Source organism: Blennius ocellaris (genome assembly GCF_963422515.1).
Source record: "Blennius ocellaris genome assembly, chromosome: 18".
Taxonomy (NCBI): Eukaryota; Metazoa; Chordata; class Actinopteri; order Blenniiformes; family Blenniidae; genus Blennius; species Blennius ocellaris.
The window spans coordinates 17,269,706-17,341,794 of NC_137667.1; the positions used below are offsets into that span (position 1 = coordinate 17,269,706).

General features: G+C 43.5%; 1 protein-coding gene across 1 annotated transcript; it reads left to right on the plus strand.

Annotated features, from left to right (window-relative positions):
- The first annotated feature begins 20,639 nt into the window (after positions 1-20,639).
- esrrgb (estrogen-related receptor gamma b) lies at positions 20,640-55,100 on the plus strand. Its single transcript, XM_080514541.1, has 7 exons — positions 20,640-21,228; positions 29,312-29,727; positions 33,704-33,820; positions 43,079-43,189; positions 43,770-43,931; positions 51,292-51,561; positions 54,597-55,100. The coding sequence occupies exons 1-7, from the start codon at positions 21,179-21,181 to the stop codon at positions 54,839-54,841; spliced, it is 1,371 nt and encodes a 456-aa protein (XP_080370667.1). The 5' UTR covers positions 20,640-21,178; the 3' UTR covers positions 54,842-55,100.
- The last annotated feature ends 16,989 nt before the right edge of the window (positions 55,101-72,089 follow it).

The following is a 72,089-nucleotide window of genomic DNA, read 5'->3' on the forward strand; positions in this document are numbered from 1 at the left end:
AAATAAGATTAGCGAGGTAGGCAGTCCGCTCCCTGTTAATTATCACACGCAGTAGTCAATTAACAACGCTAACGATGGGACACTTAGTGCACGTTAACCCAATTTACCACGACGGAGAGTCGCGTGGACACGGTTGCAAGGGGTAACTTGAGGTGAGGTCTGGAATTAGGAAGGAGGGGAGGGGGGGGGGGGGGGGACTAGAGTGGAGGTGAGGGCACATTTTTATTGAGTTGTACCCCCGTTACGAAAGCTCCGGGGGTTAGTGATGATGACTCAAGCTCTCGGCGAGAGTTTAGCACTTTTGCGTTTGACTTGAAACAGAAGCTGCTCGGTGATGCTTCCCGGTCCCCGTCCCCCCCAGAACGATGTGGATGCGGGCACCATGTGGGTGAAGAAGGAGCAGCACGGACTCATCTGGGGGTAATTAGAGTTCCCCGTGATGTGTTCGCCAAGATGCTGCTCTACAGTTAACATCATTAGCCGCGGCGCGGATTAAGGCATGCTCTGATTTAACAGTTGTCACTAGACCTTGGTGGTGAGAGGCATGGGTGAGTGACAGGTGTGTGTGTGTGTGTGTGTGTGTGTGTGTGTGTGTGTGTGTGTGTGCGTGTGCATGTGTGCATGTGTGCGTGTGCGTGTGTGTGTGTGTGTGTGTGTGTGTGTGTGTGTGTGTGTGTGTGTGTGTGTGTGTGTGTGTGTGTGTGTGTGTGTGTGTGTGTGTGTGTGTGTGTGTGTGTGTGTGTGTGTGTGTGTGTCATTGAAGTAAAGGTTCTGTAAATTTCCACCTTTGCAGATGTTTATCTCTTTGCTTTATCTTCGTCTACCAGGAAAACCAACGTAGTTATGAGGTAATGAGGTGAGATGAGCGATACTCCACTGATACATGGGATCTAATTTCATAGTGATTTTTACACAAAAGCAGCAAAACAGGTTTGTCTGGGTTTTTGAATTTCATTTTCCAAATATGAGAAAATGAGATCTGGTTTGAGTTTTAGGGATGTGCTGTTTCATGTACCTTCATGTAATGTTGATAAAACTAAACTATGGTCAGTGGACTGAAATTGGGCTTCTTTAAAACAGTGTTTCAAGTGAAAATGCATAATTTCTGCATTTTGCTTTTGCACGGCAATGTTTAGAAAACTATATCCGGAATCAGCCGAAACTCCGAAAGCTATTTAACTTCGCATATAGAACCACCAGTGCCAGAAGAATATGTGTGTATAATGTGAAAAGTTTACATCCTAATACAGAACCCTGGTGAACTCCTTGTTCATCTTTAGTCTGAGCTGAAGAGTCATCATTAACATGAACAAGCTGTTTAGTGCTGTATCTTTAATTGCAATACGTTTAATCCCCTCATAATGTGTTTCAGTATTATGAATATTAGTTTTGCACATATTAAAGCTAATTTCTTTTTTCTTTTTCACACACCAATGGAGACAACGGCCATGCAAGATGTCAAGAAGGCTGGTTGAACGTCCATCAAAATATAATAAGATATCAGTAATCGGGTGAAAACTAACTGGAAATGTGTTTCCGATTGCCCAAAAAAAAAAGGTTTGAACCGAGACGTGAATCAAAATGAGTGAGATAAACCGTCTCCCTGCTTCTCGCTCCAAAACAAATTACTCACGAGCTGCTAAAGGAGAAAAAAAAGAAGAAAAGTGCTCCTTCATGTCCTTGCAAGTTCCTCCACTTTCTGTAAAATGTGAGTGTTTGCGTGTCCCGCCGGCCAGTGGACACAACTGTCAACAGTCCATTGGTATGAATGTTGCACGTCTCACTCACTCCCCCAAAGTCCAGGCCCTGACATGCAGGCGTCTCTATCAGACGGTCTCCCTCCAAAATGACACATCTGCCCCGCTGACATAAATCATCGTCACGCCGGGGCCCTGCCCACCCATTTTCATCTGTGTAACCAGAGCTCTGAGCGTCAGCAGGAAGTGTATTGGTGTGAGCGGCCTATTGATCATTGATCTGGCGCCATCGATCCGAAGCCAGCCTCTCTCTCTCTCTCTCTCTCTCTCTCTCTCCCGGGCCCGGCGCTCTGCCCTTCTGTAATCTGCTCGGAGGCGCGGGGACTCCTTTTGACTCCCAGCCTCTCCGTGGAATATACACACAAGTTCACATAATGATAATAAATGACACTTCTCACCGGTTTTGCCACGTCTCCTCTTGTTTGATTAATGACCTCTAATCAATATGTTTCAGTTTAAAGGAGGAATTATCATGATGTTGCAGAAAGCACTCATCCTTTCTGTATTTATTTTTGATTTAGCTTTTTTTTTCCTCTCAGGACTGAATTATTCTTTATTTCTCCTCATGTTTTCAGCAACCTTACTTTACAATACTTTTATCATAAAAAAAACCAACTTTCATGTGATTACTTAATATTGCTTTCAATGTAACAGGATTTAGATTTTTTTTTTCTATACATTGATCTTCCATGCTGCTCTTTGCATTTATTTAGGGTTGCAAGTCACTGCAGCTGATCCCAGTTGATTATAGGCAAAGGCAGAGTTCATTCTGAACAGGTTACCAGGACAAACGTATTAAAGGAGACACACACACACACACACGCACGCATGCATGCGAGCAAATGAGGCCCTGTTTACATGACCTTTAAAGTAAAAATGCACCATTTTCTTTTCAGAAAAGTAAGTGGTAGGAATCTTTTAAAAAAAAAAACCAATAGCTTTCATGTTGGGCCACTAGTGGGTGCTGTTGTGTATTTTCTATCTTACGGACGGACGACCAAGTTGAATTGCTACTATGGGTGACTTTCTACTATAGGACTATCAAATCCCAGGAGAATGTGGACTGGGAGTCATGACACTTGTCCATCTACTCACGCATGTGCACAAGAACTGTTTATTACGACCGTGGCAAAGCATGTTCGAATGGTCCCACCTGGGGAGCCATTCTCAAAAAAAGTTGTGTTTTCAGTGACTCCATTGTTGACACAGAGTCAGCAAGACTGTTGTCAAACCGGACTGTGGAAGGAAACTGCTCAGGCAACTTGCGAAGCCCAAACGGAAAGACCCACAAACGGTGACGTTCCAGCGTGATTCAATATCGCCACTCCGCCCTGAAACGTATTTAACACTTAAATATTTATCAATCTTAGTCTCTCTATCAATAACTAGACTGGGCAACAGTAAAAGTTTCTATTGTATGATGAAAAGATCAATATCTATGTAATTTACAAACTACGGGCCGAGTAATCAATGGGTATAAAAGTATATGAAATATATATTACAGGAATTCTGCGACGGAGCTGACCGCAGACTTTGATAAATAGAGAGGCAATTTATTTTTGTCAGTATTGATTATTCAATCCAGAGAGTTCACCGGAATCGTCCGTCTTCTCCTCTCGTTTTCACTCGATCTTCTTCAGGGAGCTGATTTATTAACCGCCGGGTCAAACCGGCAGCTGTTGGTTAAAACACCTCAGAGATGAATCAAAGCGCTCCGAAAAAGACTTTGATGTGCTTTTGAAAGTGGCGTCCCCTCGTCTGAGGCGCGTCGTCGCGTCCAACTTGTGTTGCGAGAGCGTCGGATGAGGGGAATGTGGCACCAACGTCCCGTCATTATTTCCATATTTAGTTTATTTAGATTAAAAGAGTCCCATCAAAAACCATATCATACATCTTATGATCATATGGCGGTAACTCACATCCACTTTGATCAATCTCCTGGTCATTCCTCTGTAATAAGCCACCTTGAGTTTTTTTTCTTTTTCCACCTTCAGACTTTTTTTTTGTTTTGTTTTGTTTCTCGCAGCTTAACTTCTCCCAACCCCAAACAGCTTGAACATGGCTATCGCTTGTCATTAGAATAACAAATGCACCGGGGCTTCTGATTTAGTGTGGCGCTCTGGCCCCTGATGTATATTAATACCACAACACTGCACCTCTTACCCGGGGTTCATCATTCATCCGGGTAAAAGAGGTGGAATTGAAAAGCAGCCCTTGTTTTCGCTGGAACCTGGATCACAGTCATTTATTGTGTCATAAGACGGGGCGGCCCCCTCGGCACGTCCTTCACCCCCGGCGCCCGACGCCGGCGCCTATTAGCTGCTAAGTTACGTGCGCGTGTAATTTAGTGAAACGCGTGTCAACATGTGACGACAAACTTGGCTGTTTATCGATCAAATTAGATATTCCACAATGTTAATGTTCTAATTTCCTTCGCTCGCGCTTCCTTTTTGTTTTTTTTCCCCCTCTTGTCTTTCATCTTATATTCATATTTTTGAGGCCGGTACTAAAGTCGGAGGATTTGCATTTTATTTCATGCATATTTTTAATCATATTTCTTGGCGACTCTGCCCAGCGTTCCCATTTCAGTCTGGTGAGGTTCTCATTGAGTGAGTGGTGCAGCTCCGGGCTCGGTTAAGTGATGACTGCCGATGACAGATTGTCCTCCACCACGTTGGTAGCACTTCTTCCCAGACAGACCGTCCGTCCCTTTTTCATCTCTTCCTGAGTGGACGTGAGGGCTCACCCAGCAATGCAAGACAAATAACACTTCTGCCAGGCCATCACTCTTACCAGCAACGAGGCGGCTTACCTTTCACTTGACTGTGGTCCGTGCAGTATCACCGAGCAGCATCGCCGCAGCTTCCCTTTTCCCACTTCCTGGAGCGCCGTGGTCCGGGGGGACTGTGCAGGGATGTCCGATGCTTTAGAGACGTCACGGTGCAGCGATGCCGTCCCACATCCAGTCGTATTTTACATCTTGGATTTGAAAAGGCATTAAAACAACACAGATTCTTGCAGGGCGCATTGCAAAGCGCAAAACTTCCATTAAAACACAACCGGTATTTGAGGTTTTGTGCGCCTTTAAAGTGACCAAACCTACTTCTGATTTGACTTTCTCTAAAAAGTATTCACTTATTTTTAGTTCTTGATTTTAAAGTATAAACTTAAACCTAGATTTTAAAAAAGAATTTGAAGGTTGTTGGTTTTTTTTAATCAAGTAAAATTCACTAGCTGGACAGATTAACTTCACTAGTTTTGAATAATTTTCTTTTCAAATATAGTGTTTACACACTATATTTTGGCTCCCGTTGTTTGTAGTGTGCACAGTGGTGTAGTGGTTAGTGTTCTCGCTGCAGAGCAGAAGGTGTCAAACACACTTTAGTTCAACACACCAATATCGTCTCAAGAGGGACACACTGATAAAATAGTCAAATAATAACATTTAAATTGGAATTTAACAGTTTCTTTGTTTGGCAAAGCGTATATGCATTGGCTCAGTCTATATTTTTGCATAAACTAAACCATCAATACTGAAAATTACTATAATGTCAACCTATTTTAGATTATTTCAGGTGCAAAATACCGTGAAATGTCTAAAGAAAACATATTTTGCATGTTTTTGCTTGGGCTTTTCCTCAGACAGTTTGATCAGTTTGTCCAGGCTTTAAGCCTGCTTTTACCCACAGTGCACTGGGATTGGCTCTGAACTGCTTAGAAGGTTAAAAGGGTGGAGGTGCTTCTCCCACAGAGGGCGCCGACACGTGTTGTTTTGGCTGTTCAAGCTTGAATAAGTGTCGTCTTGATGCTGAACCACATTTTGATAATAAAAGAATTGCTGGAAGTTGTTTATCGCACTGAGAAAACCGTGTTTGCTGTTTGACACGTGTCGCTATTGGAGCAACTGTGAAGCAGAAGGAAGTGTTTTTGGGGCCAGTGTGAGTTTTAACATGGCGACGGCGTCTCTTCACAGCACAATCATCCCGAACACGTCACGAGAGCAAAACACAATGTTGTTTCTACCGGGTGTACGATAAATAAGAATGTCACCTTTCACCACGAGCAACTGTAGAGACAAGAGAGACTGTGGTTTCCTAAAGTTTATTATGTACGTTTGCAAAACAAAAAGTTTGTCTTTGTCCCACGATAATTGATAAAACATTTAGAAAATTTGCAAACATACATAATGTAAGAGTGAATACACACACACACACACAAACTCATAAACGCATGTGAAGATCTAGAGTTGTTACTGTTAAATCAAATTGTGTGTGCCTGTGTGTCAATGCATATAAACCATTCATAGTAAACAAGTAAAGGGGAGTAAAATATACTTTAATTGTACCAAAAATATTGATTTAGTTCTGTTTAATGAAAGTGGAGATGTTTTGTGTGTCATAACAAGCTGCAGTATCTTGCAGTTTTTTTACCAATTCAGATGATCTTTTAAAACAGTTTAATATAATCCCAAAGAAATGTGAGAGAAGTGGAATTTTTCTTTTCTCTTGGGGGGGGGGGGGGGGGGTGCTGCACTGTACATTGGGCTCGTCGTAAAACTCCAAATTAACCAAAGTGCCATAGTAAAATGTTCTCTAAAAAAAATCTAATTACTGAAGCTCAACAACTTTCCTTTTCTTTTTATCAAAAAGGATCACTTTAAGACTTTAAGGTGCTTTTTGCCTGAATAATCCCCCCCCCCCCCCAAAAAAAAAGAGCAGTAAATGGATCATCTGTGCAACAGTGAGTGACGACTCTACCTGCGTTTTACTCGGGAGGATGCTGGTGTGAATTTGCCGTGTGAAAGAGGAGCTTCGGTTGAGTCTCGACTCATGATTCGTTAACTTCACAGGCACTCCCGGGGAATCCTGAGGCCACACTCCCCCTGCCACCGCCCAGGGCAATTATGCTCTTTTTAAATGCTAATGATGACATGTACACGTGTGAGCATGTCTATGCGTGTGTGGTTAGTGCGTGTGCATACGTACAGGTGTGTGTGTGTGTGTGTGTGTGTGTGTGTGTGTGTGTGTGTGTGTGTGTGTGTGTGTGTGTGTGTGTGTGTGTGTGTGTGTGTGTGTGTGTGGGCCTCCATGCACATCTGTGGGCGTCCTTTTTTTTTTTTTTCCCCCTGTAACTTATCTTAAAAGCACCTGAATCCACCGGCACCCCTCTGCTGCAGCAGTCAAATACAATAACATCTAACAGCCCTGTTACCTTGTGCTGGCTCGCGCCATAGAAGGGACCCTCCAAAACGCAGCGCCGACAAAGAACATACCTTCAATTAGCCAAACGATTAACATTTTAGAGGAAGTCTGTGTTTGGGTCCCTTGGGCTGCCTGAGCTCCCCGCCATTCCCCTTTTCATATTCAAATCCACAACATTAAAGTTAGCCATATCTAATCCTAAAAAAAAAAAAAAATGGGTCTTTTGCAGGTTTGTAAGGAGATAATGCCTGAAGTTTTTTGGGTTTTTTTTTCCAGGCGGTCTAATTGCCGGGTTATGGAGGAAAGGTGTACCGTTTCTGTTTCACAATCGTCGCGGGCCATCGGTGCTCTCATCAGCTCAAGCTGCCGAAGCCCTCAGAAGCGGCGCAAAGCTGTATGATATTGTCTTTTCTAATTTAGTCGGCGATTAGTCAGTCATACTAACCTACATTCGTTTAAACAAGCGCCTCTCTTGGGGGCAGCCTCACCGCTTGAGTGCATTTGTGGTCATTATCATGTTGTGCTTTGGTTTGGTCTTCTCCATAAAGAGACGCCACTATTGATCTGTTTCGGGTTTTTTTGTGTGTGTGGTTTTTTTTTTGTTGTCTGGCTGCTGTCACTTAACCACGGTATCGCGGCGCTGCGTTCGGCAGGGGTTGCCCATCTGGCCGCCTCGGTAACCGAGTGTGACAGGGTACAAAGTGGTATTGTGTGGGAAGCCTTAAACTTTGTGTGAACTTGCCCCACGTCCTTGTGCCATTAGGGTGGGACGGAAATCCATCTCAAAAACACTTAACCCCGGGGGTCAGGTGAAGTGAATGCCTCCCAAGTAATGCCACTCACAGGATGCTCAGAAGGTGTCTGCCTCACCTTTTTTGGGTTTTTTTTTGTGAGTGTGTGAATTTAAAATCAGCTTTTCCAAACTCAAAATTCATGGCAGTAGGCTGTCAGTTCCCATTAATGCTCGACCTCACTTTTTGTACATTTAAATTCCTGCTGCATTTGCATTCGTCCGCTTCAAACCGTCTTATATAATCCACAACAGGAGTTATGGCAAAAATCATTATTTATGAACATCGTACGGCATCAAAAACAAAAAGATTAACTAAAAAAAAAAACAACTAACTGGCGATGGTGAATAGAGACATTGATCCAGTTGAAGGAAACACCCTCTGAAATGCTGAAATTATGTATTGATTTTCCTTCCGTCTTTCGCTCCGATGCCTCTGGATAATTGCCTCTTTGCTGCTGTTCCAGCTGAACTGAAGCATCCGGGTGTCTCGGTGTCTCCGGCCCGCTACCTAAACTCCCAAAAGCCAAACCCCACTGACTTTATGCGGCATTACGTCGTCTCCGAGATCGGCCGGGACATCAGAGACCTCGAGTGAACTTCAAGTGAAAAATCATTATCGTGAAAGAGTTTGCAGACACAAATGGAAGAGGAAAAAAAACTGGGGGAAACATGCCGTCAATAATGTTATTAAGATGTAAAGAAACTGTCAAATTCATCATTTTGATCCACAATACACCAGTCCAATATTAAATGAATATGTATTGTCATTTAGTGGGACTTTTATACCACATACTTTTTCCACACAACCTGAGCAGTTGAGGCTTAAAGGCCTTGCGCTGGATTTGAACCAGCGCTTTTCTGGTCACCAGCTTCCTGTCTTGTCCTCCAGGTCGGGGGCGTCAAACACATTTTTGTTCAGGGGACACATACAGTCTAATGACATCTTGAGTGGGCCGGATCGCAAATATAAAGTGCCATAATAATATTCAAATAGGAATCTTAAATGTTTTCTTTGTTGTGGTGTGGAGTATAGATGATGAAAATGTCAATAAACAAAACATTACTTCATTAATTACTACAATCTCAACATATAATAAGATTTTTATTGAAACCTTCGGGTGCTAAACACAGTGAAATGTCAAAGGTGTAGCATTAGAAATGGGATTTTTTTTTTTTTCTCAGTGGTTTATTTTGATTTTTTTTTTTTATGTGTGAAGATTGGAATTTGTTGCCTGGTTAATTTATAAATACACCAATAAAACATGTATTTATTAAAACTAAAAAGCAGCATGATCTGATTCAGCCAATCGCCGCAGCTCGTGCATTAACCTTTGAACTTACAACTTCCTGTTATTACGAGTGTAGCTTTCCTGGTGACTGCATAACTTACTAATAGTAATGAAACATAGAGCGCTTTTTGCACAAAAAAAAAGAAAAATATCACTGATGCCTTCGCTCTGAACAACAACCGACGTATCGTTTTATTACGCCGTCTCATGGTGAGTGATGATTATTGTCTATTTGGTTTATCTGGTTCTCTCTATGCAGTGTTATATAATGTAAGTAGAGCCATTCAGTTTTGGTAACTGGCAGCAGGAGTCAGTGTCTTTGTGTTTTGAGGCCTGAGTGAAAACTTGCAGTGTGTTTTGCTTCCTGCTGCTGTCGAGGCTCCATCAGTGACATTCTGCTGTTAAAGTTTACATTCAGTTAAAGTGGCAGCTTGTAAACCTTTCATCTTTATCACTTTGGCTAAATGTCTTGCTTATTGCGTCACATAATACTGTTTTAAATAGCAGCGCTTTTACTGTATGCGCGTGTATTGTCGGCTTTACAGTAGAAAATAAACTAGATATTACTAAATTCCCCGGCACCGGTACTGAAAGAATCGAGCTCCCCCATAGCACCAGCAAGGAAAAAATATCTGGCGCCGCCACTGTTCTTCTTCTGTCTCTAATCATCTGACGTCTTTCACTTTTCAGAAACTAAAGGAAGAAATGCAGGATATCGTTGTATCACTTCAGGGTGGGAAATACTGGGGATCGCTTCTACGCATCCAACTAAGAGATTTTACTATTGGGAAACTGAAGCATTTGTAAAATTAAAAAAACATAAAATAAGCTCTTTCAAAAAAGTGTGTATATATATATATATATATATATATATTTATTTATTTCTTAACATTTTTTTTAATAATTGATTCGAAACGTTCTATTCGTTATAATTTTTTTCATGTAGTTTTGTTTACTTCCGGTTTTTTTTTCCTCCCTTACCAGAGCAGCCTCATGTGCAGCGCCTCTGGGTGCAGCACCGTGACTCCAGACCAGCACAATAACCCTAACCCTTACCAAGTGGAATAATATTAAGCAGAAAGTTTCACTTTAAAAAGATCCTGGCGACTGATTGAGAAAGTGAAAGTCATTCGTTTTAGTTCATGAAGCTGAATATAACGACCACAGAAGTAATTCTGCAGCAAAACGGCAGGTTGCCATGTTGGCTGACCAGGAGCCACCAAACTACTGAAAAGCTGGAAGAAATACTTGCAGGTAAAATATTAATTTCTCCTCTTTCTCTCTTTCCATGCTCTCGTGTATTATGTGTGTGTGTGTGTGTGTGTGTGTGTGTGTGTGTGTGTGTGTGTGTGTGTGTGTGTGTGTGTGTGTGTGTGAGTGAATAAGTTCAAAACTTTGTAGAAATATTGAAATCGTCAAAGTGGTGGACCTGCACTCTAACAAAACCGACTTATGTTAGATATTTATTTATTAATTTATGTTTTTATTATTTTGCTGATCTTGGAGAGAAACAGTTTCACCTAAACCTAAACGCACATTATAAAAATAGTCGTTAAATTCAAATATAGTCTCTGTGTGTTGAGTCGACATTAATTTCATAGTTTTCCCTCAATAAATATCCATTGCAAGCTTCAGTCTTCAGGAGAAAAACAATGCGATTAATCGCAATTATTGACAGAAAATTGTGCCATTAATTAGTTACATTATTTAATTGATTGACTTAATTCATTGCTTCATTTAATTGATATATATATGATGCTTTTTTTTCCATCTTGACTGGACCACACAACAATCCATTTTTAAACTGTCTTTGCTGCAAGACTTCTATATTGAAGTCACTGCACTGTCTTCATTTCAGTCGTCATTTTAGTTTTCATTTCATGTCCAGTTTTAAAATGTTGACATTTGTCATCCAAGTGTCAAACTTTGTTTACGTCACAGAGCTGCTGACGCCTCGTTTCACCAGTAGGACGTGGCGCTCAAGTGAAAACTGAAGCAGATTAACAACAAAACGAAACGTCACTTTTCAGGCTGTGTGATCGAGGATATGATGTGAGGACTTTTCAGTGTTGCTTTCATTGAACTGAACTAAAACCGACTGTTTTAATGGCAGAGGAGAAGGGGCATCCACTCTTCTCTCGCATTTCCAAAACAACCTTTGTTTTTATCAACATTGCTTGAATATTAACGTCAGATGTTCACTCAGGTTTGCTGCAAGTTTTTTGACGGATTTATCTAAAAATAGACGATAGAAAACCAGCTCCTTAACGACGCATTAAATAGATATCATTTTTCATTCTACAATTCTCCACCCTGCATCTGCTCTTTAACTTTGCTTCTGGATGTGAAGCCTCTTAACTGTGGCGTGTGAAAAGAACGTTTTCTTTTTAAAAATGTCTCCGGTTTGACACACGTCAGCTTCGGTCCCACAAACCGCTTTAATAACCTCGACCTTCCCCTGAGAGGCGACGCCGCCAGTTCACGGACTTCTCTACCTTTTGTGTCCCCGACAACGAGCAAAAGTGTTCGACACTTGTGTTCCGACGCCGAAAAGGCGAAATGATTATTTTCCTGGCGGCCGTCTCGTCCACAGACTGCACTTTAATTCTGTCACGACGCTCGACTGCCCTCTGGAAATGGCCGGCATTGGGCGCTCCGTGCAAAACGTCTTTTTTAGGACAATGAGCCTTGTGGGTTTTGGAGCGAGATGAAGACAAAGTGTTGACGGGAGTCTGAAATTCTCAAGATCTTCAATAAATGTTTTTGCCTTTTTTGTTTGTTTTTTTTTAGGTCCAGAAATGAACCCTATTCGTCTTGAAAGTTTTGGAGCGCCGCTGTATCTCGGTCTCATTGTGGCTCATTTAGATAAAAGCGACATGCATTGTTTCCATTATTCTTTCTTTTCTCTCTCTCTCTCTCTCTCTCTCTCTGTATATAAGGTTATATTGTCCTTTAATCTGATTGGAAGCTGCCTCTTTAAAGCTCATCGTTGTTTTCCCAAACTGACACGCGTCCTGGCAGGATCACAGACTGTACCAAACAAGACACACGGAAATTGAGTTTTTTGTTTGTTTGTTTGTTTGTTTTTTGTAGTTTTTAAACTGATTCAAATTCCTTTGATGCTGCATTGTCTCAGTCACTTGAAAAATCGAACGAAGAAAGAACTGTGGCAAATTGCTCTGTGAATGGATCTGCTGAAACCAATACTGTTTTCTTTGCTTTGCTAATTATTAATTACCCATCTCCATGCATATGTGTTTATTCCTAATTGTATTTGATGGATGAGTGGCAGCTTTGACACCTCATTAGACCAGATTAATTGAACGACACAATATTTATGTCTCGGCAATGACCAGTTATCCTACCATCTATCACCGAGATGATCTCGCTGATTGAAAACCACTGGTCCGTGTAATCCTAATTATTTTGAATTAGAAAAGAATTTATAGCTTCTTGTGGCGTTTTCCTGTGATGATGGCAAATTGGAAACATTAAATGCATAACGAGGGAGAAAATGAGAGGAAGACACAATCAGGGAATTAATGTGGGTGAATGTCGGGAGGGGGGTGGGGGTGGGGGTGGGACACGGGTGGGGGTGGGACACGCTTTCCACTGCGCTACAGACACAGACGCTGTCGTGTTTTCACCAGATTCTGGCATAACATTTGTCTCTTTCTCATAATTCTGTTACGGTAATGCCCACAGGACACCTATTTAGAAGGAGGGTTACTTTTTTTTTTTTTCCCCCCTTTTCACATTTAACTAAACCTCTATGTTTTCCAACTCCCCATCCGCTCACTTCCAAACATTGCTTGTGCAAGAACATCTCGATCCATATTCTTTTTTTTCCCTCTTTCTTTCTTTTATTAAAAAGTTGGCTGAGGACTGGGAGAAAAAGAAAAAAAAAAACATTTCCACTGAACTTCATATAACCCTCCTCTAACTTCTGCAAAAGCTTTGCCCCTCATGGGAGGAGCACAAACTAAAATCCAGCATTTGAGCTCACAGAGAAGCAACAAGGCCCAGAAGAGTGGAGCTTTTACTATCATACAGTATAGGAAAGCCTCAAGGAACAGACTTCTTTCCCAGGTAGTAAGAACTTCCTCAAGCTTATTTTTTCCCCCCGACTTTTTAAGTTTCTAACGCCATTAGCCGGCTCCCTTGTGGTCTTGAAAGTGGGAGCATTGATTGAATTAAGCTGTTTCCTTCTTTTGACTAGCTTTCATGTGCTGAAATCGGTTGACGCGGCCGCCACACAGGCCTACAATATGCACACACAGCACTCGCACACACACCCGGGCTTCTATATGTATGCATGGTATCCAGATATGCACGCATCAAGGCACGTATAAATACTATCTGAATCTGAGAAGCCATCTGTAGAAATCTGCTGACCACAATCGCTCCGTGGGATATACTGTATACGCGGAGCGTCTTAGAATCTGCTCAGTAATGCCATTTACACCACAGTATTTTAATCAATTTAACTAGCCTCTTTAGATATACTTGGCTCCGGATGCTCTTTCTAGTTTCAAAAATAGGACAAATGGTCTTTTGGAATCAGCTGGGGAGAAGTTTAATCTCATTGAATGGAGCCAAAGCCAGACGTTTAGCTCCACACAGTGTAGAATACAAGATTATACCAGCCTGATATAGCCCTTCCACCACCCGTTTATTTTTATCCTCTATTAAGGCAGCGATATCCTTAAAGGCTGCCAAAATTATCCTGTAAAAATGCTGACTGGGAAATATGAAAGGTTCCAGGCGGGTCTAGTAAGCAATCTGTGCGCATGGTGGAGCAATGTGACTGCTGTGCTTGCTATACCAACAGGGGTGACCCCAGTTGGATGGAGAGGTGAGACTAAATGAAAGTCATCCCTGGATCTTAGGGGAGCCGAGGATGGAATACCAAGCCTCCCCTCACAATGAGATTTTACCGCCAATGATTCCGCTTTACATAAACAATTATTATTATTATTTTGTTCAACTCGATGAGTTCTCAAGCCTCTAAAATATTGTTCAGACGGAGTTTTTTTTTTTTTTTTACAGCAGCTCGCCCTCTACTGAGGCGTCCGGGTTCCCCTCCCACCCGCTGGAATAATTCATAGCCAAACTGCCGCTTTTAATGTGGATTCAGGACAAACTGAGAGGATAATTTCCCATCAAAGGCGCTCTGAATCATTTGAAACAGTTTTGTAGCGGAGTTAACTGTTCCTCAGAGTGAAGCTGGTTATTGAAGAGTTACTAGTGCCCTGTGGGTGTAATGAGATGTTGAAGTCGGTACAAACCCAACCGGCTGCTGCGTGACAGGAATTCTTTCCCAGGTTTTTGGTTAGAGGCTTGCCGAAGAACACGTTTTTTTTTTTGTTTTTTTTTTTATTGGGGCTGCACAGTGAAAACAATCCTGGTTTTCTCTCCCGGCGTGTGTGTCGGTTATTTGGTGAGTCGAAGGGCAAAAACCGTGATATTTAAATACGTGTAAAGAAAGCTACAAGTCACTGAAAACTCTGGCCAAAGTGGAGATTAGGAAAAACTCTGGGTGCTTCTGAATAGTCCCTCTGTTCTTTACTATCCACTGTTCCTTCACCTCGTGGATGATGTCACAGGGTGAAGGAAAGGTGTTGGGAAGCTTCCTAAAGGAGTCAGGGAAAGGAGATCACCTTGTTGTGATCGTCAGACTGCACTTCCACTAGGTGGCGTAATAATAATCTTATGGCGGTGAAGGTTGGCGTCAGCCGTGGTAAAAAAAAACAAACCTACTAATTGAAAAAGTGCATTTCTCCAACTTTCTCCTGTGAATCTAACCACTGATATAATCTCAAATATCACAAGGTTTGAATTGAAATCAAAGGAAAAGAGGCTGCCAGGTGAATAAATAATCAATCAAACTGACAATAGGCTGCACGACAACTTTACTTTACTGTGTTGGTTTTACAACACCTGCATAACATTCCTAGTGTGGTTTGGGGTTTTAGATGATTTAAAGTTGTTCAAGGCAGATTATTGCTTTGGTGACTAAACATCTGCTTTGATCTGCTTTGAGTCACCCCAAGTTTCCCTGAATGCTCGGATAAGCAGGTCCCTTTACATTTTATTGCCACAAGGAATTGTGGGGCAGCATGATCTCGTCTCCTTTGCTAAAGGAGGCTCTACAGGAAGCATTGAGGCTACTTTCCTTAGCTTAGTGAATGTTCAACGTTCCTTATCATGGCCGCCACATAAACACTTCCAGGGGTGAAGGAGAAGTGGATAGGAAAGGAGATAAGAGGGACTATTAGGATGCACCCTCTGTCTTTCCGTTTGCACGTAGACGCTCGGGTGGAGCCGGAGGTTAATGTCAGAAGCATCGTCACCATTATGTGACCTGTGTTCACGGTTTGACTCCTCTAATACAATAGATGCCATTGAAGCAGTGCTTGTTTTTGATGTTTGTACAAACGCGTTTGGCTTGTATGTGTTTACAATCACAGATGCTCCATTATACCGAGGAGCTTTGTGCTTTGTGCCACCTAGAGGCTTGACATGCTCATAGTAGCTCTTAACCTGCTTCTTATGGAGGTTTGTGTCCATGAACATTTCTTAGAAAACCATCTGGAGTGAAACATTTTATTTTTGAAAATCAAGAGGGGTAAATATCCTTTATATTTTTAAACATTGTTTGCTTGGGTTTAAATGCGTTTTATTGTCCTGGTAAATGTTAAATGGACTTTACATGCCATGCCAGGCACTGTCACTCCAATCGGAGCAGTTTGGGGTTGAGTGTCTTGCCCAAGGACACTTCAGCATGAAGGCAGAGATGGGAATCGAACCCGCAACCTTCCGATTGGGCCACGTAGCCCCCTTTGTCTTTATAGACTGATGAATTTTTGTTTTTTTCTGACCAGTTCTTCTTTCTCTTTAGCCGGACTCGACGCCATTTTTTTTTCTCCTGCTGCTTAACTGTGCAACCTTACCTTTGTGTATATTGCAGACACTTTAAATGTGTAAATAATTTGAAGAACAATTAAATGAATGATGCGTGTTTAAGGTAAAGGCAACGCAAAGCACCATTCATACACATAACAAACACATAAATTGAAAGAATAGAAATTAAACAAGATATTTATATAATAAAAGCGTATTTAAAAGGCAAGGCAGTTAAACATATAGAATAGTGAGAAACTTAAACTGAGTAGTTTTGTGACGTAATTTAAATAAATGCTTACTCTCCTATATTTAAGACATCAAAAAGTGTTACTCTATGTCCTTTAAAAGTAAGAATGCGTCGCGACCCCCCCTTCCCCCCATGAATCATTGGCGCCCCCGCTGCTTAGGAAACACTTTCGCTTGTCTCCACGTCTGTTTGTGTGGGTCGTGTTTTAGAAAAGCTCGTCGCAGCTTTTCTAGTGTCGGTGGGCTGTCGTGTTCAGTCCAGACCGAGATCAACCGTGTAAAGTTACCCTCTTTCCTCGGCTCGCCGTTTTCCTCTCCGGGGTGTCGACGCAGCAGGCCTGCGACGTACGCACCAGCGTCATAAAGCTGTGAAAAGCTGACGCCACAAGGCCTCTTTTTTTTTTTTTGCCAGCTGCCATATTGGAATGAACTTGAGATGAATGTATTGATCCCGTTCCTGGACGACAATGACACAACCCACGGCTTTGCTTTAAAGGTGACTCTTGTCCAGACCCTCCTGCGTTATGCAGTTGACGTAGTCGCGCCGCCGAGGGTTCGAGTGGTGTCAAGGAGCTATTTAAAATTGGAGCGTGAGGGGTACAATTGATTTTGGGTATATTTGATGTGATTAAACATGGTGGGGGACCCTTGGCTGTTGCTGGAATCACAATCGTGACTCTGACTTTAGCAGAGATGCAATGCAGGTTAGAGAAATGTCCTCAAGATAATATATGCCATTTGGTGATTGCCTTTAACCAAAGTGACTCCTCGTGAGTGAAAACATTTTAATAATGGACCGAGCAGCGAAAAACAACTGCTGGTGTTGGTACAATGAGACAAATACTTGTGAGTTTATACTCGTATAAGGCGGCTTCGCATTGAATATTAGTTAGTATTAGTATTATCGTGTTGCAGGGATGTTATGAACACAGCTTTGCTTATCGCTCGCGGAATGAAACCATTGTTCCGGCGACAATCAGTCATATGTGAACTCGCCACATACTTATCTCACGTGGCGAAGCAGAGCCACACGGTCACTCAGACTACCACAGTTTACTTTTTCTCCCCCCCCCTCGCTCCTCATGCGAGCCCCTGCACGTCCAATCAAGACATCGGAGTCCCGCTACAAGCCTCTGATTAACACCGCTGCTCGAGCCGTTTTGTTTTTCACCGTCCACAGCTAAATGAGAAATTAAGAGGCAAGAGATAGAGGCTAATAGCATTTATTAACCCAGCGTGGGCGGGCCGCGGGGCGACGGCGGCCCTCCACCAGCGCTGTCTGGTCCCGGCGCCTCCGCCAGCGCGGCCCAGAGAGGGGAGTGGAACATAATAAAGCCCAACAAATGCACCCAGCTGATTAATGCAGCCCTGTGGCTATAGTAATTATCCCTCTCCACACTCCGCCAGCGGACGAGCCAAACAAGTGTGTGGCAGCGAGGATGAAACGTGAAACACGAATGATGGATCCGGCGTGTGCGGTCAGTGAGCTTCGTGCAGGCAGAGAGATGAAGACACGGGTTGTTTTGGTTGACAGTCGACAAACTACAGCCGATTTCACTTGCACTTTCAGCAATTTCATTCTACTGTTCGACGTTTGGTCGGTATGTTCGAAGTCCATTGCTGTTCAGATCAGTCAAAATCTGATTTTGACATTTGATTTCAGAGTCAACTGTGAAATGATCAACTGCAATGTCATTCTCTCTTAAAATCACAGATCACCGTTTCAACGCCCTTAAACCTGCATTTTCATTTTTCATTCCTGATTTTTATTAGAACTGAAGGTCTTTTCATTAAAACACATGTTGATTCAAGTTTATGCTATTACTTCATCAAATCTATTTAAATGGTGTTTGATAAAAAAAAATAGGAGTGAAATTAGAACTTTACAACTACAGATGCACAATAAGAAATGAAAAATAACCCGTGTTTAATAAAGATTAAAAAAAAATTAAAAAAAAGGATTCCAGTAATTATTGACTGAATAATGATGGGGGAAAGAAAATCTGAGCTGATGAGTATTTTTTATAACGTTATATATATTTATATATATATTATATAAATATTTTTGTTTTAACTGAAACTTTTTATTGATTGTTTTTGCAGTTATTAAACTTGACTTATAAGCTCTCGGTATCTGTCATGAGCAGCTCAACTTTATTTCTAGAGCATTCTAGAAACAACCACAGCTCAACCAAAGTGCTGTACATAAATAGGCATAAAACTCTAAAAACAGGAGGTGCAAACAGTAAAAAAAATCAATAGAATCAATAGAAAAACAAAAGCAGAATGGAAATACTGGTTATTGTTATTATATCATGACGCATATTTACAACCATTGGTTCCATCTTAAAAAAATTGCATTTATTTGGATGATTGTTGTGACTGTCCTTCAGAAAATAAAGTGTTATACACAGAGCCGCCCAGTTTAAAAGTCGCTATCAGATTTAAATGACTAGTTTGTTCAAGAGTCCAGTTTATTTACAGTACATGCTCCAACTACTGCACACAATACTTTTTTCTTCTTTACTTCAGTAACGAGTCACAGATGAAACGGACAGTTTAATATTTCATTTCATTCTTTAATCTTCGATAAAAGGTCTGATTTATAGTCTAAAGGAACCTTTTTTACAGGTCAGGTGTTTTCTACTGAATTAAACCAGAGACCCTGATGATGGGAAATACCTCACAGGACGTTTAAAAAGTACATCACACCCCCTCCAAATGAAGTAGTTCGGTCCCAGACGGCTCTGATCTGCTTAAAGAGACCGATGTGTTGGTCATGGAGCTGAAAATCTGCTTTTGCTTAAACACAGACTTAATGATTGGATTACTGTTTCTTCGTTTGGCGATAGCGTGATGGTGGGATTACAGACCCGGGCGCTCAATAGATTTCCTGTCAGACGCCACGAAGCCCGGTGTCCCCGCCATGTGTGAGCTGGCTTGGTTTCGAGGGAGGGCGGCAGATGAGACGCGGCTTCGTACGACCCATGTCAGAAATCCAAACACAATCAAACAAACTCTGCGAAGCTTCACATCCACTGTGGGGGGGGGATAAAAATCACATGTTTAATTAACCAAGTTGGCTCCATTCATTCAGAAAAATGTTTTGCATATAATTTAATCTTCAAAATGGAGGGGAACAAAGCAGACGTACTTATTCATTGAATTAACATCCGCTCCATAATCCAGCAGTAATGTGAAATCATACATGTCGTCTGAAGATCAGTTCCTTTTCGGACTTTTCTCTCCGCCTCATTAAAAACATAAACATATCCCCTCTATTGATTATGTCTGGATGTCTTAATCAGATCAGCTGGAATATCCAGGTTTTTTTTCCTCCACAGGAAAGCACGTCAAATGCCAAAATATTGATCAAAAATGTAATTGAGAATGCACAGCTGCTTTATTAAAGCGATCGGCCTTTTGCTCCCGTGACTCTGATACGGACTGACGTGAAAAGAAAATGTTCGAATTTCTAATTCCTTTTTTTTTTTTTTATTTAAAAGACGGTGGGGGGAAACAGAGTCTGTCCCGAGGCTCCCGGCGACACGGCAGCGCTGTAATCAATAAGAGCGTGTGATGGGTTTTGCATCGATCAGGAAAATGTGGGTTGATGAAGTGGGTTGGAGGGCGGGGTAAGTGGGCGAGTGGCGGGGCCATGGGTCTCCCCCCCACCACCCCCCCCCCACCCTCCTCTCTGATGCCACTCCGAACTTCTCAGGCTGTCGTCGTCATCATCGCTCCTGCCGTGGTCATTATCGCCCTTCGGTTCCCTCCGTCCCGCTGCCTGTCAGGATTGGTAGATCCCCCCCCCCCCTTCTCTCTCGCTTCGCCGTGGCGACTGGCGAAATGCTGTGGGAAGCAGCTGTCATTACTTTAAAGGAGGGCAGGCGGTGGAGAGCCAGATCCACGGTGGAAGGGGATAAAAGACTAAAGGGAACAGTTTAGCTCCATAAGCTTGGCACTGAGCCCTTTAAAGCACCGTAAACAAACCTGCTTAAATCGCCCTCAGTCGGGTTGCTGCTACTTCTGCGCGTTATCAGTCGCCGCTTATGCACTTTTCAGTTTGTAAACACCGCCGTGACGCCACATTGATATACCTTATTCCTTCATTTATTTATATTTTGGTCAGTTTGTGTCTATGTGTTGTTAGATCTATCTGTCTGTCTGTCTGTCTGTCACTTTATTTTTCTTTATTTTTTTTGGGGGGGGGGGTCTGTGGAGTCTGTGTTTTTGCAGTGCTCCCTTGTGAATGGACACCGGCTGGCTCCCCCCCCTCCCCGGCTCCTCTCGGTAATCTCTCCTCCCCCATTGGCCACTCCCAGGACGGCCCTCCGGAAAGCCTCAGCCAGTCGCGCGGCTCCAAAGCGCGGCAGGTCACTCCCCCCTCCTCCTAAAGAGCCTCCTCGTCTTCAATGGAGACTCAATCCTCTCTGACTTACTCAGCCTGAGTGCGCTCTCACCGCCGCCACTCTCCATCTGCCTGTCCCCCTCATCTTTTATTCTCTCTTTCTCCATCCATCACTTCTTTGCCGCTCTTTCCTTCTCCTCCGCTCTCGCGTCACACTCACTTCCTCCTGTCTTCTCCACCTCGGGCTCCTTGATCCTCCTCTTTTCCTCTCTTTCTGCTCTCTCTTTTCTCTCCATCCCGGGTCTGAGCGGCGCAGCACCTGTGCAGACCGGAGTTTGTTGGGCCGAGGGAGATTCCTTTTTTTTTTTCTTTACAAAAAAAAAAATTATATTTATAGATATATATATATAGATAGAGAGAATTATTTTGTGTGTGTGTGTTTGTGTGTGTGTTTTCACAAAGAGGAGGGAGGGGAGGCAACACCCAGGAACACCTGACCAACATTTTGTGAAGATATGTGGAGATTTAGGAACTGATCTCCTCCAGCAGCTGTTTGTTACTTTGTTACTTTGTTTTTTGTTTTTTTGTTTTTGTTTTTTTATTACTGCAACACCTGGAATGCTTAACGTGGACTGATGGATGTTTCCGAACTGTGCATCCCCGACGCTCTCTGCTACCACAACCAGTAGGTGCTTCTCTTCACACACTCTTCTGCTCTTAACTTCTCTAACAGTTGGCGGGATTTCACTTTTATTGCTTTGCTTTGTTTGGGGTTTTTATTTTGGTTATTTCTGTTTTATTAAAAAAGTAATATATTTAACCTTTCGAAGGATAAAATACTACTGCGCATGAAGTTTTAAAAACCGTCGGCGTCCCCATACGGGACAAGCGGAGTTGAGCGGTGGCCCAGTGGAGTCGCCTGCAGGGAGTGCAGGGCAGACGGTTGCCTTACAGCTGTCTAGTCCCCACATCAGGATCCCCGGGATTAACCTCAACCACAACGAGGAGCCAGGGGCAGATTAATGCAGACATATATCCAGGCGACTATTCCCTGACTGCAGCCGCTGTCCCACACAAAAGTCAGCTGTGGCGGTGGGACTGTGCTGCCGCGCGGCTGCAGGGAGTGGATCTGAGGGCAGCAGTAACTCTACCGGCGATTTTTTTTTTTAGATAAAAGCTTGATCTGCCCGTCCTCTTGACATCACGGTGGAATCGTTTTGATAAAAAAAAAAAAAAACAGGTTTGATCGTCTTCAAAATGGTTCTAAACTTTTCACAGATATTTGGTCTGTGAAGATTGACTTAATAAACACAGGGATTAAACAGTTTTGTTTTATTTGTTTGTTTGTTTTGTTTTTTTAAATTTTAAAGTAACTCAAAGTCAAAGAAACTTTCAGGAATAACCAGCTCCACTCCTTGCATGCCTTGAAAGACGCTTTTCCGATATGACTGGAGCGGGGGGGATCCTCTTATTGTTAAGCTGTAGATGGGATTGGAATGGTTTAACCTGCTTAGCACTTTTTGCAGGACTGCAGCCAGATAGAATACAAACTTTACAAGACGCAAAGTAAAACACGCCTCTGTTAGTACTGAGGAACAAGTGTAATCTTCCTGGGGCCAGTTTAAACTGCAACAAGAATCAAAAATGGCAACTTAAAAAAAAAAAAACAACTGAAAATTGCCTTCTGGGGTGAGAGAAAGTGCAAGTGTGAAATCCCATCATCCTCTCTTTGTTTAGCAATACAAAAGATTAAACTATTTAGCCCTTCGAGGAAGCCTCTTTTATTAGGAGTCAGTTTAGTAATCTCATTAGGCAATATGTCATTTACTATATGGAATTCTTTTAAAAGAAGTATATGATTTAAAAAAGTATGTTCAAATGGTTTTGGCCATGCAGTCAAAAGAGCAGGACACTTCAATATAAACATATTTGTAAAGGATTCTACAAAACATAATATGGATACTTTCACACGTGCTGCTGAAACTGGATCATTATTTTGTCTTTGTCAAGTGAAAGAAAGGGAAAAAAATGTGCTAAATAAATCATGCATTGTCTTGAAAGCTTTTGACGTTAATGTCATTGTTCCTGTACAGATTGTAATGCAGTTGAATTTTAAATGAAGACTTAACGTTTTTGTCTGCACACACCTATAAAACGAAACGCGTGAATTAGAAAATAATAGATTTATTTTAACATTAGGAGAATTTCTCAAAACCAAATCTGAATATTAAAAAGTCCAGTTCAGCTGTACGATGCATTTAACCTGTCATGACCCTGGATCGTGTGTGTGTGTGTGTGTGTGTGTGTGTGTGTGTGTGTGTGTGTGTGTGTGTGTGTGTGTGTGTGTGTGTGTGTGTGTGTGTGTGTGTGTGTGTGTGTGTGTGTGTGTGTGTGTGTGTGTGTGTGTGTGTTGATATAAATCTCTGAAATTGCCTGTGAGGTCACGTTTGATTGAGGCAGTACTTTTCATTGCGCATGCTGCATTAACGCAAATTCACACAGGTTATAAAAGAAGACGTGTGCGTGTTGGATTATTGTTTCAACTTCTGGCGATGTCAAATTTACTCTCATTACATTTCATCACCATAAACCGGAGGTAATATGTATCGTACGCTACGTGTGATATACGCTTAATTCTCTTGACCTTTAAGCAGTACTTAACACAAAGTCACATATTTTACCAAGTGGAAGTAAAATGCACAGTAGTTGCTCGTACATTCGCCGGCTATAAATCTGGGCCATCACTCGCCTGTAAGTGAGTTAGGTTTGGCTTTGCAGAATGCTATTAACCCTTCGAAGACTTTTAACCTGACAACCAACCCTGCTGGATTGAAGGTGACAGTTGTCGTGTGTAACTGTTGCACTGAAAGAAAGAAAAAAGAAATATCTTTAACTAAAACAGCTCTGTAATATATCGTATATAAACATTTTAAAATGCTCACTGCAGAACTGTTTTGGTTTCTCTTGAATATAATTTTAATTGAAATTGAAATGATCTGTCACAAGTTCAATAGACTGTATTTTCTGCACATGAGCCACTTTTCAAATGTGTAATGGCAATCTGCAAAACAGCTCCTTATCTGTTACTTTTAAAAAAATCCACAGTTTTCACAATTGTACCATTTTAAAGTTTAAATATCCAGTTAGATCAGATAAATCACATCATATGTTTGTGGGGAGTCCCCCCCCCCCTCCGTCCACCTGCTGTTCCCATACGTGCCCTTCACAAACAAGCAATCAGGAATGCATAGGCGGTCAGATGTATACGTGCACGCGCACGTGCACACACGTGCGCCCACGTACAGATTAAACCAAAGAATCACACACTGACCTGAGATCTAATTTTAGTCGCACCATAGATGGGAACATCTGACTGTGTCGGTTATCATCTGCATTTATCACATGCCTGGTCAATATCATGTCTCTGGGATGTGTTTTCATTTGTCGTGTACATTAGTATTTAAATAATTTAATTAGGAAAAATCATTTAAAAAGAAAAACAAATCTCATTCACTCTTTAGAAATGATTCCAAAAAAATTCCAGGAAACTAAGTTGTTCAGCCTTGAATTAAAAAAAAAAATGTTTACTCCTCTTGTAGATGCCTGGGAAGTGAAAAATTAATTTCAGGATGCAACACAAAATGACTTTAGTAAAAGCAACGCGCTGCATTAGAACCCGGCTTCATTGGATTACAGTAAAGTTATTCCTGATCATAAATGGCCGCCTCGTCACCTCCTGTGTTCTGCCAAAGCATTTTCATTTACCTCATGAATAATATATTGAATTTTAACATTTACGTGTTGATAACATCAGTGGAAAGTGATGCGTCCCGTCTGAGAGTGTGCATAATTGCTTCAAAAAAACCCAAATGGAAAATAAGAAAATCAACAGCTCCCAGCCACCGTTCCACACGGACATTGGCACGGTCACGGTTACGAGATGAAAAACGATCGAAACTTTGCATCGCCACTGTCGACGTTTCCCAGCGCCGTTGCTCGTCGGGCCTGTTGGACCAGAAGCGGTGATGAGGGAGCCAGAGGAATGCTGAGTCCATTGACGGATGGAGGCGGCAGGTGGTGGTGGTGGCGGTGGCGGTGGCGGTGGGGGGGAAACTCCTGCTATTTGTTTCGTGCCGTGTGACTTTCCTTTCACCAACCGGCAGCTTTGGGCTTTCACGAAGTTGACGACCAAAAAAAAAAAAAAATGGCTGGAGATCAAAACAATTATCAAGATCTTTCTCCTGACCGTCATGTTTATTATTAATGCAGGCGGCCGCTCCAGACGATGATGCTGCACCCCGACTCTATTGCTTCCGTGTGACGATACAAGTGGAGGAATAACTTCATTACATGTCATGACCCCCCCTCCACCCCCCCCACCCACCCCACTCTTTCTTCCTTGATATAGATATATCCTCTGGGCCGCCTGTCAAGGACTCTGAATACATCAGGATGTAGATGGACGCTTTCTTGCAGCCGCTGTTCAATCAAAACGTCTTTCATGTGTGAGCGGCAGAGGGGACTTCTTAGAAGGAGTTTGTTTTATTGATCAAATAAAATTAACACACACGCACACACACGCGCACGGAGAGAAGAAGCAGTTGGTCCAATCATGGTGTGAGGGTCGGCCGACATGTTTAATTTAATGGCCCTCATCGTAGCTTCACCAGGTCTCACATTGTGAACTTAATTCCTCTTCACCGCGTTCATTTGCATTGTGTCAATTGACCGGAGCGCTTACTGTATCAGCCTGAGTCTCACTTGAAATTCAGCCCATGCCCTAATACCATTAGGCAAATGCAAAGTTGTGTCATTTACACATTTGGGAGAGGGGGGGGGGGGGGGGGGGGGGGGGAAACGTGGATGGCGCTGTGGTGAGAAGTGGTGGGGGTTGAGAGAAAAGCCAATTTGTGCCGAACAAGTCTCGCTTGTGATTATCAGTGGATGTTATTACTGTGGAGAAGCAGACGTTTGAAGGTTATGTTTCTGGGCAGTAATTGAAATGCAAAATAACATTAGGATCGATGGCCATCTCTGTTTATTTATGAAATCAATATCGTAACTGTCCCTCATGAGTCCTCCTCTGATTCTCAATGACGGCTTAAGTCTCCGCTCGTTTATTCTTTTCTCCCCTTCGTAACCTCCTTCTTCTGTCTCTTTTTAAAAGGCAGTTAGGGGTGTGTTTGACTTTGCAGAGAGCAATTTCCTAGAGGTGGTGGATGTGTATGTAGATAGGACTGGGGGGGGGGGGGGGGGGGGGGGGTGATACTCCAGGTAAGGAGACATCATCCATGTGGGAAATCTATGCAATCTCTCCTCGTGGCAGTGACATTGAAGAGGCCATATGCTGGAAGTTCTGCGTGGTGCTGGGAGCATATAGAAGCAGCGGAGGTAAATCGCTGGAGCGTAAACGCAGAACCAGGGCCGACTTATTCAGGAGGAGAAACTTAGACTTCTGGAAATAAACTTTTACCGACGTTCCCGAAACCTTCAGCTCTTTGTAAGCAGGAGCTGAGAAAGCTGCGTTTTTGACAGAAGGGAAAGTTGCCTTGGATCCTGGTGATGCGAAGAACGTACACACGCATGAAAAATAACACGGAAAAAACAGTTTGCGAAACTCGCCAGAAATGGGGGGAAAAACTAAAAGTACAGTCAAATCTCAATTTGCCCAACAAACTGTTCCTTACAAGTAAAGATCTAAATGATGCTTCCAATTCAAGTTTACATTCATATGCACATTAGAAAAACATGAACAATGAAATGCTTTTTTCTCTGCTGTCCACAGAGAATGCCAGTTGTGAAATATTTAAATAACTTTACCATAGATAGTAGTGTACTATTCAAATTCAGCTGTTATGGCAGAAATATTTATATGTTAACAGTATTTTCACCACTGTATCTTTGAAAAAAAAAAAAACACTTAATTTGCAAGAGCACATTAATATTATGCATTTGAATTTAAGCGTACGCGCATTTTTTTTTTTTTTTGACGACCTTCATTTGTGCCGGCACATGTTGTTGTTCCTACTTAACACTTGGACGACATGTCGCCCGCCCATTTTCGCACTCGCGTGACCATTCATTTCTCAGACAAGCCGGCCGCGGACTAACAGTGTAATCTATGTGTCAGGCAGGAAGGGGCACTCAGTTTAAAGCTGATAGAGTTTGCCCCAAACAAGGACAGCCTATCATAGAAAGATTAATGAACTAATTTCATGCATGGCTCCTTGCCTCTGTCCTTCTGTGCTTCCAATGTTCGCTCTGTGTGTTCAGCACCATGATTTACGCCGGGTTCCTTGCTACAAGCTTAACCCCGAGCTTAACAATAATATTTCCCCTCTGTGGGAAAATACATAGTAAAATATAGAGAATCGCATATATAACCCTTCACTCCAGACAAGGACAGCATGAGGTCACTGTGCAGATTTTCCGTGAATATGTGTTTCATTTCATTTATGTTTTGGACCTGGTTTGATTCATTAAAAAAAAATGTTTTCATATATATAGATATATAGATCTATCCTGAATAGAGAAGAGGTGGATGGATTCGGGATTTGCTCGAGGAAGCAGGGGATCTGCAGCACTGCCAGCATGACGACATGCCAAAATGCACGCAAACATTTGAGATTTTAAGCCGCTGGGTTGGAGCGGTTTCCTCACCCGCCACTTGGCCTCTGAACCAGAAGTCCCACCCCCACCCCCTCCGCAGCATTTAAAACAAAAAACAAAAAAAAAAAAAAACCCAACAACAACAACACACGGGCGGGAGATCTGAAGCGTTGTGCCGCGTTACCGTCATTTTGACCAGACGCTGTCGTTCCTTCGGGCGCGGCGGACGGCCTGGAACCTGCTCGTCTGCTGCTCTGAGGCGTCCATTGTGGGACCGTCTGGGCCTCTCGGAGCAGCGGAAGACAGGGAAGGCAGGTGACCTTCACGTCTGTCTGATGAGTCTTGCTCGTCTGCTCCGTTTGTACCATTTTTCTGCGCGGCGGAGCAAACACTATCCGTTTAGATGTTGGGTGCAATGCATTCGTGTGTGTGTGTGTGTGTGTGTGTGTTGCTAAGGGAGTGGGACAGGTTGAGGAGAGTCGGGCGGCGCTTAGAAAAACCCTGTCTCTTTATAATAAGAGGGGAAAACCAAATTATGAAACTATGAGGCTATTTCTGTCGGCGCGAATTGGCGGTTCGTGCCATTATTTCATTTCGACAGATTTGAAAGGACCCATTAGAAATTTCCATTAAACCGAACAAAAAACATCTCCCCAGCGTTGCTGTGTGCTAAGTGTGGAATGAACTACTTTTTACATATGCCACAATGTACTATCCCATAGGGAATCCCCCTATCTAGCTGCGATGATGTATTAACTGTTACCACGCCGCTCTCTCCAATTCCCTCAGATGGGAGAAAATATACCTTCCAATTGACTATAGCTGCATGCTGATTGCTAACAAGGTTTACCACGAGCCCTGTGAATCTTTTATAAACCACAATAGCCTCAGAATGAAGACTAACATGATGTCGTATCTCTCCATCTTGCACTATGTTAACAGTCCTGACTGATTAAAAATGCATAAGGAATGTCTGGGACCCGTAAGAAGAAGGGTTTATTTTTTCATGCCTCATCTGGAACAGGAAGGAAGCAGAGGATCAATAGATCTGATCTGGGCCCAGGGGTAGAGGCTATCTCCTCCTCCACCTCCTCCTCCTCCTCCTCCACCCACTACCCGTTAGCATTTAAAAGAGAGGTTTGGTGTCATCAGGGCCAGATGACTTCATGACTTCATTCACATGCACAAAGAGCGAAAACCACAGCAGTGATTTAAATAAATGAATGAATAACTCAAAACATAACCAGCATCAACTCTCTGTGAGTTTCAGACTTTCCCAGCACGGTTTCCCCCGCAGTTCACCCATGTCGTACAAGCACGTGGCTGAAGTTGTGCAAGATCGACACCAACTGTGACAGACAGAGGCAGCGGTGTTCAGGCAGACCCAGACCTCATTTCACGCCTTGTTTCTGACAATGTTCTGGGACGTCCTGCAAGCGCAGCAACAAACACTGGCTTTACTGTCTCAAAGAGGAATGAGGGGTCAGCCGCGGTGCTTGGATATTGTGGATACGACCAAAATGTATACAAATCTTCACCTTAGCTTTACTTTAAAAGCTGATAGAAAGTTGTTGGGTTTTTTTTTACACTCCTAATACTTTTCTTTAATTTCCACCTCTGGATCTTTTTTTGGAAGAGGGAATTTAATCCCAGGTCAGTGCCTCTACAGTCAGCCAACTGTAACCCGGCACCGACCACTGGCCAAATAACCGGGACTATTGATTGGGTCATGTATTACCCATGATCCTCCATATGCTGAGTGTAACACCTCTCTTTGTCCATTAACAGCCTTCTGAAGTTTCATTCATTCATTTACTTCTGGCAGCCGACCAACTGTAGGCATTGTTTGCAAGATGTATGGCGCATCTGTTGACATGGTCGTTAGTTACCATTTTGCCTGAGAGGAATAAGCCGCCGCAGTATATCACTTGGCATTCCAGCACATTAATGGTCGTGTCTGTAACATAATCTATCAAACCCAGATGAGCCGGCTGATGAATTTCTCCCAGGACCATCAGGAGCCGATGTGCAGAAAGCGACATTTGGTGCACGTAGAGGCTCACTGATGTTTGCTGATGTGTCTCCGCTTCCTGTCCGTTCGACAACGCGCTGACCTCCCCCCCCCCCCCCCCCCCCCCCCCCGGGTCTTTCCCATCCAGGTTGCTGACAAGAATGCCCTCTGAGGACCGGCACCTGTCCTCCAGCTGTGGTTCCTACGTCAAAACCGAGCCCTCCAGTCCGTCCTCCTCGCTCGTCGACACCGGCAGCCACCACAGTCCCAGCGGCAACTCCGACGCCAGCGGCGGCTACATCAACGGCGGCAGCGGGCGCCCGCACGCCCTGGACTCTCCGCCCATGTTCAACCCGGGAATGCTGGGAGGCGGCAGCGCCTGCCTGCGCCGCTACGAGGAGTGCGCCGGCGGCCTGGTGGACGACTCGCCCATCAAGTGCGAGTACATGCTCAACGCCATCCCGAAGAGGCTGTGCCTGGTGTGTGGCGACATCGCCTCGGGGTACCACTACGGCGTGGCCTCCTGTGAGGCCTGCAAAGCCTTTTTCAAAAGAACGATACAAGGTATTTGCTCGTTTCCGTTTCAGTTCTGACTCGTCCCGCCTGCTCCGTTGTCGGTTTTCTTGCGAACGTCGGCACGGAAATGTTCAGAAGACATCTGCTACTTTCTTTATTGTATTTTTAGAGTGGTTTTTTTTTATAAGCTCAAAGAGTACAGGATTTCAAATGTTCATATTTCTCTAATTTCATCGCCGTTAAACAGTCAAACATCTGCAAAGTGACGAGGAGCTGCATTTCGAAGAAAACACATGTTTTTAACCAGTCTTGTGTTTTTATCTTCCACCACATGTTGTTTTTATTGCACACATTCGCATTTCTTCCATTGTGATTTCATTAATCCTTCTTTATTAGCTCCATTATGACAGTTGTAGCTGCCTGTAAAGCAGGTTGACCAGATGAGGGATTCATTGTTATGTGCACAATGTGTTTATCGGAGCTGTAATCCAACCCTCTGCTCTTATGGGACTAATACGATGTAGTGATTACGAGTGTCTACAGCAGGCATTAGGCCCAGACTGTAAATCTGCTCGGGGGGTTTTTGATTTTTTTGATGTCTTTGCATGTGAATCATACATCTGGCACCGACTCTGCCATGTGTGGGATCGACTCCAGAATAATCACTTGGAAGTGGATGATGTGTCCCAAACAGCGATGAAGGTTTTAGACTTTTATGGGCTGTTTTTGTTTGTTTGTTGGTTTGTTTGTTTGTTTGTTTGTCTGGACACATGTGGTCCGCTCACTGAGGCCATAGGTGAATATAAAGTAGACGAAGAAATATCTGAGGAGCTTAAACCCAGAGTATGTCGTTTATGTTGCTGCTGTGGTAAGAGGACTTTAGCCTTTTTATTCAAAATAAGGATTTATTTTTCTGAACTATGATGTCCAGATTTGTGATGCAGTAAATGTAAAAAAAAAAAAAAAAAATACCATAAAGCCGGTAGAAAGTGCTTTGTGTTCATGTGCTCATCATTGTGGTACTTTTGCAGTATAAACAAGTTGAGCATGAGCTTCTCATTACAGCCAAAAACCCACAGTAATATTAAAGAACTGTTGGATATCCTAGAAAAGGCGGGGGAAACTTACTCATTGCATATATGTGGACATTTCTCCAGCCACAGAAAAATAAACAGATCCGGTCATTCAATTTATAAAACCAGATGTTGGCACCTGTGTGACTTTGTGTTGCCTTGCCGTACCCCCTTCGCCTTTTCTTCTTTTTCTTCATTTTCTTCTTCTTCCTACTTCCTGCTTTCGCCCTCCTCTTCGGAGGACAGGCCTGTAATGAGCCTAATCTGTCCGTCATTCGTCCCGAGCCGCGGGAGTTTCAGTCAATAACAATCAGTGTTGGGTGACTGTAATTAAGAGCCAGGCATTTCATTGGGAAAGAGTCAAAGGAAGGAGGGTGGGGAGGTGTGGATCTGTACGTTGCCCCCAGGCCCCTCCAGCCCAAGAGAGAGAAGATGATGTGGGGGGGGGGGGGGTAATTAGAAGCTCAGGCACGTGTTGTCAGGGCAATAACAAGAAGACGGGGAGAGAGAACGGGACACGCTGAGGAGTCCTCTAAATAAAAGGCAGCGGGACAGGGGATGTGGTCATTCACAGAAAGGAGAAGCCACTTTAATGGAATGGTAATCAGGGACGGGGGGGGGGGTCCCGGCCCCGGTAAAGGAGGAGGACAAGGAGAGGTCCGGCTTGAGTGGAGATGAGTGCGTGGATAATAGCATGGCATAATAATATATCAAAATTTAGAGGGAAAATAAGAGAGGTTAAGGAAGGATATTAGAGTGGTTGAAATGTCCTTTGAGGAATAAAGGTGGACACGAGACCTGATTAACTAAGAGGGTGCGCCGACAGTGAGCTTTTAGAGGCAGCCAATTTCAGTCTATTGTGGACCCCCACAGCAACCCCCCCACACACACACACACACACACACACACACACACACACACACACTCACACTGTATCCAGGTATGTTGAGCGCAGTTGTTAAAATAACAAAGCAATCATCTCAAATTAGATTCTTTTTCACTTTTGGAAAATCGTCTCAATAGCAATGCACTGTGTTCACTGCATGATGCAACTTGATATTTCACGGCCCGTACGCTTCAACATCTTGCAACATCGATTGGCGGATGGCGGTGTCGCGCTCCGTTATGATTTATGCATCATGGGAGTAAAATAAGTGTTTTGTCCGACCGTTGGAACATTTGACGGCGCTTCAGAGGCTACAAATAGTTCAAGTTGTGCGATAGTAGACACATAATCTGTTTGTTTTTTCACCCACACTGCAACTTGAAATTACTAAAACAACCAGATATAAAGAGATACTTTGTGCAAGCTTGAAAAGTTTTGAAAAATGCAGATTGTTCTTCAGTGACTCAATTTCTATCCAGCAAAGATTATAATGCATTATTTCCTTATATAAGTATATATATATTTCATAAAATATACAGTGAAATAACTGTTCCTGTTTTGGACAATTCTAGCAAAACGTGTTCATAGAAATTTTTTTATAAATGACTACAATTCAGTCAGTTTAACTGGGATATAATTAAAAGGCAAAGGTTTAAGGGTTTGTTGGTGGGCTTTGTTGATTTTAGATTTCAATCTTTGTCCAGTACACACACACACTTCTGTGAACTTTATCTGCATTTCTTGACATGTCAGTCTGTTTGTATCTTGTATTAGCGAGGTAAAAAAGTGAAAGTGTTCATGCCGCACGTTTGTGGTGTGACTCTATACACACACACACACACACACACACACACACACACACACACACACACACACACACACACACACACACACACCCGCTGCAGTGTACTTTTATTCTCCCTGTGCTAATGCCTCTCAGTTTAACGGACTTCACCTACCCCGAATCCGGCTGCAGCTTCTGCCAACATCCTGGCATGGTGCCGCGGGCCCCTAACTGTGCATGTGACCCTTCTGGCACCATCCATGCCAGGGATCCTGACAAATGTTGGCACCTTCTCCTTGACCAACGGGGGGGATGTGTGTGTGTGTGTGTGTGTGTGTGTGTGTGTGTGTGTGTGTGTGTGTGTAGGAGTGGGGGGCTGGGCTCTCTTAGATCTACAGCACACAACACCTGGTTTGCTGTTTTTAGGTGCCATTAATACAGTCCCTGGACTTATGGGACGTTGTTTGAACATTCAATCATGGGACACTAATACTTGGGAAAGAGGATTTGTCATTGGATTCTCGGGGTCGCGTCAACTTTCGAGGCGATGATTCGAGGAGGGGGAAGAACTAGTGGGCAAGACGGGCAGCGGTTACACGGCAGCAGATTCAATATGTCTGCCTTTCTGTCTGTTTTCGGGACCTGAGTGATTAAATTGCATAGAAAATATTTCCATAGCGAGCCAACAACCGTCAAGACAGACTTGAATAATACATCGAGCTTTGCTACATGATATGGGAGCCTTAGATCATCCGGTCTAACGGCGGCTCCTGGTCTTTACTGGGGGACATTATGCAGAGTGCTCGCCTGCGCGTCCGTCTCTGAGCCCTTGTGTTGTTGAGGGAGGGCAGCTTTCCCATCATCCTTTAGGTGAAGAAGGATGGGCTGGAAGGGGTCGTGGTGAGCATTGCAGAGAGGACGTTCTGCATTAATGAAGCTAATTTATCTGTGAATCAAAATGGGAGTGGGACTCTGGGGCGGGGAGGTGCTTTTTACTTGTCCCATCAAAATGCCACTAAACCCTCCTCTCCTTCAGGAGAGTCACACGGGGTCACCTTGGGACAGGTGGGCGAGCGTGTGTGTGTGTGTCTGTGTGTGTGTGTGTGTGTGCGTACATGCTTTGCACACCAGCATCGTCTTGTTTAATGCAATGCTGCAGCCGTTGTTTACCATTTCTGCTTTATCTCCTTTCCTCTGTGATCATTTCAAAACAAATTATTTCTAATTGCCGGTGCGTATCTTGCAGGCAGTGATGATTCCACTGTTTCTGATCCTCTGCAGGAAATATCGAGTACAGCTGTCCAGCCACCAACGAGTGTGAGATCACTAAAAGGAGACGAAAGTCCTGCCAGGCCTGTCGCTTCATGAAGTGTCTTAAAGTCGGCATGTTGAAAGAAGGTGAGTACTGACTTGTGTGGTGTGTCTTCGCTCAGAGGGTTTGGGGACAGGAAAATCCTTTTCCTTGGGTGAAAATAAATAATGATCAAAAAATAAATAAAAGAAGTGCAAAACTTTAATGTGACAAATTAAAATGCAGGACAAACGGGGCAGAGCAGCAGACTTTTTAACTCAAAACAGTAACGCAGTGCGTCACTTTGAATGGTTTTAATGCTGCTTTAATCTCTTGCCTATATTCAGTTTTATTGGTTTTTATTAGATTGTATTACCTCCCGCACTCGATTGTATATATCTAACCTCTTATTGCATAATTTTTATTATAATCTTCATTTATATCTAGTTTGTTATCAGTGCACCATCCAGCGCCCCCACGTATGATAATAAAGCAATTCTATTTTATTCACCTCTATTATATACAATTGCTCACTTATTGTAATTAAAGGCACAGAACGAGCTCAAGAAAAGCTTTCTAGTGGCTACAGCTGTTGGAAATATCTTGTCATGCGAGGAAAAAAAAAAAAGTCAGAAGAAGCATGTGTGGGGAGTTTGGGGTGTGAAATGTTGTTCAAGCTCTGTGGGTGTTCACGCTCCCACACTTCTCTGACTAAAAAAAAAAAAAAAAGTTTAAATCTATATATTAAAACAAAAACGAGAACCTTCGTCGTTGCATCGCGGGTTTCGGACTCTCGAGTCTCGGCCACAGCGAGCCGCAGGACCCGGTCAGCGGTGGGGTATTGAAGCCGGGCCGTGGCCTCGGGGAGACACCGGTGACATCATCATTTCACTGCGCTCTCCTCACTCACGCCAGCGAGTGTTTAACTCGGATGGCTGCAAAAAAAAAAAAAAAAGCTGCTGAGTTGGATGTTCCTACCAAGACTGACTGAGACGTGTAACAGTACTCCTGAAAAGCACAGGCTGTTCCCAGAGGACTTCGCCGTCCCCCGGGGCTCTGGGTGTCTCTCCCTCTCTTCCACTCCATGTCTGTCTGCCTGCCTTCCCCTCTCTCTCTCTCTCCCTCTCTCTCTGCCTGCCGTATTGATCCACTAAATGCTTTCCGAACATCCCGCCCCACTTCCTGCACGTGTTGTTTTTCCTCCAGTGCGAGACCTTTGGGAGTACAGAGGGAAAATCTAGCCGATAGATTTTCTTTTTCTTTTTTCCCAGGAAGAGGTTTTTTCTTTTTCTTTTTCCAAATGCTGATTTATCTCGTGTAACTTTAAAGAGTGTTTTATATGAACAGTGCACAAAGTCCTCTTTAAACGTCTTGTACTACATTCAGACTTCACAGTACCTTCCTCAACAACCTTTAATGCAACCGCACTTCAGACCCATCGTAATGAAAGTAATACCAAAATGAAAAACTTAGATTCACGTCATCATATCTAGATGGATTCATTTGTGCACCGTTAATGATGAATTACTTAAAAAAATTATATAATCATATTGAAGTGTGCCTATAATTTTTTGGGACATTTTAACATTATTTTAGATAGAAATTAAAACCACATGCGAAATAAATAATGATTTAATGTAATATTGAGTTGTGTGTGTGTGTGTGTGTGTGTGTGTGTGTGTGTGTGTGTGTGTGTGTGTGTGTGTGTGTGTGTGTGTGTGTGTGTGTGTGTGTGTGTGTGTGTGTGTACGTGCCTGTTTTTTTTACTTTGATCCCTCCACAAAGCAACAGACTAATTATATAAAGGTAAATTCTGGAGCTGCTGTCCACTTTGATTATATGATGTATAACCTCACATTAAAAGAGAGCCTTTAAAGACTTTGTTTATTGGCCCCGCTTAGAGACAAAACAGTTATAAACGTACTAAAATAAAACCGTGATCACACACTTTTGTCATGCCCTGCGCCGAACACATCTCATAATAGCAGCCAGCAGCAGTTAAGTGCAATCTGTGCTGGTAACACAAGATTGTATGTCAGGCTCTTGGTCCGCTTCCACTGATGCGGCGCGGCGCAGTGCACTGACGTCGCTGTAGTGTTTGTTCCTCTCGGTGTGAGGGGGTCATCCATTGTACGAGCGCCACGGCACTATTTATACATGCGCCCCACTCTGGATGTCTTCATCCCGGCCCAAATTTCTCACACCGAGCCTTTGACTCTCGTCCAGAAAAAACAGAGCTGCTTCGGAAATAAAGCTGCGGCTATTAGCGCACGCTTAAAGGGAAAAACAGCGGGGTATTGTCTGTGGAAAGCCAAGCTAAGCCATCGATGAGGACAGTGTGTGTGTGTGTGTGTGTGTGTGTGTGTGTGTGTGTGTGTGTGTGTGTGTGTGTGTGTGTGTGTGTGTGTGTGTGTGTGTGTGTGTGTGTGTGTGTGTGTGTGTGTGTGTGTGTGTGTGTGAAATGCAGCGTCACAGCCTCCGCAGTATGTGGCACAGTAGGTGATTCTCTAAAAGTGATGGCATTCAATTAAAAGGAAAAAAGGACATTTAATCATGGCGTAGTGCCGCGGTGAGGCCTCTCGCAGACTTAGGGGGGGACTTTGATCATTGGATCAGTGGGGGGAACCGTGGCTTGCCCTACATCATGCAGTGAGATCAGCGTGTCACAAGTGGCCAACGGCTGGCCAAGGAAAAAACCTCGGTGTGACATGAATACACAAGGTAATGCATGGGGACATTTTGTAAACAAAGAAAAATAGTAGATTGCTTTAAATAACACAAGTATCCGAATTGTTGTGCTGTTGAAACTTCAAAGATTGGAAAAACGAAAAGAGAAAAGTGTCACTTCTGTGTTTAGTGAAATTGAATTTCTAACGAAGAATAATAAACGCTAGTAGCTTTGCATTTAGAAGGTAAAATTAAAAAAAAAAACATGCAGAGAAAGAGAGTAGCACAAAAATGTGTGCAATAATTTGAAGAGTTAGCTTCCTAAAGCGTTGACCTAAATCCCACACAGCACCTGTGGGACTCTGAGGAGTTAAAAAAAAAAAAAAAAAAAAATCCAGCTTGTTATAAATGCAAGAGTGTCTAGACCAAACTGTGTTTCTTAATACGGCACCTGTAATCCGGTGCAAAGCGGAACCACCACACTCGGCTTTGTAAAGCTCTACGTTTGTTCGTCAAATGTGCCGTTCCCCAGATATTGGCGTGTGAGACTTTTTACCTGCGCCATTAACGTTTTATATTTCGTTCCCTCATTTGTACCGCCGCTCGCTTCATAAAGCGCCTCGCGGTCTCTGCGGTGTCGTCGCAGCGCCGCGCCGTCGCAAGGAACGCCTCGCCGAGGACGCCGTGACAACCTGACGTCGTGATGAGTTGTTCTAAAAGTAACTAAAATTTCTCTGCCTCATGCCAAGGATGCCATCCTGAGTTATATAGTGCCAGCTGCCGGCGTTTTTCACCACCATAGGCGGGTGGGGAAAACCCCTCCTCCTCCTCCTCCTCCTCCTCCTCCTACTCCTACTCCTACTCCTACTCCTACTGCTCCACCGAATCACCTGCCACTCAGCTGACTTCAGGTTTTTCCTGCCTTTTGGGGGCTTCAGGTGTGTTTGGACTGAGGAAGGAGGAGATCAGAGAGGCAGGAAGTAGGACGGAGGTGTCAAACACAAGGCCCATAGAACAAAACAGACCAAACCACCAAAAATCAATTTTAAGAGACCTGAGCAGATACATCTGCATGAAAACAAGCTTTGTCGCTGCTCAAATGAATGTTATCAGGGTGAGGTTGTCAAAACATCACAGCAATTATAGTTGTTTGGACATTTCAATTCAACTTTATTTAAATAGGTGCTTTTGACATTTAACATTGTATTTTGCAGCAGAAGGTTTCATTAGGTTTGACTTTAGCAAGCAACTTGATTTATTCGGCACATTAAATTAACTGCGGTGGACCAAAATGCTTTAGAAGAGAATAAATAATGTGTAGAAACGCACAATTCAAATGTTTTAAAATTGATTAAAGATGCATGTAATACAAAGAAAACAAAAAAAAAGTTAGTAGTTATTAGTAATTAGTAAGAGAAGAGCTCACCTGGTGTTGAAGACTCTGCACAACAACAGATAAAACCGTTTAAACTAAAACGCAAGTGTTCTTATGGCACTATTTTACCTCTCAAGATGAAATAGGGCTGAATGTGTCCCCTGAAATAAAATGTGTTTGGCGCCATGTGTCAATAAATTCACCTTGCGCCGTTTACTTCTCATAACATTCTTCTTGGACTATTTTAACATAAGATGATTTATCGTTTATGATTGTGTTCTGCACCTGTATAATTAATCATAATATTTTGTTAGATTTAATATGGTATTGAGCATTCTCTGCCTGAAGGGAAAGCCAATGGAAGTATTAGATTACTATTGATAATTAAAATAATATGAATAATGGCGTAGAGCACCTGAATGAGTCCGGTGAGCGGCGGCAGCTCGCGGCAGACGCCACTTGGAGGGAACAGGCCCGGCTCCCTGACCCCTTAAATGTCCAACTGAGGCTGATAAAAGGTCACAGGTCCAATGGAAAAACTCTCACGTAATTACAACTCGCGGAAGGTATGGTGTCAGTCACTCCTGCCAGGAGGCAGAGCCTGCAGCTAATAGCAGTGCTAATACCCCGGAGCATTAATGCACGCTGTTAAATGATGCAGGACTTTTTTTTTTTTTTCTTTTTCTTTTTTTTTACTTGTTCCGAATCTGATCGCTTGTTCTTATGTACTTGAGAAAACAAGCTCTCTTGTGTTGTAAAAGTCTGCGTCTAAATCACACGCAAGCCTTTGAAGGCGTATCACGTCGTCATGTTAACAGCTTAGCGTGTTTGAGAAGCGTGGGAGGCTAACGGCCACGCAGAACGAGTCCGGGCTCCGAGAAGTCGTTTGCTCCGTGGGTGTTCCTTCCTGACGTTCTGCTGTTGGTTCAGTGTTTCTGTGGCGTGTTCTCTGCTTGTGGGGATTTTCTGACACCGCTGTAATGTGGTGGACGCGTCCGAGCTGCCAGACTATTTTGGCAACCCACACCGCTGTCTCGCCCGCGCCCGACCACAGATAGGGATCAGCAGTCTTTCCTGAGCGAACGTGGCTACCAGGGTAATGTTACAGCCTTATTTTCCTCCGGCCACATACACAAAAGATTAGTAAAGCCATATCCAATATCACAGACTGTCAGGTCCCTCTCCAATCGATAGGCTTGGATCAGAAACCAATCTATACACTAAGATTACATCATCAAAATAAAGATGCACGTAGAGTCTGTGCTGCGTGGGTTTGTCCCGATGTGTTCGTCGGCACACGTGGCTCCCGTACGTACGTCTCGCCGTCGTTGGAAAGACGCAACTGCGGTTGACTTGACCTCTTGCCGCCCGCCACCTCACCGCAAACTTGTCTACCCAACGCCACATGCACGGGGGCCTTGTTTGCTTTTTCGGGTGTCAGAGAGGCAGGCAGGCTGCAGCTGAGGGTCGGTGCCCACCCAGAGGCTCTTCACGGTCCTGTCCTCACTGTCTGGCAGGTGATAGATCAGACACGGAGGCTAACACATGTTCCTCTGAAGACGGTGGGGTGGGGGGGGTTTAGCCGAGTGCTGACCTCTTTACAACCCGCCGCTACACACAACACACATTCATGTCAAATGTATATCACCCCCCCCCCCCCCCCCCCCCACTGACAAGTGACACTGAATCAGACCTTGAGGTCCGTGTTTCCATGTGTCGACGCCGTTCCCTGGCGTCCTCTGCAACCCGCCGCCCTGCATCGCACAGCAGATGCCGCTAAACGAATACCTGCTTTATATACGCCGATGCGCCGGGGATCCCGGACCGGGCGAGGCGTCTCCGGGCCTGCAGATGTTTTCGGTTACATGTGTGGCTCTGTCTTACCCCGTAATGCCCCGTTATGGACACGGCAGCTCACATATATGAAAAGTTTAAAAACAAAATATAGCAGGTGATACCCCTTGTGCCCTGATATGCGAGAGCCTCTTCTGTTCAGCCCATCGGTTTTGAGCCGGTGGAGCAACTATTCTCAAATAGCCCCCCCCCCCCCCCCCCCTCCACCCTCCAACCCCACCACATGAAGAGTCGCGTCCCTTCAGCTCGAGTACCCGGCCTTCAGAGAGGCAGCTCTCGAAGGGCAAAGTCCCTGTGCTTTGTAGAGGGTGAACAGTCGTGTAGGAAACGAACACACACACAGACACACACACACACACACAACATAAACAAACACACACACACACACTGCATCCCTCTGATTTTTCCCAGCTAAAATAGGTAGCTCCTAATCTCCCTCTGGCAGCGTTAGCCAGCCAGCCAATTCTGACACATTCTCTAGAAAGAAGCGCCTCTGACAGGTGAGGGGCTGAATATAGATTCATGAGATATATTCACACACACACACACACACACACACACACACACACACACACACACACACACACACACACACACACACACACACACACGCATACACATATGCACGTGTCCTTACACACAGGCTCAATGTACACCACCCCAGCCCCGTGCACGTTTGTGTTTCTTGCAGAACTTCTGCTGCTGCATCGAATAAAGTCCTGAGAGTATTTATCATCTGTAAAATGTTTTGTATTGTCCAGATTTTATTCTTTCTTTTTAACAAATGATCTCTTTTGATTTTAAAAGTAAAAAATGATGGGCTATAGAAGATTATTTTAATGTGCTTAATCTGCTAAGTTTAAGGTTTTAACTTGTTTGAAATTACAGCTTATTTGACACCCAGCCAATTTTCAATCAAGTATATTTTTTTTACTTTTTTATTATCATTATTAAACAAATTGTTCAAATAAATTGTCTCCAAAACCTCTAATCATATAATTCAAATGTTATGCAATCTTTTCCCTTCAATAACAATTTAGCTATTTTCTTAAGCTTTATATATTTTGTTCTTCCAGTAATATTATTTTTGGTGTTTTTCAGAGGCATTTTTCCCACCGTGTCATCGTACATATACACATGAGTTATTAAAATAAAATAACAACAGCAGGTGCCACACACACTGCTGATTAAACCTTCTTAAAGGATGGAATACTTTTAAATTAAATATCTTTAACGTTAAGTGTTGTTGAGGAGTCTTTCACAATGTACTTTTTGGGTTTCATAACATTTCGATACATTTATACCATTAGAGTCCCTAATGTTATAGAATAGAATAGATAAACTTTAAAAATAAGTTTTATTATGCCTTCTTGTCATCTTTATACACACACATCAGCTCAACGTTGTGTGATCTTACTCGTTTCTTAACATCCAACTCACACACTTCTCCAACACCCAGCTTCATCCCATTCTTCCACATTAATATGCAGCCATTGAACACAAGATAAATTTAAACAAATAAAATGATTTAAATAAAACAAATGCTTTGAACTTGATCCGTTGGCCCTTCCAGTCCCTTGTGTCATAAGTTCTTTGGCTTCCCTTCCACATGCACTCCTCGCTGGGCCCACATTGTCTTGAACCACAGCGGCTGATCAGTTTTTATGTTTGAGGTGCTAAGGATGACACACACACACACACACACACACACACACACACACACACACACACACACACACACACACACACACACACACACACACACATGCACACACACACACACTCGCTCCACGACGGGCCTCATCCAGCTGTCTTGTTGTGGTCAGATTCTCGGTACTGTTCCATATCACATGGGGGGGAGATAATCCCGGTCTGCTGAGATCAGGCTCTGGCTGGGACGAGCAGGGCTGTCAGGGAGGAGACGTACGCCCGGTGCTGAATGGGAGGAGTGGAAAAGAGACGGGCGGAAGGAAAAGTGAGAGGGGGGGGGGACAAAAAGCCTGTTCGCTGCCATTCCTCGTCTTATTCCTTCTTTTTGCCCCCAACTTTCTGCAGTTCTCTGCCCTCCTGCCTCGGGCCGGTGCTGTTTGCAGCGCCGCTAAGCTGTAAACTGAAACTGGTTAGCGCTGAGCTCTTAATTCTTGTCAGCATCTATTAATTATGGGCCAGTTGGATGTTCCAGTTCAAACAGCCCCCGCAGATCCTGGAATCCTGACTCCGGCTGTTTGGTCACTTGTCGCTTGTTGCAGCCACATGACCCAGCAGAGAGAGAGAGCGAGAGAGAGAGAGAGAGAGAGAGCGAGAGAGAGTGTACAAAAGTAGCAACAATTCACTGTCACTTAGCCTGACACACACATACAGGAATTCGGCTCAGTGCGTTTTATCCTCACACAAGCCTTTCGTAACTGCGTGCCCCTCTTATTAGGCCTGTGTGTGTCATTAAATAGAGAGAAGGCTCCCGAATTGATTTAATATCTGCGGCGCGTGCACACAGCTTCCTCAAGCACCATTTGTAATTTTAAATTTAACTTAAATAAGAGTAATGGCTTGAGCAGCTACTCAAGCTCCATCTATCGCAAAACCCAGTTCCTCGCTGCCTCGCTGACTAATTAAAACCGCATCCACATGTGTTCAAAGAACAAGAAGTCTATTTGCAAGCCTTATTGATTACTTTAAGGCGTACAAATGGAAAGCTGTGTTAGGAGAGGGGCTCTCGATTTAGCTTCAATCTGCCAGGCATAAAATGATCTCACTGTGTTTGCTGGGAAGAATGAGCTCCCTCTGGGCGCGGTGGGTAATTAGGTTAGTGGATAGTCGGTGTCAGGAAATTGAAAGACCATCCTAATCGGATTCTTTTGTTTCCAGGGGAATCAAAGGAATTTATACGAGTCACTAAAAAAAAAAAAAAAAATCTCACACGACTCAATTCCACTTGACCATGTAAAATCTGTTTGCTCTCCCTCGGTGCCCAAACAAGTCTTGATACGGGCGCGTGAATTCAACACGCCCCTCGCCCGTGTCCTCTGCGATGGCTTTGAAGATAATCCCGCGTGTGTCACGTTTCTATGCTTAACGCATACGCTGAACACGCCTGCTTTATAGTCAAATCGTGGCGAATAAATCAATATAGCACTTAATGCAGAGAATAGGAACGTCGTCAGAAACGTAATACTTTATTTGTTTATTGAGCAAAAAACGTTCAGAGTCGCCAATATGCTTCGATGCCGCTGTATGTAACAATCACAGAAACACTTTGGCTGGATGACGATTTCAAAATAAGTGCATGACTCAACGAATAAGGTCATGTGTTTGTTTTTTTTTACTAATGCTACCTTACTAGCACGGTGTAGAAAGTTTGATCGTATACATACATACAAAGTTGATCTTTATTTCTTGGGTTTTACACCAAAAATTTGGCGTACTTTTATACACAATGTCTGTTTATTTGTTTTGTTTTGTTTTTTTGCAGGCGTGCGTCTGGACCGGGTGAGAGGGGGCCGACAGAAATACAAGCGGAGGTTGGACGCAGAGAACAGCGCCTATCTCGGTCTCACCATCCCCCCTCCCGCCAAAAAGCCTCGTGAGTTCTTCTCTTTATTGACCTTTGCTTCAATCTGTTGAAATGTTTAGCCGGCGCCTCACCGAGAAGTCTTTTTTTTTTTTTTTTTTTCATATAATTATGGTGGTGCCTCGCAGTCACATATAAGCTCACTATAACTCCAACATTTTAATGTGAAGTGGAGGAAATATTGAATATTAGCGGGACAGAAATCGAGTTTGGCCTCATTTACAACATGAACGGTCAAAATCGCAAGGTAATATTGTGAAATATTGACAGTTAAAGATCTCTTGGAAAAAAAGTGGATGAAGCTCTCGACTTATTACCCCCCCCTTTTTTTTTTTTTTTTGACAAATCCGTGGTTAAATCATTAGGAAAATCTGCAAGTACAAATGAAGTAACTGAGGTGTAAGTGAGCAAGGCAGTGAGGATGTAATGTATCGTTGCTACTCAGGAAAAAAAAAGTGGGATTTCTCAGTGGACCGACTTTTTATCTCTTGTAGTCATTCGGCACCGATGTCGCCTTAAAAATCTTCACATTTGTTTCCCCCGCCTCTCTCACATGTCCTCATCCCCGCGTTCCCAACTCTCCGCCCTCCAGTGACGAAGATCGTCTCCCACCTGCTGGTGGTGGAGCCGGAGAAGATCTACGCCATGCCCGACCCGACCATGCCCGACGGAGACATCAAGGCCCTGACCACGCTGTGCGACTTGGCCGACCGCGAGCTGGTGGTCATCATCGGCTGGGCCAAACACATCCCAGGTAGACACACGGGGCTTCGACCCCCCCCCAGAAATCCGTTAGTCCTGAAACTACAGCCACGTGAAATGCTTTGCTTTGGCTGCTGTTCATATATATATAGAACTGTATGTACCATTTCCAAGGCACTGTGATTTTACCGTCACGGTGCAATATTAAGATTTCTTAAGTAGTTCACTGACTGTTATACATAACCCCCCCCCACACACACACACACATATACACAAACGCACACACAGGATAATTAACATCTGCTACTCATCTACACCTAAGGGAGAAGCGAGTCCCATATTCTAAAATCTAATCAATAAAGAGCAGCTGAAACCTTTGATTCGACTGGGTGGGTGGGGGGGGGGAGTCAGAGGGCCGGGATCCGCCCCCATGTCAATGTATTCCATTTCAATCCCAGACTTAAAGAAAGCAATCCTCTTACTTACTTAAGGGGACTACACCGAGCGTGTGGCGAAATTGATTTATTTAGGGAAATGCTGGCGGATTTCCCCTTCTACTCGCTGATGAATTCTTAAATAACACTTGCGATTGCCCGTGCTTTCTCGTCTCCTCGTGCTAAAATGGAAAATATTAAAATATTAAATGGAACTAAATGTGCGTAGGTGGTTGTACGGATCTATCATTCCTGACGGTAGTCCTGAGCTTGAACCCCGCACTGGGTTTCCACGCGCCGATGGCGAGTCAGTGATGAGGGGGAACCCTGTGCCGAGGAAGCTCAGGACTGCGACACAAATCATTCGTGCAAAGACAACCTGCGATAACATTTGTGACGGTGTCAGACCGTTTGGGTGCGATGGTGCGACGTCCGGCAACTAACTAACTAACTAACTAACCAATCGAAATGCCGTTGTGGAGTCACGTGCAAGCTTGTGCAGTCAGACCAACCCACGTACAGCGGAGGCTGCGGTGCAGCTCGCGTGTTCGCCGTGCCGTCTGCACATAGCAAACTTCATGTTCCAAGTTATTGCACTCATTTGAACTTATGGATGTGAACTTATGAGGTCGTTAAAAATCACACAGTTTGTAGCCAGGGGTGCTGGAATGAAGGGCAGTTTCCCAAACGGTGGTCTGCAGGCTCACTGCAGCCTATAGCTCATTTCTAATTGGCCCAGAGCATCATCATCATCATCATCATCATCATTTAAGATTCAGTCATTACCATTTAGACTGACGTCATAATTCTAAATGCTTCATAAAAGATTGGCAAAGACACTTAAAGGAATAATAGATGCAATATACACACACACAGATATGAATACTTCTTTCTTTCCTCTCTGTAAAAAGCAGCAGGATGTGTTTACGTGACGGTAGTTTGTGTAGTTTAGTGTCACGTCTTAAACCCCAGCAGCCGTTACAGCCTTGTGTTGGAAACAGGAACCTGGTGATGGAAGTCGCCCGTCCAGTAAAGCAAACAAAACTCCATTTAATACAATTTGACCAGCATGAAAGCGAAAGGAGCATCCCTTGACCTAAAGGCACATTTTCCCCCCTCCGACCTCTCAAGAACAACTTTTTAACTATTTCAGGTGTATTTATCATGCTGACTGGAGTCTATCTGCCAGTATCGCCACAGAAAGGACATTTCCACACATTTTCTCCGAACAACTATTGATCTTGTCCGACCGCGACGATCTAAATCCAGACTTGACAGAGTTATTAAAGGCGCATGCGACACTCCGGGGACATTTTACCCGGGGCCACCGGGTCACGGTGTCACCAAGTAACGATTAAGACAAAAGGGGTCCCTCCAGTTTAACCGTCCACTCCCACCATTACACTCATAGCCCACTGCACAAATGGCCCTAACGATGAGGTAATAAGAGTCATTAGCGCAGATCGCTCCAATAATGTAAAAGTCCTTCAGCAGCCAGATGTGGAGAGCTGAGAGGAAACATGCAGGAGGAGGTTCACTGTGTCGCAGCCTCGTTTCCAAGGTCTGAATGTTTGCTAAACTCACAGCAACTCACTTGTGATCTATATGTTGTTGTTGTTTTTTTTATCTCATTATAAAAGCAGATAGAGGTGCTAGTGGTGATTTCCTCACTCTCTGTTTAGGTGTGTGTGTTTTCCCTGTCGCCTGCCCCCGCCCATATTATTGATGGATAGATGAAGGGTCATAACAAAGAGAGGAAAACATGCGATTTAGAATCAGTTAAAAAGAAAAAAAAGCTGTGTTAATAAGAGTAATTCACCTCGGTCATGGACATGTGAAGTGAGACTGATTCACTCATTTCCACCCCCCATTCAAACCCACATTAAACCCCCAACGTCGGGCATTTCTTGCATCGAAAGCGTCACTTTCTTCCTCTTTATTTTTCCCTGCCAGAGAAACTCCACCGCTATGTCTCTCACATACTCTCTCTCTTCCTTCCTCTGCTGTTCCCCTGACTCCCCCCCCACCCCCCCCCCCACCCCTTCCTCCTCCTGCTCGTATAGGGCCCTCTAGTCTCATTATTACCTCTGTCTTTTTATTAGGCCCATTAGGGCTCATAGGAGGCCTGTAATGATCCTAAATGAATAGAGAGTGAACTGCTGTCTGTTTTAGACCCAGCTCTCAATGACAGCTTCAAGCTTCACTGCTAACCACTCAGTCTCTTCACTGTACTGAACAGGGATTCAATTAGTTATCTGATCTGTGGCTGTACTGTACTGTTGCACGGCCTGAGCACTTTTTCTTTTTTTTCTTCTTTTTTTTTCCTCTCTGCAAACATTGACTAACATCCTGTGGTGTGTTGAGGTTTGGGTACTTGATAGAAACAACACAGAGGTTTGAGGGGAAGACAATTTTGCTTAATTGAATATGTGAAATCAACAGTAAAAATTCAAGTTAGTATCTTTACACAAATATCTAGTATTGGAGACAAAAATATTTGTTCAAAATACAACACACTGTGACATTTGGTTTTTTTTGGAGCATGAGTAATATAAGTAATGTGAGCCTTTTTATTTCCAATTCATCAACAAGACAAAAAAAACATTGTTATCGTTACTGTTTCTTTCAGTATTTCAAAACATCAAATACTACAATACCTATAAGCCATCAGCGTTCAAGCACCACAGATGGATAGAATGATGATGTATAAAGACTAAATATAATCAAATTTACATAGATTTTCTAAGTAGTTTAAACAAAGAAAAGTCTGCAAAAAGTTGCCTTTTTTTTTCTAAGAAAATATTTCCATCAGTGTATAAAATCACCTTTGCTGAATGTGGCCGTACAAAGCTGGACTTTGTGTTGTTCTCACGTTGTTACCCTGCAAACAACCTGTTTCCTAATACATTATATTGTAAGTTATCTCATATAAATCAATATTGGCTAAAACAAGCCTCAGATGAAAGTAATAATTCAAGTTTGAAAATAGCAGCCGTCCACAAATGTCACGTATTGTATGTGAAGTGTACAACTTAGTGCGACGTGAGTGGAAGTTGAGTGTGAATTGCATGAGTTCGACTTTTATCACGTGAGAGGTGGCGGCTCTGCTTCTGTTAAATGACAAAATGTATCTCATCGGTGTTTCGTCTTGCTCTTAAAGCAGCTTTAATCTCCTTGTGCCACCCCAGCAAAACAAATACGAACCCATGCGCACATCATGTGCTTTATTTTAATGTGTTTCAATGAATTGTATTTTAGATTCCTACACTTAATCTTGATTTAACCATTAATTGTAATAAGTAGGAATTAAAATCTCAACTAAATGTAACTCCAAAAACAAAGTTTGTTGGTGTTTTTTTTTTTTTTTTTTTTTACTTTTTATTAATTTAATACAAACAAAATATATGAAGATAAAATCCAAAATCCTATTACCTATTACCCATACTCATACATACATTCCGTACTCCATAAAAGTCAAACCCAAGTCCAAAGTTAGTATATTTTACACTGAGACACCAAACATTCAATGTCGTCTCTCCAATAGTCCAAAAGAAAATACATTAAAGTCGTATGTTGTTTTTAAACGACCTGAAAATAAGAAGAAAGCTCAAAAACAAGTTGATATATTGGGCTTTGTATCTTTTACATGTCATGCAGCAATGGACAAAAGCAAAAAAAAAAGAAAAAGTTTTTACCTTGCTTGTTTCCAGTCAGCACAGTATTTTTTATTTTTTTATTTATTTTGTCTGTCTTTGCGGAGTCATAAATGTGACAGGGATTGTTCTGAGTGGAAACCTCCGGTATGCTTTTCCACTCTGCTCCGCGTGGCCACGCCGACACGCGGAGCATCGACTTCCCCCCTCTTTGCTCAATATTTGTGTCATGTTTGGTCAAACGGCAGTGAATCAGTAGGGTGAAATATTGATATTTCATCAGGGGGGGGATTCACCCTCGGCGGTGACACTTAACTCGGCCACCTCCGGGGCGACGCACCTGAAGCTCCGGGGAGTCAGGAAGTCGCGGCATCGCCTCGGTAAATCGAGTGGAAAGAGAGAAAGAAAAAAAAAAAAACGGAGGCTTGGGGAGGAGGCGAGGATGATGAAGGGAGAGTGTGAGACATTGAAAACGCATATTTTCAAGCATTATTTTGCCAGCTATTATTGCAGGAGAGGTTTTTAAGGTGGGGCTTTCTACATTAGTGGTCGTACCATCCTGTCTCTCGCCCCTGATCACCATTTGAAAGCCAGTTTATTCCCTTGCTAAAGTGTCTTTCAGGATTTGGAGAGTAACCTCGTGAGATCCTGATACAGCGGGGATATCTGGAGTTCGCTGTCCCTTCCCCCCCTCTAAACATGTACCGGATGTCCTCCATCAACTGTCTGTTTGTCAGATCTGAGGCTTGGATCGATCCCCCTTTCGCATTTGGTGGACTGATTACAATCTACTAATCAATGACACCCCCAGCACTCTTTTCTCTCTGCCTCATTCTCTTGCTTTCCGCCGTTTCTCTATTTGCTTGATAAGAACCATCGGGAGGAGCTCTTTTTAAGTCAACCTGCCCGGCTCGGATCCATACAAGTTCGAAATTAAGCAGGCGGCGCTGTGGGTTCAAGGCCCTGCTCAATAACCCCCCCCCCCCCCACAATCACCTCCCTATTCACGGCGGACTGGTGAAAAGGCGCCGCGGCAGCGGAGGTCCTTTCAGGTGTCCGTCCGTTTGAAGTGGAGTGCGCGAGCGTTAGAGGAGAAAGTTGACGGGTCGACCTCGAGATCCGGATGAATGGCGGCTCGGGGTTCAGGAGGCCGCGACTGAATTTCTGTTTCATCCTGGACGTGAAGCTTTTGTCTGCCCGTCACAGTATCGCAGTGTCACACTCTAATGATATTAATTCAGCCGATTAGAATAGGATCCAAGTGATTGTGTTTACGGGTGAACATGCTACGCTTCAGGCCTACGGAAACACAGGAGTGCCCAAATTAGAACGAAATACATGTGGGAATAAAAAGAGAAGCAATAATACAAAAAATATACAAAGGTAGTCCTATTCTTTTTCTATCGTGTCTTTGCTTATTCCATGTTGCACTTACTGGATGAGTCGAGCCGTCTGGAAAAGACCAAAGCAATACAATGCAAGTCAGCAAGGGCTGTGGGGCGGGGCCTCTTGTTTTTGTATTATTGATTCCCTTTATATTTCCACATTTATTCCCTTCTCATTTTGGCACTCCTGTGATTCCATACAAGGACAGGGGCGTCAAACGTACGGCCAGAACCGGCCCCATCGGAGGGATTATGACGTGAACTGCAATATTTGACCACCGGGGGCGCAGAGAGCGCTTTTTTCCCCACTTTGGTTTGTTTTAAGTGGTGAATCAGTTCAGGATTACTATACAGATGGAGAAGTATGTCAACTTTAAGGATCATTTAGAGTTGTTATGATCATAATATGAATGAGCCGACTATTCTTTCCAGTTCCAGCTTCATGTGGAAAAAAAAATCTTTTCTGCCTTTGAAGGATACTTTATTAAATGGGAACCTCTTAACTTCTTAATTATATATAAATATTTGTTGCATTAAGACAAGGACGGAGAGCTGTAGTTATTCTGTGTGCCTGCCTCTTTAAGAGGCAAGGCGGAAAGATTACTATCCTAAGCGCTTGTTTTATTTTTATTTTTATTTTGTTTCTACCGGGTTTTTTGCTGCGTAACTAGTCCCAGATATACGTTCATTTCTTGTGTGTTTAGGTCTGAAACAGGTGCTGAACACAGTTTACGCTGTGTTATTCTAAGCATAAGTATGCTTGTGACAAATAAAGGTCTTGACTTGACAAGAATCCCATTGAAATGTGTAGAAAATGTGGTAATAGTGTGCTCTGACTTTTGGTTCCACAAAAATTGCAAAATACTGCAATAAATCTGCCAGTCAAAGCAGATGGAACTTTGGCGAAAATGGGAGCACAAAAAGAATTCAGGAAGAGTGTGCTCTGAGTTTTGTTAACGATTCGATGAACATCCAAAAATGTCCAAATAATGTCAAAGCGGCTGGGATTTTGATGAAAAACACAAAATGACGGAGATACTTGTCAGCAGCTTATATATTATAAAGCTACCATTTACCAGTCCTGCACACTTAAGATCAGATTGTGCTGTATGTGGCTCCAAAATTAAAAAGAGTTTGATTTGAAATTTTAAGTTGGAATAATAATGATAATGGTTTTATTGGGTTCGGTCTTGACCCAGAGTGCGAAGGCTTTGAATCCCTGCCACAGCAGGAAAGGAAACCCACAAAGAAACAAGTCTACTGTGAAAGATGCAATAAAAACTTGCTGCAAAAAGAGAGAGGAGACTAATTAAATTAATTGCGGTTATTATGACTTGAGGTTAAAAAAAGATTCTTTCTGATTTTACATGGCTTCCAAGCTGAAATGATAAAGATTAAAACAGTTTGGGGGAGAAAAGAAGAAGAAAAAAAGATCTAAAATCCATGCGAGTTTTAGTGCGTTTGTACTTTTGGCCGGTGAGTTCAAAGAGTTTTAGGAGCTCGAATCAGTTTTCAATGTATGTCGTTTTTCCGTGATGTGACCGGGAGGCGGTGTGAGCGCAGTGTGTGTTCGTCCTCTATCGGTGGCGTCTCCTGAGCTCACATGCAGAAGGACTGACGATCGACGGCTGAAGCTGCTCAGGCTCATGTTTCAAAGGCCTCTACACATGACTGATTTATATTCCCCCCCTTAAGCCACCACATGCAGTGGTCGGTCTCCGTTTCAAGTCGGGCTTCTCTGGGGATTTTGCAGCGATTGTACGTCGGCCATAAAACACCGGACTCAATGTGGCCAATTAGGCCGGAGCGGGGTTAATGAGCTGGTGTCTCTCCGGCGTCATGTGGCGGAACATGTGAGCGTAAAGTCGACCAAAAAAAAAAAAAACAATCCGGAAAAGAAACTGAACGTAGGATGTTTTCTCCCCCCCCACCCTCCGCAGGTTTTTCCACGCTGTCGCTGGCGGACCAGATGAGTCTACTTCAGAGCGCCTGGATGGAGATCCTGGTGCTGAGCATCGTGTTCCGCTCGCTGCCCTGCGAGGACGAGATCGTGTACGCCGAGGACTACGTGGTGGACGAGGAGCAGGCCCGGATCTCGGGCCTGCTCGACCTCCACGTGGCCATCCTGCCGCTGGCGCGACGCTACAAGAAGCTGCGCATGGAGAAGGAGGAGTTCGTGACGCTCAAAGCCATCGCGCTCGCCAACTCTGGTAATTTGAATCTTTCACAATTCCGACTCTCTTTCTCAACCCGCTGAAACTCGGAGGTCCAGCCGGGGTGTGGCCCTCATTGATTCCCCCCGTGGGAACGGATGAGCCTGCGTCAGGCTGACACGCGCTCATCTCGGTGTGAATGGCACCACCTGCTTCACCCAACAACAACCCCAACTCGCCAGTCAGTCCTGTGCAATTTCTCACAAAGTTGAAGGTGTGAGTTTGGTTTTGGATGGTGAATGATTTACACAATAAACTTTACAGTTGGTTGATTCAAATGTGAAGTTTTCCAAAGCTGCCCTCATCTACTAAAGCCTGTGGGTCAACAAGCCTCGACTCACTGAATGCATACTCAGCAAAAAGAGAAATTTGTTCATTTTATTTATTTGTTTATTTATTTAAGTTGGCAGTAAAATATATTTTTTACAAAGTTAATTTCATTCTGCACACAGCTCCACCTCGTGTGGCTCTTTAGCTCCTCCGGTGGCTCCATGGAGCGTTCACAAAATTATATAAACATTTAACTTATTTTCATTATATTTACACGCCGGGGGTCATTTTCAAAAAGGATCCTTTGCTAAGAAGGGATTGGATTAGATTATTGGCGCATACCTTCTAGAACGTTTCATTCAGCATGACCTCTGAGTCTTAATAAAGAAAATCTAACCTTTGGAAGGTGGAGCTGATCACATTAGAATGCGTGTTTGTACATAGCCGCGTGTGATTGCAGCCATTTGACCCGACATCCTTTTCAGGAAGGTTCATCTCTGCAATGAATCTGAAATAAATCAAGATAGTTGGAATTTAATTAAACAAAGAATATAAAATTTAAGGGAGAAAAAAAAAAGAAAAAGAAAATGTCAAGTGCTTATCTATATCTTGCGGGACCATCAATTCCGCAATGAAGGATCCCTGATAAGAGGGGACGCTAAGGTCACAAGTGGCGCTTGTTTATTTTAACACCCACCTCCACCCTCCCCCAGTGCATGCATGTGTGTGTGTGTGTGTGTGTCTGTGGCTGTATTTTAATTTGTGCGCAGATGCGTGTGCATGTGTGTGTGTGTGTGTGTGCGACTGTCACATTGCGCTCTCATTCTCTCCATCTCCATAACAGTAGCTGCCAGCGCGCCGCAGCTGAGGGAGATATATTTAGCATTTCATTAGAAAAACAGGGGCTGTCAATAAAATGTGTTAAGTGGAGTGGAATGAGCGTCGGGGAGCGACGGGCCTCGTTTGTTCCAATGTGAAGATGCTGCGCCCGTATTGACAGTTTGCTTTTCATGAGGCCGGGGCCTGTCCCCCCCCCCCCCCCACCCCCCCACTAATCAATGTCTGTTAGGAGTCTTTTCTCCTGCCTGACTGGAAAAAAAAAAGAAAAATGAAAAATGCTGAGCCCAGAGCTTTAGTCTTCTGATGACAAACACTCCGTGGGGGGACAGGGGGGAGGGGGGGGGGCTGCAAAGGTAAAGGGAGAAGTGTGAGAGAGGAAGGCAGGGGTTGAGAGGGAAGCTCAGGGAGGGCGAGGGGGCAACTTCGGCTCGTTTGAACACGGGAGTCGGGGAGCTCCGGCTCCAGTGGTCCTGTGGGTGTGACAGCTGTGGAAATTCATGGCCATTGATTTTGTAATTAGCAAAGTATCGACGGGATTGACGCCAGGCCTGCTGACGGATTACATGGAAATTGTTTCTTCAAAGTTGGCTTTCGCATTCCGCCCCCCTAACCGTCGCGCACGCGCATCGCGCACATATACACACTTATTTTCAAATATGTAACGTATTTACATATATGTATCAGAATCGCTCCCTCTCTCTTTTCTTCTCTCTCTCTCTCTCTCTCTCTCTCTCTCTCTCTCTCTCTCACATACACACACACACGCACACACAGCCCAACGAGGATCAGATCAGCATTAACATGAAGGTTTCAAATGAAGAGCGCTGGAACACATGTGCGGTCCACATAGCCCAGTTAATTTCCCAAGATAGAAATGCAATTTACACAGAAGGCAACTGGTAAAAGAGACTTAATCAGTCAGTTAGGAACATAATTAGCCTTGTACTTTCCCTTTTTTTCTGCCTCATTTACATGTTCGCACACGGACTTACTTCACTCTGCAACTTTTCCCCGACACACAGCCGAGCCCATCTAATTCACTCACACTTCAATCAGCAGCCACGTCTGGCCTCGCTCTCTCTCAGTAATGCCGTGCGCCCGGGATGAGACGGGGGTCTGTCTTATTCTGTTAGATTCGATTATAACACTGCATCGGGCACACGTTTTTTTTTTGTTTTGTTTTGTTGTTTTTTTTTGTTTTGTTTTGCACAATTTGCTCTGTACATTAATGACTTGTGGATGTGATGCATACACAGATTAGACTTGACACTGCGAGAGTGTGCGGTGAAATTGGCTGAAAAGCAAACCACCGCTTGTCCATTAAAACGCTCCGTCAGCTTGTCCTTCGGAGGACGAGCCCGTCGTGCCCCCCCCCCGCAACATCTCGACTTCTACGTAGAGAGCAGTTTTTAATAAGTCTCAACTGGTTTTATTTTAGAGCCTATACATAAGGGGGCCAACTGCTCTTTCTTATGGAAATGAAGGCCATCTGCCACCATCATTCAGCTGAGCGATATCCTAGTAATGCAGCCATCTGAATTCATTAGCAAGGGGGATGTACGGGGTCCATGATACCAAAAGAAATGAATCTTTTTTTTTTTTTTCCCTCTCTCTCTCCGTCCCACTGTATATTTATACAGACCGACTGTATCCCTCTCTCCTGTCCTCCCCAGAGTCCCGGCCACGCGTAGGCATTTATTTAAAGAGTGTCATTAGCTACTAACAAGAGAAAAGCCACACTCCAAATGTTTGCGTTTGCGAAAGCAACGCTTTCGGGATGCAAAACAAAGGCGGCATTGTTGTACCTTCATGACGTTTCGCAGATTGAATATGTCATTTCATTCAGTTTGTATATCAAATAACAAAGATCTGACGTGTGTTTCACCCCCCCCCCCCCCCTCCCCGACCCTGTTTCTCTCCAGACTCCATGCACATAGAGAACATTGAGGCCGTCCAGAGGCTCCAGGACTCCCTACACGAGGCCCTGCAGGATTTTGAGGGCTCCCAGCATCCGGAGGACCCGCGGCGGGCAGGCAAGCTGCTAATGACCCTGCCGCTGCTGCGTCAGACCGCCACCAAGGCCGTGCAGCACTTCTACGGCATTAAAATGCAGGGCAAAGTCCCCATGCACAAACTATTCCTCGAGATGCTGGAGGCCAAGGCCTGACACCTGCGTCAGGGGTCACCCAGGGAGCTGCATCACCCGATCCGAGGCGAGGGACAGCCGGGAGAAAAAGAAACAGAACAAACAAACAAAAAAAAAAAAAAAAAAAAAAATGAAAATAAGAAAGCTGGAGTGCCAATTGACGGTTAAAGGATGAAGCTCGGACTACTGAGTCATTTTAACACTTTTAAACAGTAATAATTGTAAAAGAGAAATGGGACTTCAAATAGTAAAAAAAAAAAAAAAGAATGGGGGGGGGGGGGGGGCGACGATCATCTCGACTGGCGTGGGATCACGACGATGTGTATATAAAGATGTTGTGTACAGAAATCAGGCAACCGAGGTCTTGTTATAACCAGAGATCCATTGCTCTATATCACCTGAAGCTTCTGTGAATTTGTTTCTTATCTTATTTTCATCTCAAAAAAAAAAAAAAAAAAGAAGAAGAAAAAAAAAGTGTGATAATATAAATGTCCTAAAGAACTGTACAGCTACGTAGCCACAATTCTGTGTTTCTTTTCCTTTCTCTCTTATGATTTCCCCCCCAAAATCTCAGCTGTTAAAGCAATAGTCTCTTAACTGGTCTGCATATAATATGTGTACTGTATATTGTGTGAAATTGCACTGGGTGCGGGGAGGGGGGGGTGGGGGTGGGGGTGGGGGTGGGTGTGGGGGGTGGGGGAGGTGGTGTCGGACATATTCCGCTATCTATCATCAGATAAGACGGCGCCCGGCTCGCCTCGGGTGTGTAGGAATCTCCATCTCCTCGTGATATATTTACCTCGTAGTAGCTTCACTGACTCAGTGGCTCGGTCAACTTGGTGCTTACAGAAGGACGCTGGTTGGCCGGCGATCACGGTTCACTAAGAGTTTGCACTAAGCGTCCATGAATAACGTGGCAATAATGTGTGTCGCATATACCGACTCGCTCCGTCTGGTAGCATCCGAGTCTCAGTGAAGGCTTTTTTCTTCTTTTTTTTTTTTTTTTGTATTATTTTTTAACTTATAGAGACTAAAACAACCCTACTCACTTCTCTGTCCTCACTGTTTCCATACATCCACACATACTGTGAAACACGCACTTCATATTAATAATAATAAGATATATTTAGGCATTTTTGACCCGAAATGTCCGACCGTGGGTCATGCAAAAAGGCATATTTTAAAATAAGGGCATAATAACGGCACAATCTGTACAATTTGACGTAATCCAATACAAACCTGCAATAAATGTCACCTTTGTGATTGTAATGTGAAGCAGGAATTTGTATTGGAATACTTTGTACAGGTTTTGCTTTTCCTGTGTTTCCTCCGGTCCCCTTTTAACTGAACTTCTGGGGGTAAAAAAAACAAGTGTCACGATAACGAGAGGATGAACAGTCATGCCGATGTGATACCAAAGTCTGTGTGCCCACATCACACACTTAAATCTCTCTCTCTCTTTTTTTTTAACTCTTAAAATTGTGGACAACAGGGTAAAACATGAACATTCAAAGAAAGGAAATTCAAACTTTGTGAATTTAGTTGGAAACCTTGACATTTCTGTTATAATTTTTGGCCTTTTTCGACTCGGATCCGTCACCATGACGACACTTGTGTTTCTGAGAACGAGTTGATTCACTTTAAATTGAAACTGACAGAATATATGAAGCAGCTCACATCTTTAATCAAGGTGCTATTGGTTAGGACGGACGTTGTGGCCGGCTACGTTAATAAATCCCTATAATCCAGAAGTGATAGTAGACTTTTAGGGCATTAATATCTATCAGCGGTAAACCAGTTGCCAAATTACCTTAGGAAAAGTAACCACAGTAACATGATACAGTTAACGGTGTATTCCTGACTCGTAACCTCGGCAGGTTAGACGAAACGCAAACGTATTATTGTAATACTGAATTAGTCAGCTGCTCGTAGGATAGTAGTGAGGCAGTTATTGTCCCCTGTGAACACTTTAAAGTGTTTTCTTAAAGTGTCGGGTGCCATCAGCGTCGAAAAACAAAACGCCAAGCGAGCGTCCACTGCTGACGATCCCCGCGGGAACGTTATCGGCTCACCTTAATGTTAAGCAAAGATAATTATAACCCAATGCAGGAGAGAATACAATTCCCATAATGCACCTTCCTCAACTGATAACCAGCTAATTCCCCCCCCCCCCCCCCCCCCCCACCCAGCTGATAGGAGGGGGTGTATCTCCTCTGCAGAGCAGCAAACCAAAGCAATAGCGTCTCCAGATACGTCTGCATCATGAGCCAGCCAGCGAACGCATTTCTGTTGCAGTGTGTGTATAATCCACGGTTTCATCCTGCCGCTGAGCCTCCTCCACACCTAGCGAAGACGACAGCAGTGCAACGTAACGGAAATCTTCTGTTATTTTTGTCTGGGGGGGGGTCGATATGTTGATACGTGGCTGTTCTCTGTCGTTTGAAAGTTCACCTTGTTGTCCAACTAAAAGATCAAAGGATTTGGGCAGAAAAAGCAAAAGGGAACGTTCAGTGACTCAGTTCACGTCCAGCATTAATCAACATGGTGCCACTTAACCAAAAAAAAAAAAAAGGAAACAGGAATTCAGTCTCTCCTCTGTTTATTCATAAACACACTATGCACTTTGAGGCCCGGTGGCAGATCAGTCCCCAACTTTTCTCTCTCTACAAACTAATACGGGAAAATAAAATCAAAACGCCTAATTTATTTCCAGCCTTCTAAAACGGTTCTACTCCATCCAATTAACTCTAATTGTCTTTTAAGCTGAAATTCTCAATAGAAATAGAGCAATTAAATTTCAGCTTTGGCTCTACCTTGGGGACGGGAGACGTTTTATTTCGGTTGACGGCGGGGAGGGTTTGTCTAAACCTTTAAAAAGGCGATTTCATGGGCGTCTGTAATAGTTTCATAACAGAGCGCGATCACTGGGCTATGCAAGGCGAATATGGCCACCTACTGTATGTTCCCTGTGTCATGGGGCGTCGGGCTGGCATTTAGCTGTGCTTTGTTTACAATGTGGACATACTGTACAAATGTGATGTGCATACTTCACTATACTAATCTGTAACTGCTGTGCGCAGATATGAAATATGATCCTATGTATAATTTGCCAATTTGATAGATTTTTCATGACAGATTAGCCCACCGAGTACATGTAAAATACTAGTCAATGTTGAGTCCAGAGGTCCAGTTTATAACGAAAACGGTGGGACAACGCCTCTTATTTGTTTTTGCTTTCATGTTTCTTTGTTTTTTGGTTTTTTTTTTTACCCAGTGCTGAAACCTTTAATACTCATTTTGTTGTCATCGATTTTTAGGCTTTTGGACACGCGGCGAGCAAAAGCGTCTAGACCCTATACCGCAATTCATATTTTGAAAATTACACTGGGTTTGGAAGCGGGCCATGGGTTTCTCCAGGGAATCGGTGGCACAGAAATAAAGTGACATCACTGGCTGGGTATTAAAGAGGGGAAAAAAAAAAAAGAAAAAAAATGTAGATGAACTTACTGCAATTGGGGAACACATTCCTCGGAGGAGAAAGCTGCTCATTCGCTGTTCCATTTGCAGACTTTACCTTATCTCTGTGCACTCTGAGATGACGAGATTTACATAAAACATGGAGGAACCTCCCTGGCCGTTCTGGTCCGCAGTGTATAAAGGACCCTGCTAGGTGTGTGTACAATAGACATGTGATTACCCAGGAGGTTTCCTCCCCTCAAAAGCAATATGTTAGCATTTGTGATATATGAATCAAGTTAAAAGGGAGCTTTGGTTCATTTTAATTATGAACTTACCCCATGCTTGCGAAAGGACAGGCCAAGTCTGCACACACACACACACACACACGTTAGATGATGAAAGGGTTTAATGTGAAAGAATCCAACCACAGCTGGTTTTTCACTGGACGGTTCATGTGTGGCAATTTTTTTTGTCTTTTGTTTGTTGTGTTCATGCCGACTGTACCCACGTGTAAATATATGCTCTTTTTTTTTTCTTTTTTTGAGTGAGCCAGTTCTAACAGTGCACTGAATGTACAGTGACAATAAAATCACATGGTTTATGTAATCGTGGGAAGATTTTTATTTTTATTTTTTATTATTATTATTATTATTATTTCAATTGAATTAGACAAATCAACAGCCACCACAACATGTCCGGTCTCAACAACTGATATTTTGTGAGCTTCGTGTTGATATTAACCCCTCAAGAAATCCATGTAAATTCTACAATATTAAAAGCTTGAGATGTTAAAATAATTTTTTGTGTGTGTCAGGAAACATTCACAGCATAGAGAGATGGAATAAATGAAAAATGAATTGAGACATGAGACAATAAATAAGCATCAAAGGAAGGCGGTCACAGGACCCGGCAGTGGGCTGGTGATTCTGGCACGTGCACAAAGTTTTGATAGGTCCTGTGACAATTGCCTTTTGCGGATGCAATCAGTCAAGTCCTTTGTTCAGCTACAAATTAGCCAGACGATGCTGACACTAAAACGTCCTTCCATCAATCGTACCAGCCACCAGTCCACCACAGAACAAACAATTTCGGACTCACAAATTAAAGAAAAATCCACGTTTTGGAATTTGGACAAAAAGACCTGTGAATGCACAGGAAGGACATGCAGGAAGACCCTAGAGCCCAGACTGATGCATGTTGATATAGCGATTCACTATATTTGCGATTTGAGGGACAGAGGACAGGTGGAGCCAGATGATCCACTGTGGTGACCGAAGAAGAGGACGACTGAAAGACTGAGTATACGACTTATTCAATATATTAAAAATCCAGCAAATGATTATATTCTACTCCAATGGCAACGCGCTCAGACGTCTGGTTTTCGAAGGAAATTTGACACATTTTCAATCCGTTTCGATCTTATCGCCACATTTCTCTAAGATGAGAAATCCAGTCAATTTTAAAAACTTGAACCTCGTGTTCTCCGCGTGCTCCTGTTCAGTTCAGTCCGAGCGTCGCACCGGTTGTTGACCGGCTGCGTGGCGTGCATGTGGCGTTCAGTAAGACAGTGCCTTGGGGTGTAACGGCATCTTTCTGCCCCCGACTGTCAGTTGGTTAACTGTCTACACATTGTCCCGTTTGACCTTGTGTTGGCGAGAGCACTGGCTGAATGCACATCTGACACACTCCCTTCCTTTGTGGTGCAATCCTGTGGAAGTCATTTCATTTACTGGGCTTTCAACTTCAGCCAATACAGGGGGTGGGGGGGGTTGGGGGGGAGAAAGGGGGGTGTCGGGGGGGGTAAGTCGGTGTTTAATCAGGCTGCCACAAACCATTCTCCTAAATAAAATCAACTATGATGTCCAGCGGAAAAAGATCTCTCAACAGAAGATTGAATTAAACAAACAAATGGGCTTGTCACTTTTTCATTTTTTATTTAGTGTCTTGGCTCAGCTGCACCCGGCACACTCTGTATAATTCCTGCAAATAACGGCGGTGGATCAACTTAAAGCTTGTTCTCCGATGCGTTCGATGGCGCTGTAGTGTGGTGGAAGTGCAGGTGACACCTCAGGAATGAGGTGATGAATCATTTTTTTTTAAGTGGCGTGGAATAAAAAAAATGAGAATCTGCAAACTATGTAAACCCTCCTTTGGAACAATTGAAAGAATTTTTTTTTTCTCTCTCACATAGAAGGAAAATAGAGCACAGCCCACTGTCCTGCCTGTGGCTTTTCATGTTGTATTAAGCAGCACAATAGTACCACGTCATGACGACACCAACCTTTGTTTTAGTACACAAAGGAGCTAACGCATGTTAGAAACCTTTTTACAGAACGTCAGTAATAAAGGTGCCGATCGGTGCAAATCAGGCCTCGCAATCTCTGCAGCCTTCAGCATGTTTTCACAAATTCACCATCACAGCCTGACTTCTGAAACTGTGCGCGAACCCCCCGAGATGAACCTCGCCGGTCTTGACCCCCTCACCCCCCCACCACCCCCCCGGGACGTATGTTTGACACCCTCCCTGTTGTAAACCTCGGTGTCGTTCACCTCGGCTCGTCTCCAGGTGCGTCTGTACTTATGACCGGGCATTGACACTGTCACACCGCGGTCTGTTAATCAAACCGTCCTGTTGCTTACCTCTTTCACTAAATCTATAATCGCGCTCTTAGTGCAACCTTGCACTGTCACCACCGGCCTCTCTTCCCCCCCCTCCCCCTCTTCCTCCTGTACTTCCACGCTCCTTCCTCACGTGAACATTATTCATGGGCGGAGGTGAGGGTCCACTGAGAATAGGCTGTAACGTGTCAGTCACAGTTACCCAGAGTGGTGTTGTCTTAGACAATGTAACTAGGTGAAAGTGAGTGAAGGAGATAGGAAACCATCAATATGCTCCCCGTGTAAATTGAAGAAGGTCATGATTTATGGCTCCCGGCTCCAGCGTACATACATGCTGAATGTACTCTTTTCTCTCCCTCTCTCTCTCCCTCTCTCTCTTTCCCTCCCTCTCCCTCTCCTACTCCCGCCTGGCTCAAGGACAGGTAACGGTGCCTTTCTGCTGCAGCTCATCACCACCACCATGCAGTCTGTGGCACTTGGTGATGGACAGCCCCCCCTGTGAAAGGCCAGAGCGTTCTTTCAAAATGAATGGAGCGCCATCTATGGGCGGCCACAGGCAGTTGACTGAGCGCAAACAGGGAGGGGAAGGCAGGACACAAAACAATGGATGGCGTCCACGTTTTGAACAGTGCATTCTGTTACCTGTGACTGTCCCTACCCCACCCGCACCCCAACACCCCCCGCCACCCACCCCACACCACCCACCCACCTGCCTCTTTTGGTTTGTCATCACCTCATCAGTCACGTCTGTCTTTCGGGCTCCTTTTACTTGAGACCAGGAGGGGACAGCTGTGGGTTCTCGAAGGCCTGGCGACAGCTGCAAAACCCCGCATGGCGTTGCATCTGCTCTCGTCTTGCAGCATTATGGCTCGCATCCCGGCGAAAGCCAGCTACAGTTCATAATGGGGTTCTCACTGGTCTAACCCTATTAACCAGTGAGCAGATGGAAATTATATGGGTGGGTGTAAAGGCCCGAAAGTGGAGTTGCCAGCATCTTGCCGTCTCCAGAATTCAGCCAAAACAAATGGGACAATTTAAATAAGAGCACAAGAGAGGAATCAGAACCAGGCTGCGAATTGTTTCTTGGAGGGACAATAAATACCATGAATCTTAAAGTTTATGATTTATTTGCATGATTTATTACGTCTGGGTACCCGTGACGTGGTTACTTTGCCTTTGGAGTGAGCCAGACATAATAAATGGAGCAGTCATTAGCATTTGACCTCCACATTATGCTTTGTTTACCTGGCTCTCCTCACCTCCATATCTCAGACAGAACCAGGGCTCTAACTGTGGCACAGTTTTGTTACCGGGCGGTGGAGGTAAGCACATTTGCATTGCGAGATTTCGCACAACGACTTGAGCATGCAGACACAAGGGAGGGGAAGGAAAGATGCTCGGCTCGGCTCCTCGGGGGACGAAGCCACTCCCAGATGCTGCTGTGGAGGCTCTGGAGTCCTGACAGCTGCTTCAATCCCACTGAGATTAGAGGCACACGCACACACAAAAAAAAAAAAAAATCTGAACAAAAGTTACTGTGAAGAGCCGCTGTTGTGTCAGAGAGGAAGAACCTGCAGAGTTTGAAGTGCATGTTCACTAATTTGTTTATTAGGGCATCAGATATAGCATTATATCTACATTGTTTAGACAATATACCTGAGAAAAACAAAGAAATAAGGCATTGTTTGGATTCTTATTGGGGCACGACTCAACCACATCAGGGGAGAAGAACGCACTTAGCAGCAGCAGCATCTCGTTACATTAAATCAATTGGAAAACAATGAATTAAAAGCCGGGAGAGCAACTTCTCCACAAAAAAAAAAAAAAAAAGATTAGAATTGTAATTATATGCTCTGGCAATTATGAACATTTTCACATTTCATAAGCAAGCAGCTCATGCATACAGTACGTATAAAGAGAATCATAAGCAACAAGTAATGGTAAATTGGCAATCCCACCCCCCCCCACCCCACACACACACACACACACACACACACACACACACACACACACACACACACACACACGCACACACAGATGCATTATATCAGCAGACTGGGGGTGTGGCAGGTAGCTGTCGGTGCCATAGTTAATTGCACGACGAGAGACCGTTCTCTAATTTATTTCTTGCCTGTCCATACAAGAGTGATCATGAAGCCCCATTCATTTCACAGAACACAATTTTCATATTTAATGAGCATGACTCCAATACAATTACAGTAATTAGTCAAATCTCACTCACGGCCAATGGAGCTCGCCACTATTATTAGTGGATCTTATTAATGATGTTGCACATGTGGCGCTCACAGGGTAATTGAGGGCATGTGTGGGTATGGGAACCGGGGGGTCTACTGCAGATTGGCCCGGCAGCGGCGGCGTCAGTCTGTTTCCTGTCTACACTGGGGGGGGGGGGGGGTTCGCTTGACGTTCCTTCGAGATGCTTTAGTCTAAATTTCAACACACCTACTTTATTCAAGATAAATTATTGTGGGTGAAGAAAAAGTGGTCTGTTGTTCCTCAGTCATATATGTTATATGAGTGTGAATCAGATCAGAGCCTCGCCACTGCACTGACTGGACTCTGGAGGATCCCAACAAAAAGAAAAAAAAAAACGCAAAGGTAGAAACTGGAAGGAGAAGCCCATTTGCTATGAGTGATGATACTGCAGTGTCTGACATTTTGGAGCTTTGTGATCCTTATTAAACCTACAAACTGAATTTGTATCTGCAGCAAGGCTATGCAGCAGCCAACGATATATCTTATACCTCTATGAAAAGAAGCCATAGTGCAAACATTTTATTATGCACTGGGAGGGAAAAAAACAAACACATATTTTCCAACCGAATGTTACATTATATAGAAAGCAGTTGTTGAGATCTGGAAAATAGTCTTCAAAAAAAGAAGATAAACCACATATTGCATTCACACTACAGCAACAGCGAAAATAGCATGTCATCCTTCAGGGACACAAAAAAATGCCTCTGGAGCAATTCTTTTTGAGGGTTTGCACCAATAGATCACTGAGAAAGCTGCTGCAGCCACATCGTTTCAGTTTTTCACCTTCGTACAGTATTCAAAAAGTCAAATTTTGCAAATATTATTGGCTCTGTGTTTTGGACATTTCACAGTATTTTACATCAGGATGTTTCATTAAACTTGGATCCGTGTTGAAATTGCAGTCATTTTTTTGGGTGCTAATTGTTTAATTTCGTGACGATATCGACATTTTCATGCCATATTCTCTGCGCCACAACAAAGAAAGACTTTAAAAAGTTTAAAATCGGAGGTACTTTTTTACCGGCCCTGCTCACCCAACATGGAATTTTGCTGTATGTGGCTCCTGATCTAAAATGTGTGACACTCCAGTCTTACATGATATATCAGGAGGTGCGACAATACGAGTCTCTCTATATAAAGAATAGTCTGGGTAGCGGGGGGGGAACCCACGGCCTCCTACTATGTGCTTTGAACCAGTTGATGTCAAGGCTGATTTTTATAAAGAAGCAGATTATTTTAAATGAAAGAAAAAGTGACTTCGTGGCCTCTTATGCAATTAAGGGCAGTGTCACCGCTAAGTTAATGAGTGTAACGCTACAACAAAAAAGCCTCCATTAACACAACGTAATTAGCGGAACATAGTGGAATTAGGCAGCAGCGGTGCCAGTGCTCTGGTGTTTTCATAATTAAACACTGGAAAAGACAACAATTAAGCCAAATCTTAACACCCCACAATCTCATTGAAGCCAGAGAGGACGTGTTTTGTTTTGGGGAAAGCTCCCGAGATGCCGTGCGAAGTTTGAATCACAGCTCAAAGACAGAGCTGAAAGTGAGCGAGGTCACAATAACAAAGCCCCGAGGCGTGCGGACCGATACAATTACTGTCGGCGTCGCGTTTGTCAGAGGACTGAATGACATCTACTGTACGTGTCACTGTTGTTTGTGGGGGGCACCATGTGGGTTTGGATCACGTCGTTCTAGTGGGACCGTCGTCTCAGAACAGATTACTGGTCCATGTGGTGATGTACCGCTGCCCACATTTATTCTTGTTTGTCATGATAAATTCATATCAAACTTCCTAAAGTGAACACATGGCCATGTTGGAGCTGCTTTTTTTTACTTATTTCAAGTTAAATCACACTAGAATATTGCTTTAATGTGATGTTATCTCACAACCAGCTCACCTGGAAGTGTAAATATTAATCCTCGAAGGAAAAGAGCCGCATCTCCGCACAAACCCGCCCATTATCCTCACGGCTGCATACCGCGGGGCAGGCCTTATTAGCGATGCGCTAATGTGACATTAATTGCTTTTACTTTTTTCACTCCATTAAAGAGGCTGCTATCTGTTTCAGGGGGTCTGGCCAGATGGTTTATCGGCTCTGCTCTGGCAGCCGCGTTGGTAATGGACTGAAGCGCGGAGTCATATAATGACAGCAACAGGACCCGAGCAGCAAGTGCAGAGGTAACGAACACCTGTCACACGGGGGGGAAGCGGGAGGAACTTGAATTTACAAAACGTGCGTTCTTGTTTGCGATCCACCTTTCACTTGAAATGTTGAATCGGCAAAAGTCAGGAGGAGGACTGAGGAGACCCTCAAACCTCTGACCCCCCCCCACCCCACCCCCACCCCCCAGATAGATCAAGTGTGTTTGTTTGGAGTATTGTTAAGCTTTTGTTGAGGAGCAGTGACAAGTCTTCTTTCAAACTATTGGCAGCCATCGACTATGTGCTGAAATTAAGGCAGCGGCATTGAGCCGTAAAGCCAAGACCAGGGTCAAATGCTAAATAAGAGAAAGCTGGCACTGGTGTCACCCAGGGGAAGCTTCCTCCTCTACGTCCTTATTCTCTTCCTTCTCTGTCCTTACCATCACATTTGAACCCCCCCACCCCCACCCCCACCCCACCCCAAGCCCTTCCCCCCCCCATCCCCCACCTTGATGCCAAACCTCCATGACCTAGGCCAAGATCAATAGAGCAGTTTTAAAGAGGATGGACTGTGTAAATAGAGACGATGGATTCTGCCGATGAGCATGCCTTGACCACTGCCGGCCTTTGGCTGCAGCGCCTCTATTTGATCAAGTGTTTCATTGACCGTTGCAAATGCACGCGTGACACATTTTTGGATCAAGTAAGACTCAATGTAAAGAAGGAGAGCGTCAATTTATGAATCGTTTTCTCGCTCCCTGTCGAAGATGACCGTTGTCGCTAGAGATCCACTGTTACAAAGAGGTATTGGCAAATATATGTCCAATAAGGACAAGCAGCTGGTGTCCAGTGCAAAGATGCAGGTTGTTGAGTTCACAGTGGTTGAAGCCGTTCTGGACCTCAAATGTGAAGAAAACTGCTATAAATGACAAATCGATTGGAAAATACAACAATCTGGTATCTATTGTTATACTTAGTTTGTATTTCAAAGGGTCTAAAAACAGGAATGTTTCCTCTGTGGCAGAGGTGAATGATGGGTAACTCATTCTCACAAAAAGCCACATGAAGAATTAACACAACTATTGAAGGCCGAGACTTGAGTTGACTTGGATTTGATTCTGAATTATCTCTTGATGAAAAGCTGTTTGTTTTTTCTCTCTCGTCTTTGTCGGTTAACAGTGATTTTGAACAGTGACGTTTGTCCGTGAAATCATTCTATTTTTGATTTTGTTTTTTCTGTAAATGATTTGTACAAAAAATCCTTAATTGTGTCCCGCAGAGGCTGCTGTGTGACACCGCCATGTTTCTACAGCTGCAAAAAGTGGACGGTTTCATGGCCGCCGCATGTTTTCAGCTGGTTACAATCTGAAACGTCACCACAAAGACAGGTTAGTGTCAAATGTAAACCCAAACATCACATCTTTAGATCAATACAATGCATAAATGCTGCATGTCTGGCTTTTCTGTATAAAATTACTCATCTGTTTTGTTATTTACAGGGAAATAATCTTAAAGTTTTGGGGCTTTTGTAGGTTTTGAAGGGATTTTGTTGGAGTTGTATATCTTTATTAAGATTGGATTTTACCATATAGCAGCTGAATAGACAAAGTTAGTTCTACCATAGATATTGAATAAAATATTTCTCTGTATCTTGAGGACCTGCATCACCATATCTCAGGTTTTCATTGTAGCAATATTCCTCTTTGCACTAGTTCTAATGGGCCATGTGTATTATTACTTTTATTTGTGGATATCATAACTTTAAACACGCCCAGGCCTGCAAATGTAATTGTAAATTGTCACAAAGAGCTGGCCCACATCTGGGAACATTAACTGTTCACAGCAGCCTTTTCCAGTCAAAGAGAAGATTTTTTTTTCCTTACATACGGAGAAATTGCATCCATGAGCTAAACAGTCAATTGTCTGCACATTCGTCAGAATTATTGTCAGCCTCGATGCACTTCCTGTCAACCACCGAGTGAGCGTTTCTGAGAGTTGCAGCTTCAGAAAAAAAAACAATGGTTCACTGAAGTGGTATCTAAGATGAATGATTTTTTTGTCTGACATCACATGCAAATAAAACAATTTCTCCGACTGACTTGGAGAAGAAGAAATGACTAAATACTCCTGTGATTTTAGAATAATCAAAATCAACGTAGCACAATCGCAAGCAGTTTCAAGCTTTACGTCATTTACCTATCGGCTCTTCAGTCCATATACCAAAACTGATCATATCACGTGATGCATTTACTTTAGACATCCTGTGCTACTTGCAAAGACCCAGGAAACTTCATTAACTTTTCAGAGAAATACCAAAAGTTTCATGTGTGAATCGGATGTTGTTCTCCTTTAAACATGTCTCTCTCCCGCACTAAGCATATATCTCTACTAAACATATAAACAGAGAGAGTTGACCAATGCGTTGATTGAATAGGCATAGTCTGGGTGCAATCTGTTCTCGTAGCATAAGTATGACCAAGATTTATATGTTTTTTTGAATGTGGAAACCAACCGATTTTACACTTCTTATTTATTTATTTTTTGTTGCACAGAGCACATTAGCAGATACCATCTCGTCGGGCGAAGTGAATATTTCGCGGGTGAAAACAAAATCATTACTCACCTACATTTACACAGCGTGCATATCAAACCCAACACTTTGTAAATGCAGAGTGCGTTAGTCATAATTCTGCTTATCTCGCACATGTGACAGACCACTTTTTACTGGAGAAACCGTTCCATTACTGCACCCTGTAACTTATATGCAGCAGCACAATCTGGAGCCGGCCAGCTGCTCATATTAATCAAACAGCCCACTTCCCTTTATGACACAAAGCAAATAGTCATAAATGCTCTTATCGGCCTTTCTAATAGTATGGATGTTACAATCAGATTCATGGTGGCGTAAACTATTACATTTCATCTTTATCATGCCGAACAATCACTTCTTTTTCATGAGCATCGTTTATAACAGCTGGACAGCTTGTTGCATAATGAAATTCAAAGAGCCCTATCAGCGCTGAGGGATCTTGGCGCTGCCTTTGCTCACATTTACATCTATTTATGTGGGTTTTTGTGTTTTCACAACAGGCAAACAGGCGTGATTAATGTACGGCTGTGGTCTCCCGGGACACGTGTGGCTCCCTGCAAAAAAAAACTGATCGGTGATCGGGCAACTCCTGTACTTTAATGTGAAGTCTGGAGAGCCTCAGTCTGGGCAACACTTCACCACAAAGCAGCCTCTTCATCACCTCAATAGGCTTCAGTCGCTTAATGAGCATCTATGGCCGGATAAACTGTAGCCTTGCATCGTCCAGTAACACTTTAATTATAACTGCGGTAATGAGGACGCCACTTCAAGCAAATGTACGCAAATTGTGTCTGCTTCCTATTCCAGGCGAACGCAAACGGCAGCTGTGAGCTGGAGTTGCCCCGTTTTCATTTGTGAATTATTTCCAATCAAATGTGAAGGGAAATTTCACACCTCTGCTTTGTGTACTGCCCACTTCATCCCAAGCACTTTGATTAATCAATTAATATTCCTTTCCCAAGGTCCTTTTTATAAACCTCGTCATTAATAAAAGCAGACATTCAATTAACAGCCAAATCTTGATTGCCAATTGTGTCATAACAGTGAGCCTTTTCTATGCAAACCCCCCCCCCCTTTTTTTCTTTTTTTTTTTGCTTCGTTATAGTTGAGAGTGTGGGTAGAAATAATTAACTAATTTCATTAATCTAATTGTCATCGCTTTCAACCATCCCGTTAATAAGTACAAATTAATATGATTAATCAATTTGACGACATAAACTCATTCAATTACAGTTTTTCAAAGGCAAGTGGGTGTGTTGGGGTGATAGGGACATGCAGCGAGTGAAGGGAGGAGGGCGTCCCAGCAGGAACCCGGCCCACAAGATTGAAGGCAAGTGGGGCAATTAGTCATTGGGAATGATAAATAATTGGCGATGAAAAATGTGGAGGGCAGGACACCAACTATGGCCTTGTTCAAGTGAAGGCTGCTCCTTGTGTGAGAAGCAACCGTAACATTTACTACAGCAACACGATTTGTATTTGGTTTTTAAAAGAGAGAATGTAAAAAGAAGAAGAAATGATGTTTGGATTTCATGCAGAACTCCCTGGCTCTATTTGTCAGTAATGTAAATAAAACAGAAAAATCTCCAGTGTTGGTGTGTTTTGGATTGAATTAGATCGGGTTGCTCCCACTTCTTTCTTCCATTTATGGAACACAGAAAACCGCCAAAGAAGTCAACAGTGTTGTTTTTGCTGCTTGGCAGGTGAACGCTCACTACTGCCCCCCGGAGGCCTGTGGCACTTCCGTTGTGTGACTGACTGGATGTGTAGCATTTTCTCTTGGTAACTTTAATTTTTAATTTTTTTAATTTATGCAGTGCTTCCTTTTGCAGTGCGTTTCTGTGTTTTGTAGCGTGTGCACCTCGTTTGTGTCGACCATCCTATATCTGCGCAAAACCAACCTGAAGACGGCCCCAATGTCAACATAAAAACAATTTTCAATGGAACCTTCTGGTGAAATGCCCCCCCCCCAAAAAAATCCTGTTGCATCATAGGTATTTTGAGTAACAGACCCAGACAGCACGGCTATGAGGCTAATTCAGCAGCATCAATCTTAGCTCAGGTCTTTTTTTTGTTTTTTAAATCAGTGTTTTATTTAAAATGTTGGTAATTTGCTTGGTGGTTTGGCCGGATTGGAGCCTCTTGTGGGTTTTGGCTCACGGGCCTTAGGTTAGTCACCCCTGATCTAAAGGGCCGTTGATAAGATGACGACTAACAGCTTTGCGTGCGTTAAAATAGGACTTCAAGACTTCAGCTGCAGACAAAGAACGAACTTGGGGGGGGGGGGGGGGGGGGGGGGAGAAAAAAATGCATTTACATCGCAACCCTGAGATCTACGAAAGCCAGCGAGCTCAAGGACGTTGATGTTTCTATTTTCAAACACCTCTAATTCAAATTATCTTAACAAAGCTTCGGCTCATATGAGCTTTCACAGACTGATGAGTGTGGAGCCTGTTTACTCAAACAGCTGCTGCGATCTGATTTGTATATTTCAGATCTCCTGCACCAAGAGGAAGAAGTGCTGGCACAGCGGTTTGGGTGATGCCCTTTAATGCACTCTATCTTATCAGCCCAGCACCCCCCCCACAGCCCCCACCCCCCTCATTCAAACCCATGTTTGATGGAGCTGCGCGATGTTGTTTAGGGCTTACATTGGTAATAGTTTACAGAAGCAGCGTCTCTAATTTGTGAATTGAGGTATGATACGGGAGACAATTAGACCCGCGTTCGATTGGCATATGTGGGCTTGGATGCTGACAGTCAGGAGGAGGCTTTCAAATGTCATACCAATTAATCTATCCAGCCATCAAACAATATTCTGGAAACAAAGTCAGGGGGGGCGATCAATCCGCATCACTTTTCTCCTCACCGGGTTATGGGAAAATTGATTTGTCAAACAAAGCATTTTGGAAGCAGTGCATGGACTTGTTCGGGATCCATTAGCCTCCATTGAGCATTTTGTTTAACATAGGATTTTCATCACAGAGAAAATGCCGTGTCCTCAATACTGTGAGCCACAACTTTACGATTTCTGATTTCTTTGTTCTTGCTTAGGAAGCTTTAGAAAGTGCTGATGAAGATGGAAAGGTACCAACTTCTTCTGCTTTGGAAATTGTTGCCCTGTTTTGTGTGTGTGTGTGTGGGGGGGGTTTGTTTTGGGTTTTTTTTACCCCCTCACATAATCACTCATATCATAAGACTCAATTAGCTCTTACAAAGTTGTAGTTCGTATTAACACACCATTAAAAAAAAAAGACATTTAACAATCAGCATTGCCTTAGTCCCCAGTGTCAGTTTTATTGTACACTGTGGGGCTATCCTGCCATTCTATACAGTGAGGCTGCCCTAAGCCGTATCATGAATTCCCTGTGCAGCGTACTGTTCTAAGACAGAACTGTATCACATTGTGCCCGTCATGCTGTTTTAGAGGGGAGAGAGCTTCCTCTATGGGATTTCTCCCACCCCCATCCCCTGATAATGTATCTCTCCCTAAAGGCTAGGCCTCCGTGACCTTGCCTTATTCATTGAGGGCATCTTAAGTGAAAGAACTGAATCCTGAATGGGCCATTTCCCCTCTTTTAACACCCCTTGAATGTCATCAGTGAAATATGAAGTCATTAGGCGATATTAAAACACTGCTGACAAACTAATTAACGGGAGACATTAAACAGGACCAGCTTGATTAATCCGCTTTAACGATTCTTTTTAAGTGGTTCTGGTCAAAATTAATACAGATTTACTGGTGATCTTAAGAAGAAAAAAAAATACTCTTATGTGTTTCAGACCTCAAGGGCAACCTAAAGTCGCTGCTCTTTTACCTCCCACTGCTCTCGCTCCCAAAGTCTTCACACACTGCCTGAACTCACACAGTTGGTCAGAAGCTACGACACTGACCGGATAAATAATCTCACTAATTTTTATTTCATCGTGTTCAGTTTTCAATCTATTTTTTTTGCAAACTTTAAATTGTTCAAATGTCGTTACATTAGAGTTGCATTTCACTGCTATACTGTAATGTGACAAATTAAAAATCTCCTTTCATGTAATCTAACATAATCTATTACAATGATTCATATATATAAACTAATGTTCAAATTGTTGTTATTATTTTTGTTGTTGTTGTTGTTGTTGTTGCTGCTGCTGCTGCTGTTGAAACGGTTTGAATGATTTATTAC

What these genes read in the sequence shown, in the direction of transcription:
- esrrgb (XM_080514541.1), top strand. Translation starts at nt 21,179, where the DNA reads ATGGATGTTTCCGAACTGTGCATCCCCGACGCTCTCTGCTACCACAAC. An exon ending in CCCTCCCGCCAAAAAGCCTC is followed by an intron (nt 43,190 to 43,769) that starts GTGAGTTCTTCT and finishes TCCGCCCTCCAG; the next exon opens with TGACGAAGATCGTCTCCCAC. An exon ending in CTGGGCCAAACACATCCCAG is followed by an intron (nt 43,932 to 51,291) that starts GTAGACACACGG and finishes CACCCTCCGCAG; the next exon opens with GTTTTTCCACGCTGTCGCTG.